The following is a 72,089-nucleotide window of genomic DNA, read 5'->3' on the forward strand; positions in this document are numbered from 1 at the left end:
ATCAAACTGATAATTACCTTAGACCAGATTATGCAGGTGTAGATAATCCTGTGCAAAAATCCCCGCGCCCCGACGCGCGTTTCGCCCTCTAGCTTCTTCCGGGAGCGTACCAAATCTAAATTAGGGGCCTCTTTTTATATCCACAAACGGCCAATCAATAAACTGAATCCCTCATCATGTGACCCCATACTTCCGGGAGTGCGCAGTGTAGTGTCCGACGTGATATAATAGTCTAAGTGCACAGAAGACATTACGGCGCATGCACCAGTCCGACACACTTCGGCACGGTAAACCTACTTCCTGAACATGCGCTGAATGACCCACACATGCATCCATGTGGATCATTGTGGCAGCGCTGCAAGAAGTACACGGAGTGCCGACCATGCATGCGCACTATCTTCTAAAAGTGAATACCCAAAAAAAGGGGACATAAATTATTATAACAATTTATATTATTTTATATACCACACACTAATAATAAACGTTGCTGTTTTTATATATTAAAATAATAGTGCTTATATTGAATAATTACTTTAGAGTAATAAGTGCATGTGCCAAAAGTGACAAATAATTCTATTATTAATGGAATACCTATTAATACATACTAATTAATCCCAATCAAAAATATTAATAAAAATTCATAAAAATAAGTGATAAATTTAATAGTGCCTATCAATATATGGCCGATAACAAAACAACCTATATATTATAAAAATGCAAGTCGATAGATTACAGTCCATACTAGCCATGCTAAAAATACATAATATAATACATATAATTCAAATAATTCAAATATGCATCTATCATTCTATACTACAATACATATAACCTTGATAGCTTTATTATCAATATTAAAACGCTTATTCTTTATTATTCAATTCTTGATCTTTAATTCATTCTTGATATGGACTTCTGAAGACAAGACAACTCCAAATAACCACATCAGAGAGCAGCAAAAAAATGGCTCGATATCCAGACACTGGAACAATGAGAATAAACAATTTCAATGATAAAATAAAAATAAAAAGAACCCCAACCCCTAAAAAGGAAAACCTCTCAATAGACATGCTAACCAAATGGAAGTACCCCAAGCTTATTGAAAAAGAACACTCGATGGACATGTTAAATTTAAAGAAATGCCCCGAAACCAAATGCTCCCGGAAGAAGCTAGAGGGCGAAACGCGCGTCGGGGCGCGGGGATTTTTGCACAGGATTATCTACACCTGCATAATCTGGTCTAAGGTAATTATCAGTTTGATAGTTTTTCTACCTTGTCATTTTATGTGTTATAAGTATATTTTAGCCTATGTTGTATTGGTGCTTTTCACAGCGGGGTTAGATTATTCCTCCCCGATTATGTCGATATGACGGCTTTATATGGTATAGGTACTATGTCGTATCTCTATAATTATATAGGGTTTCTTATTACCCTGAATTTTTATATATAGAGTGAGACTTATGATTGCATATTATATAACTTAGTGGCGCCTTATAACGGCAAGATTAGATTGCTTCCTATTTAGGATTATTATAATATTGGTCTTGTTGCCTTATTCCATTAATTGTACAGGAATATTATGATTATTAATAGAAGGATTATTTGTCCGTGTTTATGGTCTGTGCATTTTTTCCCCGTTGGGGTATGTTATGAGTAAGGTATTATGTAGTCTGTAATTTTTATTAAAATTGGAATATTTCTGATATTCAATAAAATAATATTTTTTATATATATGGTGTGTTGGTTCGCTTCTTTTGGGGATAATTAGTGAATTCTTTTTTACCCCTAAGTGTATCATTGTGTTTGAAGTGCCAAAAGTTAGTCTTAAGGACATTCTAGTGTCTTGATCTTGTATTGCTGTTGTTTCTAAACAGATTGTCCGATATTATGGATTTAAAAGCCAGGGAGAATGCCTGGCGTTCTAAGGCTACAGATATATTTTCTCGTAACGCCCCGGTGGTTTCGCAGGATACCTCTCATGAGATTAAACATCTCATGCATAAATATAGACATGCTTTACAGCGGAAGACTAAATTATGGTGGAATCGATCGTCATTAGAAAACTATTTGGAAAAAAAGATTATTCCTAGGGGCTTGCGGGTCCAATTATATCCGACGTATGATCTTGGAAATAATGATTTTATTACAAGATGGACAACAGCAGCATCAAAATGCTCTCTGGAATTCATACAAATTTTGATCGATAACAACACGATGTCGTTACTGGAGATTGATAATGAATTGGACAATTTATCTAGATTATTAATGAAGGATATGTCTAATGACCAGTTCACTAAGTGGTCGAAAGACCTTGATATGGATATCTCCAAATGGGAGGAGAAGGTTTGCCAAGAGAAACTTAAGAAGTACCAACGAGATGTAGATGATTATGATGCAAATAAAATATATAGATGGCAGTTTAATGGATTAAAGAATAATCGAAGAAAAAGAATGAGAACACAATCTAATGTCTCTAGCGTGTCTAATGCATCCGAAGCTGGTAGTAATGTCGCCACTAGTGATGTGGAAATTCACCGTGATTCACATACTAGGATTGGAGAGAAGAAGAGATTCCCGGACATGTTTCAAAAGGCGCAGAGAGGACGTGATTCAAGGGATCGTTACCAGGTAATTAATCTCTCTGATCATATCTTAACTACTGATCAGCAATCAGTATTGGAACGTGGTTTATCGTTTTCTCCCTCAAATCGTTTAGACCCGTTCGAATCGGTGAAGGATGTTCATCTCTTTTCAAGAAAATTGATTTTAAAAAGATTACATGCAAATAAATCTAATCAGGAATCGGGATATACGGAGGCAGAAAAGGAGGCGATTGAGACATTAGTCTCATTGCAAGAAGAGAATACTGCTGCTATTGAGGTGAATATGATTCCTAATCATTTGTTTACACAATGCAAAACATTTCCATCCTTGGGGCTTTGTCCGGCGGTAGAAGTGTTTACAAAACTTGTCTCCTCTGATATTGCAAAATTGGCTCAGAAACGGGGAGGTGTGTCTAATTTATCTAAACGAGAACAAGCGGCTTTAACAGATTTGAAATCTTGGGATGATGTAGTTTTTAAGCCGGCGGACAAAGGGGGTAATCTGGTTATTTGGCCAATAAATCAATATGAGAGACAGGCCAATAAACTTTTGAATGACACCAGTTGTTATCAAAGACTAATTTTCAACCCCCTATCCTCTTTCCAGAACCTTTTAATGGATATCTTGGACAAGGCTTTTGCACAAGGTATAATTGCCAAGAAGTTATTGGATCGGATTCGGAATAGTCATCCTAAGTTACCAACATTCTACTTAATACCGAAGACACATAAAAGTATTGTGGATCCCCCTGGCCGCCCGATAGTGGCAGGTAATGATGGACCATGTGAGCTTATTGGACAAATTGTGGATTATTTTTTGAAACCCTTGGTATGTGATCTACCATCGTATATTAAGGACACCACGTCGGCTTTACAGAGGTTGGACCAACTGTCATTAGATGAGGATATGGTCATCGTAACTGCTGACGTGGAGTCACTGTACACTTCAATACGGCATCAGGATGGCTTGGCTGCGGTCAGGTTTTTTCTGGATTCCAGCTCGCTGGAAACATCATTGGTTGAGTTGATTATGACCTTGTTAGAATACATCCTCACGCACAATGTGTTTATTTTTAACAAGAGGATGTATTTGCAATTGCAAAGAACAGCAATGGGGGCCTGTTGTGCCCCCTCTTATGCGAATTTATTTTTAGGGGCATGGGAACGAGAGATGTTTCAAGGTGACCTCATCCAGGAGTTGAACCATGTTCACAACTGGATGAGGTACATCAATGATATTCTATTCATATGGGATGGCCCCGTACAAGAACTGCATAAACTCATGGAACATCTAAATAATAACAATAAAAACATTAAGCTGACTTTTCGATTTGGCAGAGAAATCCATTTTTTGGATATCAAAGTGACAGTGGATTCTAAGGGTTTTTTTGAATACGGATATTTTTCGTAAAAGCACCTCAACTAATTCTTTTTTGGTTGCAGATTCAGCACATCCAGGTTCCACTATTCGGGGCATTCCAATAGGTCAATTTTTACATGCGAGAAGAATTTGTTCAAGGGAGGAGAGTTTTGAGCGACAAGCTGTGGACCTAACAAGAAGATTTTTGGATAGGGGATATAGTAAAAAGATGATAAAGAGAGGCTATTTGAGAGCAACTAAAACTACAAGAAATAATCTTTTATATGGAACCCCTTCTAGAAATAAAGGAGAACAGAGTAATCAAATTCGGTTTATCAGCACCTTCAGCAATAAATGGGACGATCTAAGAGGTATTGTGCGAAATCATTGGGGTGTCTTAATGGTGGACCCTGTGTTACGCAAGATTCTTCCGGTCCAACCTTCCTTTGTAGCCAAGAGATCGGCAAATTTGAGAGACACTTTAGTCCACAGCCACTTCGAACCGAGAAAAGAAAAATCAAAGTCTGGGACGCCTGGCTTCTTTCCCTGCGGCTTGTGTAAGGGATGTCGGAATCATGTAAAATCGGTCTCTTTTTCCAATCATGATGGATCACGCACTTTCGATATAAGAAAACACCTGAGTTGTAATTCTTCTGGAGTCATCTATCATGCTAAATGCCCTTGTGGAAAAATCTACATAGGAATGACCACAAGGGAGCTCAAGGTAAGAACTAGGGAACATGTTAGAGACATTGAAAAAGCTAGAAACAATGAGGACTTCACCTCTCTTAAACCCCTTCAAAGACATTTTAAAATGTCACTTGAATGTAATGCAAAAGGCCTGAAGATACAGGCCATAGATCAAGTAGTTTTGGGGGTCAGAGGGGGTGATCTTACTAAAACTTTATTGCAAATCGAAAGTAGATGGATCTACCGTCTGGGCAGTTTGAGCCCGGATGGACTTAATGAATCCTTTGGTTTCGGGGCATTTCTTTAAATTTAACATGTCCATCGAGTGTTCTTTTTCAATAAGCTTGGGGTACTTCCATTTGGTTAGCATGTCTATTGAGAGGTTTTCCTTTTTAGGGGTTGGGGTTCTTTTTATTTTTATTTTATCATTGAAATTGTTTATTCTCATTGTTCCAGTGTCTGGATATCGAGCCATTTTTTTGCTGCTCTCTGATGTGGTTATTTGGAGTTGTCTTGTCTTCAGAAGTCCATATCAAGAATGAATTAAAGATCAAGAATTGAATAATAAAGAATAAGCGTTTTAATATTGATAATAAAGCTATCGAGGTTATATGTATTGTAGTATAGAATGATAGATGCATATTTGAATTATTTGAATTATATGTATTATATTATGTATTTTTAGCATGGCTAGTATGGACTGTAATCTATCGACTTGCATTTTTATAATATATAGGTTGTTTTGTTATCGGCCATATATTGATAGGCACTATTAAATTTATCACTTATTTTTATGAATTTTTATTAATATTTTTGATTGGGATTAATTAGTATGTATTAATAGGTATTCCATTAATAATAGAATTATTTGTCACTTTTGGCACATGCACTTATTACTCTAAAGTAATTATTCAATATAAGCACTATTATTTTAATATATAAAAACAGCAACGTTTATTATTAGTGTGTGGTATATAAAATAATATAAATTGTTATAATAATTTATGTCCCCTTTTTTTGGGTATTCACTTTTAGAAGATAGTGCGCATGCATGGTCGGCACTCCGTGTACTTCTTGCAGCGCTGCCACAATGATCCACATGGATGCATGTGTGGGTCATTCAGCGCATGTTCAGGAAGTAGGTTTACCGTGCCGGAGTGTGTCGGACTGGTGCATGCGCCGTAATGTCTTCTGTGCACTTAGACTATTTTATCACGTCGGACACTACACTGCGCACTCCCGGAAGTATGGGGTCACATGATGAGGGATTCAGTTTATTGATTGGCCGTTTGTGGATATAAAAAGAGGCCCCTAATTTAGATTTGGTACGCTCCCGGAAGAAGCTAGAGGGCGAAACGCGCGTCGGGGCGCGGGGATTTTTGCACAGGATTATCTACACCTGCATAATCTGGTCTAAGGTAATTATCAGTTTGATAGCTTTTCTACCTTGTCATTTTATGTGTTATAAGTATATTTTAGCCTATGTTGTATTGGTGCTTTTCACAGCGGGGTTAGATTATTCCTCCCCGATTATGTCGATATGACGGCTTTATATGGTACAGGTACTATGTCGTATCTCTATAATTATATAGGGTTTCTTATTACCCTGAATTTTTATATATAGAGTGAGACTTATGATTGCATATTATATAACTTAGAATCATAGAATCATAGAATCATAGAATCGTAGAGTTGGAAGGGACCTCCTGGGCCATCTGGTCCAACCCCCTGCTCAAAGCAGGATTCGCTAAATCATCCCAGTCAGATGTCTGTCCAGCCTCTGTTTGAAGACTTCCATTGAAGGAGAACTCACCACTTCTCGTGGCAGCCTGTTCCACTCATTGATCACTCTAACTGTCAAAAAGTTTTTTCTAATATCTAATCTGTGTCTCCTCCCATTCAGCTTCATCCCATTGCTTCTAGTCTTTCCTTGTGCAAATGAGAATAAAGTTGATCCTTCTACAATGTGACAGCCCTTTAGATATTTGTAGACAGCTATTAAGTCTCCTCTCAGTCTTCTCTTTTGCAAACTAAACATTCCCAAATCCTGCAACCTTTCCTCATAAGACAGGGTTTGCAGACCGGTCACCATTCTGGTCGCTCTTTTCTGAACTTGCTCCAGTTTGTTGATGTCTTTTTTAAAATGTGGTGCCCAAAATTGGACACAATATTCCAGATGAGGTCTGACCAAAGAGGAATAGAGGGAAATAATTACTTCACGTGATCTAGACTGTATGCTTCTGTTAATACATCCTAGAATTGCATTTGCCTTTTTTGCTGCTGCATCACACTGTTGACTCATATTCAGTCTGTGATCTATTAGTATACCCAAGTCTTTTTCACATGTGCTGTCACTTAGCCCTATTCCTCCCATTCTATATATGCTTTTTTCATTTTTATTGCCCAGATGTAGTACTTTGCATTTCTCCCTGTTAAAAACCATTCTGTTAGTTGCTGCCCACTTCTCCAGTTTATTTAAATCTTTTTGAATCCTCTCTCTCTCTTCTCTAGTATTAGCTATCCCTCCTAGCTTTGTGTCATCAGCAAATTTAATCAGTTTACCCTCAATTCCTTCATCTAAATCGTTGATAAAGATGTTGAACAATACAGGGCCCAGGACAGAGCCCTGTGGTACCCCACTTGAGACATTCTTCCAACTGGATGTGCAGCCATTTACGACCACTCTTTGGGTCCGATCACTAAGCCAGTTATGAATCCACCTAACAGTTGCCTTGTCCATTCCATACTTAGTCATTTTTTCAATAAGGATTGTATGAGAGACTTTGTCAAATGCTTTGCTGAAGTCAAGATATACTATATCTACAGCATTTCCTTGATCCACCCAATCAGTAATACCATCATAGAAGGAAATTAAATTAGTCTGACATGACTTATTAGTTACAAACCCATGCTGACTCTGTTTAATCACTTCATTCTTATCCAGGTATTGACATACATGTTGTTTAATAATTTGTTCAAAGATCTTTCCTGGTATAGAAGTCAGACTCACCGGCCTATAGTTGCCTGGGTCCACCTTCTTCCCCTTTTTGAAGATAGGAACAACATTTGCTCTTCTCCAGTCTTCTGGCACTTCTCCTGTTCTCCAAGAATTTTCAAAGATTATGGAGAGGGGTTCAAAAATTTCTTCTGCTATCTCCTTCAGTACTCTGGGGTGTAATTCATCTGGACCTGGAGACTTGAATACATTTAGGTTAGCTAAGTGTTTCCTCACTATCTTTCTGTTTATAGATATCCTGGATTCTTCTATTCCCTTAATAGGACAGTGAATAACAGTTGATGTTACATTTCCTTTCTGAGAGAAAACAGATGCAAAATAGGAATTTAAAAGTTCAGCCTTCTCAACATCCTGTCTTACCATTTCATCATTTTCATCCTGTAAAAATCCTATAGCATCTTTGACTTTTCTTTTACTTTTGACATATCCCCAAAATCCTTTATTATCGCTTTTGACATCTCTTGCAAGCCTCAATTCATTTTCAGCTTTAGATAATCTGATTTGTGCCTTGCAGGTTCTGCAGACAGCATTATATTCTTCTTTAGATATGCCTCCTTCTTTCCATTTTATAAACATTTTTTGCTTCCTTTTTAGCATGTGCTTAAGTTCTGTGTTCATCCATCCTGGTTTCCTTAAATGCTTCCTATTCTTCCCTCTTTTCGGAATTGTTAACAACTGTGCTTTGAGAATTTCATTTTTCAAGATTTCCCATCCTTCCTGGACATTTTTGTCTTTAAGGATATCCAGCCATTGGATCCCTCCAATTCTCTTTCTGAATCCCTTAAAATCTGCCTTTCTGAAATCTAACCTTGACGTCTGAGTCTTCACAGGTCTTCCGCCTCTAGTTATCCAAAATTCTAAAATAGCATGGTCGCTACCTCCTAGGGTCCCAGCCACTTTTACCTCCTCAACCATTTCCTCCCTGTTTATAAGGATTAGATCCAAGGTAGCAGTTCCCCTTGTTTTCTCCTTTACCTTTTGGAAGATAAAGTTGTCAGCAAGAGAGGATAAGAATTTCCTTGACCTGTTAGTTTTGCCTGAGAGAGATTCCCAACAAATGTCTGGATAGTTGAAATCTCCCATGACAACTATGTCATATTTTTTGGAGAACTTGGCCATTTGATGCATAAAGAGTTCATCCATATCTTCAGCTTGCACAGGCGGCCTGTAGTAAATGCCTACAATGGTGTCCTTTCCATTGTTCTGTCCTTGTATTCTTACCCAAACAGTTTCCACAGAACTCCCAGTCTCTGAAGCTTCAATCTCTGTGCAGATATACGCATTTCTAACATACAATGCGACACCCCCTCCTCGTTTATCAAGTCTGTTTCTTGCAAATAAGTTGTATCCTTCTAGTCTTGTATTCCAATCATGTGTATTGTCCCACCAAGTTTCAGTGATTCCAATGACATCATATTTCTTTTCCTGTGTTAGTAGTTCCAATTCTCCTTGTTTGTTGCCCATGCTTTGTGCATTAGTATAGAAACATTTTAGTTTGTGATTGGTTTCTCTTTCTCCAATATTTTTTTTAATTAGATTCTTTCGTCTTTGTTCTTCCTTTCCACTTCTAATAGCAGAGTTCTCAGTAGCATTTGTCAGGTGTATGGCTTTTTCTGGTCTTTTGCTTCCCTTCCCATGTTGTTCTAGTTTAAAGCTCTCCTTACAAGTGTAGCAAGGCGACTTCCAAATACCTGCTTTCCAGTCTTCGTAAGGTGCACCCCATCTCTAGCAAGTAGTCCATCGTATAAGTAGTTCACTCCGTGATCCAGAAATCCAAATCGTTGCTGACGGCACCATCGACGTAGCCAGTTGTTCACCTGCAGAATCTTATTCCACCTCCTTGTTCCATGGCCATCCACTGGGAGGATGGAAGAGAAGACCACCTGCGCTCCCAGTTCTTTCACTTTCTTGCCTAAGTCTTCAAAGTCTCTGCAGATGGTTTCCAGGTCGTTTCTTGCGGTGTCATTTGTCCCCACATGTAGTAGCAGGAATGGGTAGTCATCTGTAGGTCTGAAGAGTCCTGATATCCTGTCAGACACATCTTTAATTTTTGCACCTGGAAGACAGCACATTTCTCTTGAAGTTATATCCGGTCTGCAGATAGCGGCCTCTGTTCCTCTCAACAGGGAATCCCCCATGACCACCACTCTCCGTTTCTTCTTCACAACATTTTTCTTTCTCCATCCAGGAGGACTCTGAAGGCGTACAAGGTTGCTGTTTGTTGGCAAAGTCTTATCCTGATGTATTTCTTCATCGTTTTCCTGCGTGAGAGCCTGGTACTGGTTTCTGAGCAGTATGGGTGCTGACTGCCTCCTGATCCTCCTGCTTCTCTGGGTCACATGTCTCCAATCCTCTGTTTCTTCAGGTGCACTTCGAATTTCTTCTCTTTCTGTAACATGAAGAGATAATTCTGCTCTGTCCAAGAACTCTTCACCTTCCTTAATGGTCTTCAACGTAGCTAACCTCTCTTCGAGATTTTGCAACTTTTCCTCCAACAGGGTCACAAGCTTGCATTTGTGGCATGTGAAGTTTGGCTTTTCCACTGGTAAATCTGTGAACATGTAGCAAGAAATGCAGCTCACCAAATGGTTCCTGGCCTCTTCCATCTTGAGATTTCTTAAAAAGATGAAAGATGAGCCAAAATTCGCGCGCCGACAGGCGCGCGGTTTCTCCGATTTCCTCTTTTCAGCTGCAACGGCCAAAACCCAGTGATCGTTGAGCTCGCGGAGACTCTTCACTTATCCCAGAAGGCACTGGGAATATGCAAATGATCTCCTCAAGACTCTTCCCCTGGTTTCTCCGATTTCCTCTTTTCAGCTGCAACGGCCAAAACCCAGTGATCGTTGAGCTCGCGGAGACTCTTCACTTATCCCAGAAGGCACTGGGAATATGCAAATGATCTCCTCAAGACTCTTCCCCTGGTTTCTCCGATTTCCTCTTTTCAGCTGCAACGGCCAAAACCCAGTGATCGTTGAGCTCGCGGAGACTCTTCACTTATCCCAGAAGGCACTGGGAATATGCAAATGATCTCCTCAAGACTCTTCCCCTGGTTTCTCCGATTTCCTCTTTTCAGCTGCAACGGCCAAAACCCAGTGATCGTTGAGCTCGCGGAGACTCTTCACTTATCCCAGAAGGCACTGGGAATATGCAAATGATCTCCTCAAGACTCTTCCCCTGGTTTCTCCGATTTCCTCTTTTCAGCTGCAACGGCCAAAACCCAGTGATCGTTGAGCTCGCGGAGACTCTTCACTTATCCCAGAAGGCACTGGGAATATGCAAATGATCTCCTCAAGACTCTTCCCCTGGTTTCTCCGATTTCCTCTTTTCAGCTGCAACGGCCAAAACCCAGTGATCGTTGAGCTCGCGGAGACTCTTCACTTATCCCAGAAGGCACTGGGAATATGCAAATGATCTCCTCAAGACTCTTCCCCTGGTTTCTCCGATTTCCTCTTTTCAGCTGCAACGGCCAAAACCCAGTGATCGTTGAGCTCGCGGAGACTCTTCACTTATCCCAGAAGGCACTGGGAATATGCAAATGATCTCCTCAAGACTCTTCCCCTGGTTTCTCCGATTTCCTCTTTTCAGCTGCAACGGCCAAAACCCAGTGATCGTTGAGCTCGCGGAGACTCTTCACTTATCCCAGAAGGCACTGGGAATATGCAAATGATCTCCTCAAGACTCTTCCCCTTAGTGGCGCCTTATAACGGCAAGATTAGATTGCTTCCTATTTAGGATTATTATAATATTGGTCTTGTTGCCTTATTCCATTAATTGTACAGGAATATTATGATTATTAATAGAAGGATTATTTGTCCGTGTTTATGGTCTGTGCATTTTTTCCCCGTTGGGGTATGTTATGAGTAAGGTATTATGTAGTCTGTAATTTTTATTAAAATTGGAATATTTCTGATATTCAATAAAATAATATTTTTTATATATATGGTGTGTTGGTTCGCTTCTTTTGGGGATAATTAGTGAATTCTTTTTTACCCCTAAGTGTATCATTGTGTTTGAAGTGCCAAAAATTAGTCTTAAGGACATTCTAGTGTCTTGATCTTGTATTGCTGTTGTTTCTAAACAGATTGTCCGATATTATGGATTTAAAAGCCAGGGAGAATGCCTGGCGTTCTAAGGCTACAGATATATTTTCTTGTAACGCCCCGGTGGTTTCGCAGGATACCTCTCATGAGATTAAACATCTCATGCATAAATATAGACATGCTTTACAGCGGAAGACTAAATTATGGTGGAATCGATCGTCATTAGAAAACTATTTGGAAAAAAAGATTATTCCTAGGGGCTTGCGGGTCCAATTATATCCGACGTATGATCTTGGAAATAATGATTTTATTACAAGATGGACAACAGCAGCATCAAAATGCTCTCTGGAATTCATACAAATTTTGATCGATAACAACACGATGTCGTTACTGGAGATTGATAATGAATTGGACAATTTATCTAGATTATTAATGAAGGATATGTCTAATGACCAGTTCACTAAGTGGTCGAAAGACCTTGATATGGATATCTCCAAATGGGAGGAGAAGGTTTGCCAAGAGAAACTTAAGAAGTACCAACGAGATGTAGATGATTATGATGCAAATAAAATATATAGATGGCAGTTTAATGGATTAAAGAATAATCGAAGAAAAAGAATGAGAACACAATCTAATGTCTCTAGCGTGTCTAATGCATCCGAAGCTGGTAGTAATGTCGCCACTAGTGATGTGGAAATTCACCGTGATTCACATACTAGGATTGGAGAGAAGAAGAGATTCCCGGACATGTTTCAAAAGGCGCAGAGAGGACGTGATTCAAGGGATCGTTACCAGGTAATTAATCTCTCTGATCATATCTTAACTACTGATCAGCAATCAGTATTGGAACGTGGTTTATCGTTTTCTCCCTCAAATCGTTTAGACCCGTTCGAATCGGTGAAGGATGTTCATCTCTTTTCAAGAAAATTGATTTTAAAAAGATTACATGCAAATAAATCTAATCAGGAATCGGGATATACGGAGGCAGAAAAGGAGGCGATTGAGACATTAGTTTCATTGCAAGAAGAGAATACTGCTGCTATTGAGGTGAATATGATTCCTAATCATTTGTTTACACAATGCAAAACATTTCCATCCTTGGGGCTTTGTCCGGCGGTAGAAGTGTTTACAAAACTTGTCTCCTCTGATATTGCAAAATTGGCTCAAAAACGGGGAGGTGTGTCTAATTTATCTAAACGAGAACAAGCGGCTTTAACAGATTTGAAATCTTGGGATGATGTAGTTTTTAAGCCGGCGGACAAAGGGGGTAATCTGGTTATTTGGCCAATAAATCAATATGAGAGACAGGCCAATAAACTTTTGAATGACACCAGTTGTTATCAAAGACTAATTTTCAACCCCCTATCCTCTTTCCAGAACCTTTTAATGGATATCTTGGACAAGGCTTTTGAACAAGGTATAATTGCCAAGAAGTTATTGGATCGGATTCGGAATAGTCATCCTAAGTTACCAACATTCTACTTAATACCGAAGATACATAAAAGTATTGTGGATCCCCCTGGCCGCCCGATAGTGGCAGGTAATGATGGACCATGTGAGCTTATTGGACAAATTGTGGATTATTTTTTGAAACCCTTAGTATGTGATCTACCATCGTATATTAAGGACACCACGTCGGCTTTACAGAGGTTGGACCAACTGTCATTAGATGAGGATATGGTCATCGTAACTGCTGACGTGGAGTCACTGTACACTTCAATACGGCATCAGGATGGCTTGGCTGCGGTCAGGTTTTTTCTGGATTCCAGCTCGCTGGAAACATCATTGGTTGAGTTGATTATGACCTTGTTAGAATACATCCTCACGCACAATGTGTTTATTTTTAACAAGAGGATGTATTTGCAATTGCAAGGAACAGCAATGGGGGCCTGTTGTGCCCCCTCTTATGCGAATTTATTTTTAGGGGCATGGGAACGAGAGATGTTTCAAGGTGACCTCATCCAGGAGTTGAACCATGTTCACAACTGGATGAGGTACATCGATGATATTCTATTCATATGGGATGGCCCCGTACAAGAACTGCATCAACTCATGGAACATCTAAATAATAACAATAAAAACATTAAGCTGACTTTTCGATTTGGCAGAGAAATCGATTTTTTGGATATCAAAGTGACAGTGGATTCTAAGGGTTTTTTGAATACGGATATTTTTCGTAAAAGCACCTCAACTAATTCTTTTTTGGTTGCAGATTCAGCACATCCAGGTTCCACTATTCGGGGCATTCCAATAGGTCAATTTTTACATGCGAGAAGAATTTGTTCAAGGGAGGAGAGTTTTGAGCGACAAGCTGTGGACCTAACAAGAAGATTTTTGGATAGGGGATATAGTAAAAAGATGATAAAGAGAGGCTATTTGAGAGCAACTAAAACTACAAGAAATAATCTTTTATATGGAACCCCTTCTAGAAATAAAGGAGAACAGAGTAATCAAATTCGGTTTATCAGCACCTTCAGCAATAAATGGGACGATCTAAGAGGTATTGTGCGAAATCATTGGGGTGTCTTAATGGTGGACCCTGTGTTACGCAAGATTCTTCCGGTCCAACCTTCCTTTGTAGCCAAGAGATCGGCAAATTTGAGAGACACTTTAGTCCACAGCCACTTCGAACCGAGAAAAGAAAAATCAAAGTCTGGGACGCCTGGCTTCTTTCCCTGCGGCTTGTGTAAGGGATGTCGGAATCATGTAAAATCGGTCTCTTTTTCCAATCATGATGGATCACGCACTTTCGATATAAGAAAACACCTGAGTTGTAATTCTTCTGGAGTCATCTATCATGCTAAATGCCCTTGTGGAAAAATCTACATAGGAATGACCACAAGGGAGCTCAAGGTAAGAACTAGGGAACATGTTAGAGACATTGAAAAAGCTAGAAACAATGAGGACTTCACCTCTCTTAAACCCCTTCAAAGACATTTTAAAATGTCACTTGAATGTAATGCAAAAGGCCTGAAGATACAGGCCATAGATCAAGTAGTTTTGGGGGTCAGAGGGGGTGATCTTACTAAAACTTTATTGCAAATCGAAAGTAGATGGATCTACCGTCTGGGCAGTTTGAGCCCGGATGGACTTAATGAATCCTTTGGTTTCGGGGCATTTCTTTAAATTTAACATGTCCATCGAGTGTTCTTTTTCAATAAGCTTGGGGTACTTCCATTTGGTTAGCATGTCTATTGAGAGGTTTTCCTTTTTAGGGGTTGGGGTTCTTTTTATTTTTATTTTATCATTGAAATTGTTTATTCTCATTGTTCCAGTGTCTGGATATCGAGCCATTTTTTTGCTGCTCTCTGATGTGGTTATTTGGAGTTGTCTTGTCTTCAGAAGTCCATATCAAGAATGAATTAAAGATCAAGAATTGAATAATAAAGAATAAGCGTTTTAATATTGATAATAAAGCTATCGAGGTTATATGTATTGTAGTATAGAATGATAGATGCATATTTGAATTATTTGAATTATATGTATTATATTATGTATTTTTAGCATGGCTAGTATGGACTGTAATCTATCGACTTGCATTTTTATAATATATAGGTTGTTTTGTTATCGGCCATATATTGATAGGCACTATTAAATTTATCACTTATTTTTATGAATTTTTATTAATATTTTTGATTGGGATTAATTAGTATGTATTAATAGGTATTCCATTAATAATAGAATTATTTGTCACTTTTGGCACATGCACTTATTACTCTAAAGTAATTATTCAATATAAGCACTATTATTTTAATATATAAAAACAGCAACGTTTATTATTAGTGTGTGGTATATAAAATAATATAAATTGTTATAATAATTTATGTCCCCTTTTTTTGGGTATTCACTTTTAGAAGATAGTGCGCATGCATGGTCGGCACTCCGTGTACTTCTTGCAGCGCTGCCACAATGATCCACATGGATGCATGTGTGGGTCATTCAGCGCATGTTCAGGAAGTAGGTTTACCGTGCCGGAGTGTGTCGGACTGGTGCATGCGCCGTAATGTCTTCTGTGCACTTAGACTATTTTATCACGTCGGACACTACACTGCGCACTCCCGGAAGTATGGGGTCACATGATGAGGGATTCAGTTTATTGATTGGCCGTTTGTGGATATAAAAAGAGGCCCCTAATTTAGATTTGGTACGCTCCCGGAAGAAGCTAGAGGGCGAAACGCGCGTCGGGGCGCGGGGATTTTTGCACAGGATTATCTACACCTGCATAATCTGGTCTAAGGTAATTATCAGTTTGATAGCTTTTCTACCTTGTCATTTTATGTGTTATAAGTATATTTTAGCCTATGTTGTATTGGTGCTTTTCACAGCGGGGTTAGATTATTCCTCCCCGATTATGTCGATATGACGGCTTTATATGGTACAGGTACTATGTCGTATCTCTATAATTATATAGGGTTTCTTATTACCCTGAATTTTTATATATAGAGTGAGACTTATGATTGCATATTATATAACTTAGAATCATAGAATCATAGAATCATAGAATCGTAGAGTTGGAAGGGACCTCCTGGGCCATCTGGTCCAACCCCCTGCTCAAAGCAGGATTCGCTAAATCATCCCAGTCAGATGTCTGTCCAGCCTCTGTTTGAAGACTTCCATTGAAGGAGAACTCACCACTTCTCGTGGCAGCCTGTTCCACTCATTGATCACTCTAACTGTCAAAAAGTTTTTTCTAATATCTAATCTGTGTCTCCTCCCATTCAGCTTCATCCCATTGCTTCTAGTCTTTCCTTGTGCAAATGAGAATAAAGTTGATCCTTCTACAATGTGACAGCCCTTTAGATATTTGTAGACAGCTATTAAGTCTCCTCTCAGTCTTCTCTTTTGCAAACTAAACATTCCCAAATCCTGCAACCTTTCCTCATAAGACAGGGTTTGCAGACCGGTCACCATTCTGGTCGCTCTTTTCTGAACTTGCTCCAGTTTGTTGATGTCTTTTTTAAAATGTGGTGCCCAAAATTGGACACAATATTCCAGATGAGGTCTGACCAAAGAGGAATAGAGGGAAATAATTACTTCACGTGATCTAGACTGTATGCTTCTGTTAATACATCCTAGAATTGCATTTGCCTTTTTTGCTGCTGCATCACACTGTTGACTCATATTCAGTCTGTGATCTATTAGTATACCCAAGTCTTTTTCACATGTGCTGTCACTTAGCCCTATTCCTCCCATTCTATATATGCTTTTTTCATTTTTATTGCCCAGATGTAGTACTTTGCATTTCTCCCTGTTAAAAACCATTCTGTTAGTTGCTGCCCACTTCTCCAGTTTATTTAAATCTTTTTGAATCCTCTCTCTCTCTTCTCTAGTATTAGCTATCCCTCCTAGCTTTGTGTCATCAGCAAATTTAATCAGTTTACCCTCAATTCCTTCATCTAAATCGTTGATAAAGATGTTGAACAATACAGGGCCCAGGACAGAGCCCTGTGGTACCCCACTTGAGACATTCTTCCAACTGGATGTGCAGCCATTTACGACCACTCTTTGGGTCCGATCACTAAGCCAGTTATGAATCCACCTAACAGTTGCCTTGTCCATTCCATACTTAGTCATTTTTTCAATAAGGATTGTATGAGAGACTTTGTCAAATGCTTTGCTGAAGTCAAGATATACTATATCTACAGCATTTCCTTGATCCACCCAATCAGTAATACCATCATAGAAGGAAATTAAATTAGTCTGACATGACTTATTAGTTACAAACCCATGCTGACTCTGTTTAATCACTTCATTCTTATCCAGGTATTGACATACATGTTGTTTAATAATTTGTTCAAAGATCTTTCCTGGTATAGAAGTCAGACTCACCGGCCTATAGTTGCCTGGGTCCACCTTCTTCCCCTTTTTGAAGATAGGAACAACATTTGCTCTTCTCCAGTCTTCTGGCACTTCTCCTGTTCTCCAAGAATTTTCAAAGATTATGGAGAGGGGTTCAAAAATTTCTTCTGCTATCTCCTTCAGTACTCTGGGGTGTAATTCATCTGGACCTGGAGACTTGAATACATTTAGGTTAGCTAAGTGTTTCCTCACTATCTTTCTGTTTATAGATATCCTGGATTCTTCTATTCCCTTAATAGGACAGTGAATAACAGTTGATGTTACATTTCCTTTCTGAGAGAAAACAGATGCAAAATAGGAATTTAAAAGTTCAGCCTTCTCAACATCCTGTCTTACCATTTCATCATTTTCATCCTGTAAAAATCCTATAGCATCTTTGACTTTTCTTTTACTTTTGACATATCCCCAAAATCCTTTATTATCGCTTTTGACATCTCTTGCAAGCCTCAATTCATTTTCAGCTTTAGATAATCTGATTTGTGCCTTGCAGGTTCTGCAGACAGCATTATATTCTTCTTTAGATATGCCTCCTTCTTTCCATTTTATAAACATTTTTTGCTTCCTTTTTAGCATGTGCTTAAGTTCTGTGTTCATCCATCCTGGTTTCCTTAAATGCTTCCTATTCTTCCCTCTTTTCGGAATTGTTAACAACTGTGCTTTGAGAATTTCATTTTTCAAGATTTCCCATCCTTCCTGGACATTTTTGTCTTTAAGGATATCCAGCCATTGGATCCCTCCAATTCTCTTTCTGAATCCCTTAAAATCTGCCTTTCTGAAATCTAACCTTGACGTCTGAGTCTTCACAGGTCTTCCGCCTCTAGTTATCCAAAATTCTAAAATAGCATGGTCGCTACCTCCTAGGGTCCCAGCCACTTTTACCTCCTCAACCATTTCCTCCCTGTTTATAAGGATTAGATCCAAGGTAGCAGTTCCCCTTGTTTTCTCCTTTACCTTTTGGAAGATAAAGTTGTCAGCAAGAGAGGATAAGAATTTCCTTGACCTGTTAGTTTTGCCTGAGAGAGATTCCCAACAAATGTCTGGATAGTTGAAATCTCCCATGACAACTATGTCATATTTTTTGGAGAACTTGGCCATTTGATGCATAAAGAGTTCATCCATATCTTCAGCTTGCACAGGCGGCCTGTAGTAAATGCCTACAATGGTGTCCTTTCCATTGTTCTGTCCTTGTATTCTTACCCAAACAGTTTCCACAGAACTCCCAGTCTCTGAAGCTTCAATCTCTGTGCAGATATACGCATTTCTAACATACAATGCGACACCCCCTCCTCGTTTATCAAGTCTGTTTCTTGCAAATAAGTTGTATCCTTCTAGTCTTGTATTCCAATCATGTGTATTGTCCCACCAAGTTTCAGTGATTCCAATGACATCATATTTCTTTTCCTGTGTTAGTAGTTCCAATTCTCCTTGTTTGTTGCCCATGCTTTGTGCATTAGTATAGAAACATTTTAGTTTGTGATTGGTTTCTCTTTCTCCAATATTTTTTTTAATTAGATTCTTTCGTCTTTGTTCTTCCTTTCCACTTCTAATAGCAGAGTTCTCAGTAGCATTTGTCAGGTGTATGGCTTTTTCTGGTCTTTTGCTTCCCTTCCCATGTTGTTCTAGTTTAAAGCTCTCCTTACAAGTGTAGCAAGGCGACTTCCAAATACCTGCTTTCCAGTCTTCGTAAGGTGCACCCCATCTCTAGCAAGTAGTCCATCGTATAAGTAGTTCACTCCGTGATCCAGAAATCCAAATCGTTGCTGACGGCACCATCGACGTAGCCAGTTGTTCACCTGCAGAATCTTATTCCACCTCCTTGTTCCATGGCCATCCACTGGGAGGATGGAAGAGAAGACCACCTGCGCTCCCAGTTCTTTCACTTTCTTGCCTAAGTCTTCAAAGTCTCTGCAGATGGTTTCCAGGTCGTTTCTTGCGGTGTCATTTGTCCCCACATGTAGTAGCAGGAATGGGTAGTCATCTGTAGGTCTGAAGAGTCCTGATATCCTGTCAGACACATCTTTAATTTTTGCACCTGGAAGACAGCACATTTCTCTTGAAGTTATATCCGGTCTGCAGATAGCGGCCTCTGTTCCTCTCAACAGGGAATCCCCCATGACCACCACTCTCCGTTTCTTCTTCACAACATTTTTCTTTCTCCATCCAGGAGGACTCTGAAGGCGTACAAGGTTGCTGTTTGTTGGCAAAGTCTTATCCTGATGTATTTCTTCATCGTTTTCCTGCGTGAGAGCCTGGTACTGGTTTCTGAGCAGTATGGGTGCTGACTGCCTCCTGATCCTCCTGCTTCTCTGGGTCACATGTCTCCAATCCTCTGTTTCTTCAGGTGCACTTCGAATTTCTTCTCTTTCTGTAACATGAAGAGATAATTCTGCTCTGTCCAAGAACTCTTCACCTTCCTTAATGGTCTTCAACGTAGCTAACCTCTCTTCGAGATTTTGCAACTTTTCCTCCAACAGGGTCACAAGCTTGCATTTGTGGCATGTGAAGTTTGGCTTTTCCACTGGTAAATCTGTGAACATGTAGCAAGAAATGCAGCTCACCAAATGGTTCCTGGCCTCTTCCATCTTGAGATTTCTTAAAAAGATGAAAGATGAGCCAAAATTCGCGCGCCGACAGGCGCGCGGTTTCTCCGATTTCCTCTTTTCAGCTGCAACGGCCAAAACCCAGTGATCGTTGAGCTCGCGGAGACTCTTCACTTATCCCAGAAGGCACTGGGAATATGCAAATGATCTCCTCAAGACTCTTCCCCTGGTTTCTCCGATTTCCTCTTTTCAGCTGCAACGGCCAAAACCCAGTGATCGTTGAGCTCGCGGAGACTCTTCACTTATCCCAGAAGGCACTGGGAATATGCAAATGATCTCCTCAAGACTCTTCCCCTGGTTTCTCCGATTTCCTCTTTTCAGCTGCAACGGCCAAAACCCAGTGATCGTTGAGCTCGCGGAGACTCTTCACTTATCCCAGAAGGCACTGGGAATATGCAAATGATCTCCTCAAGACTCTTCCCCTGGTTTCTCCGATTTCCTCTTTTCAGCTGCAACGGCCAAAACCCAGTGATCGTTGAGCTCGCGGAGACTCTTCACTTATCCCAGAAGGCACTGGGAATATGCAAATGATCTCCTCAAGACTCTTCCCCTGGTTTCTCCGATTTCCTCTTTTCAGCTGCAACGGCCAAAACCCAGTGATCGTTGAGCTCGCGGAGACTCTTCACTTATCCCAGAAGGCACTGGGAATATGCAAATGATCTCCTCAAGACTCTTCCCCTGGTTTCTCCGATTTCCTCTTTTCAGCTGCAACGGCCAAAACCCAGTGATCGTTGAGCTCGCGGAGACTCTTCACTTATCCCAGAAGGCACTGGGAATATGCAAATGATCTCCTCAAGACTCTTCCCCTGGTTTCTCCGATTTCCTCTTTTCAGCTGCAACGGCCAAAACCCAGTGATCGTTGAGCTCGCGGAGACTCTTCACTTATCCCAGAAGGCACTGGGAATATGCAAATGATCTCCTCAAGACTCTTCCCCTGGTTTCTCCGATTTCCTCTTTTCAGCTGCAACGGCCAAAACCCAGTGATCGTTGAGCTCGCGGAGACTCTTCACTTATCCCAGAAGGCACTGGGAATATGCAAATGATCTCCTCAAGACTCTTCCCCTGGTTTCTCCGATTTCCTCTTTTCAGCTGCAACGGCCAAAACCCAGTGATCGTTGAGCTCGCGGAGACTCTTCACTTATCCCAGAAGGCACTGGGAATATGCAAATGATCTCCTCAAGACTCTTCCCCTGGTTTCTCCGATTTCCTCTTTTCAGCTGCAACGGCCAAAACCCAGTGATCGTTGAGCTCGCGGAGACTCTTCACTTATCCCAGAAGGCACTGGGAATATGCAAATGATCTCCTCAAGACTCTTCCCCTGGTTTCTCCGATTTCCTCTTTTCAGCTGCAACGGCCAAAACCCAGTGATCGTTGAGCTCGCGGAGACTCTTCACTTATCCCAGAAGGCACTGGGAATATGCAAATGATCTCCTCAAGACTCTTCCCCTTAGTGGCGCCTTATAACGGCAAGATTAGATTGCTTCCTATTTAGGATTATTATAATATTGGTCTTGTTGCCTTATTCCATTAATTGTACAGGAATATTATGATTATTAATAGAAGGATTATTTGTCCGTGTTTATGGTCTGTGCATTTTTTCCCCGTTGGGGTATGTTATGAGTAAGGTATTATGTAGTCTGTAATTTTTATTAAAATTGGAATATTTCTGATATTCAATAAAATAATATTTTTTATATATATGGTGTGTTGGTTCGCTTCTTTTGGGGATAATTAGTGAATTCTTTTTTACCCCTAAGTGTATCATTGTGTTTGAAGTGCCAAAAATTAGTCTTAAGGACATTCTAGTGTCTTGATCTTGTATTGCTGTTGTTTCTAAACAGATTGTCCGATATTATGGATTTAAAAGCCAGGGAGAATGCCTGGCGTTCTAAGGCTACAGATATATTTTCTTGTAACGCCCCGGTGGTTTCGCAGGATACCTCTCATGAGATTAAACATCTCATGCATAAATATAGACATGCTTTACAGCGGAAGACTAAATTATGGTGGAATCGATCGTCATTAGAAAACTATTTGGAAAAAAAGATTATTCCTAGGGGCTTGCGGGTCCAATTATATCCGACGTATGATCTTGGAAATAATGATTTTATTACAAGATGGACAACAGCAGCATCAAAATGCTCTCTGGAATTCATACAAATTTTGATCGATAACAACACGATGTCGTTACTGGAGATTGATAATGAATTGGACAATTTATCTAGATTATTAATGAAGGATATGTCTAATGACCAGTTCACTAAGTGGTCGAAAGACCTTGATATGGATATCTCCAAATGGGAGGAGAAGGTTTGCCAAGAGAAACTTAAGAAGTACCAACGAGATGTAGATGATTATGATGCAAATAAAATATATAGATGGCAGTTTAATGGATTAAAGAATAATCGAAGAAAAAGAATGAGAACACAATCTAATGTCTCTAGCGTGTCTAATGCATCCGAAGCTGGTAGTAATGTCGCCACTAGTGATGTGGAAATTCACCGTGATTCACATACTAGGATTGGAGAGAAGAAGAGATTCCCGGACATGTTTCAAAAGGCGCAGAGAGGACGTGATTCAAGGGATCGTTACCAGGTAATTAATCTCTCTGATCATATCTTAACTACTGATCAGCAATCAGTATTGGAACGTGGTTTATCGTTTTCTCCCTCAAATCGTTTAGACCCGTTCGAATCGGTGAAGGATGTTCATCTCTTTTCAAGAAAATTGATTTTAAAAAGATTACATGCAAATAAATCTAATCAGGAATCGGGATATACGGAGGCAGAAAAGGAGGCGATTGAGACATTAGTTTCATTGCAAGAAGAGAATACTGCTGCTATTGAGGTGAATATGATTCCTAATCATTTGTTTACACAATGCAAAACATTTCCATCCTTGGGGCTTTGTCCGGCGGTAGAAGTGTTTACAAAACTTGTCTCCTCTGATATTGCAAAATTGGCTCAAAAACGGGGAGGTGTGTCTAATTTATCTAAACGAGAACAAGCGGCTTTAACAGATTTGAAATCTTGGGATGATGTAGTTTTTAAGCCGGCGGACAAAGGGGGTAATCTGGTTATTTGGCCAATAAATCAATATGAGAGACAGGCCAATAAACTTTTGAATGACACCAGTTGTTATCAAAGACTAATTTTCAACCCCCTATCCTCTTTCCAGAACCTTTTAATGGATATCTTGGACAAGGCTTTTGAACAAGGTATAATTGCCAAGAAGTTATTGGATCGGATTCGGAATAGTCATCCTAAGTTACCAACATTCTACTTAATACCGAAGATACATAAAAGTATTGTGGATCCCCCTGGCCGCCCGATAGTGGCAGGTAATGATGGACCATGTGAGCTTATTGGACAAATTGTGGATTATTTTTTGAAACCCTTAGTATGTGATCTACCATCGTATATTAAGGACACCACGTCGGCTTTACAGAGGTTGGACCAACTGTCATTAGATGAGGATATGGTCATCGTAACTGCTGACGTGGAGTCACTGTACACTTCAATACGGCATCAGGATGGCTTGGCTGCGGTCAGGTTTTTTCTGGATTCCAGCTCGCTGGAAACATCATTGGTTGAGTTGATTATGACCTTGTTAGAATACATCCTCACGCACAATGTGTTTATTTTTAACAAGAGGATGTATTTGCAATTGCAAGGAACAGCAATGGGGGCCTGTTGTGCCCCCTCTTATGCGAATTTATTTTTAGGGGCATGGGAACGAGAGATGTTTCAAGGTGACCTCATCCAGGAGTTGAACCATGTTCACAACTGGATGAGGTACATCGATGATATTCTATTCATATGGGATGGCCCCGTACAAGAACTGCATCAACTCATGGAACATCTAAATAATAACAATAAAAACATTAAGCTGACTTTTCGATTTGGCAGAGAAATCGATTTTTTGGATATCAAAGTGACAGTGGATTCTAAGGGTTTTTTGAATACGGATATTTTTCGTAAAAGCACCTCAACTAATTCTTTTTTGGTTGCAGATTCAGCACATCCAGGTTCCACTATTCGGGGCATTCCAATAGGTCAATTTTTACATGCGAGAAGAATTTGTTCAAGGGAGGAGAGTTTTGAGCGACAAGCTGTGGACCTAACAAGAAGATTTTTGGATAGGGGATATAGTAAAAAGATGATAAAGAGAGGCTATTTGAGAGCAACTAAAACTACAAGAAATAATCTTTTATATGGAACCCCTTCTAGAAATAAAGGAGAACAGAGTAATCAAATTCGGTTTATCAGCACCTTCAGCAATAAATGGGACGATCTAAGAGGTATTGTGCGAAATCATTGGGGTGTCTTAATGGTGGACCCTGTGTTACGCAAGATTCTTCCGGTCCAACCTTCCTTTGTAGCCAAGAGATCGGCAAATTTGAGAGACACTTTAGTCCACAGCCACTTCGAACCGAGAAAAGAAAAATCAAAGTCTGGGACGCCTGGCTTCTTTCCCTGCGGCTTGTGTAAGGGATGTCGGAATCATGTAAAATCGGTCTCTTTTTCCAATCATGATGGATCACGCACTTTCGATATAAGAAAACACCTGAGTTGTAATTCTTCTGGAGTCATCTATCATGCTAAATGCCCTTGTGGAAAAATCTACATAGGAATGACCACAAGGGAGCTCAAGGTAAGAACTAGGGAACATGTTAGAGACATTGAAAAAGCTAGAAACAATGAGGACTTCACCTCTCTTAAACCCCTTCAAAGACATTTTAAAATGTCACATGAATGTAATGCAAAAGGCCTGAAGATACAGGCCATAGATCAAGTAGTTTTGGGGGTCAGAGGGGGTGATCTTACTAAAACTTTATTGCAAATCGAAAGTAGATGGATCTACCGTCTGGGCAGTTTGAGCCCGGATGGACTTAATGAATCCTTTGGTTTCGGGGCATTTCTTTAAATTTAACATGTCCATCGAGTGTTCTTTTTCAATAAGCTTGGGGTACTTCCATTTGGTTAGCATGTCTATTGAGAGGTTTTCCTTTTTAGGGGTTGGGGTTCTTTTTATTTTTATTTTATCATTGAAATTGTTTATTCTCATTGTTCCAGTGTCTGGATATCGAGCCATTTTTTTGCTGCTCTTTGATGTGGTTATTTGGAGTTGTCTTGTCTTCAGAAGTCCATATCAAGAATGAATTAAAGATCAAGAATTGAATAATAAAGAATAAGCGTTTTAATATTGATAATAAAGCTATCGAGGTTATATGTATTGTAGTATAGAATGATAGATGCATATTTGAATTATTTGAATTATATGTATTATATTATGTATTTTTAGCATGGCTAGTATGGACTGTAATCTATCGACTTGCATTTTTATAATATATAGGTTGTTTTGTTATCGGCCATATATTGATAGGCACTATTAAATTTATCACTTATTTTTATGAATTTTTATTAATATTTTTGATTGGGATTAATTAGTATGTATTAATAGGTATTCCATTAATAATAGAATTATTTGTCACTTTTGGCACATGCACTTATTACTCTAAAGTAATTATTCAATATAAGCACTATTATTTTAATATATAAAAACAGCAACGTTTATTATTAGTGTGTGGTATATAAAATAATATAAATTGTTATAATAATTTATGTCCCCTTTTTTTGGGTATTCACTTTTAGAAGATAGTGCGCATGCATGGTCGGCACTCCGTGTACTTCTTGCAGCGCTGCCACAATGATCCACATGGATGCATGTGTGGGTCATTCAGCGCATGTTCAGGAAGTAGGTTTACCGTGCCGGAGTGTGTCGGACTGGTGCATGCGCCGTAATGTCTTCTGTGCACTTAGACTATTTTATCACGTCGGACACTACACTGCGCACTCCCGGAAGTATGGGGTCACATGATGAGGGATTCAGTTTATTGATTGGCCGTTTGTGGATATAAAAAGAGGCCCCTAATTTAGATTTGGTACGCTCCCGGAAGAAGCTAGAGGGCGAAACGCGCGTCGGGGCGCGGGGATTTTTGCACAGGATTATCTACACCTGCATAATCTGGTCTAAGGTAATTATCAGTTTGATAGCTTTTCTACCTTGTCATTTTATGTGTTATAAGTATATTTTAGCCTATGTTGTATTGGTGCTTTTCACAGCGGGGTTAGATTATTCCTCCCCGATTATGTCGATATGACGGCTTTATATGGTACAGGTACTATGTCGTATCTCTATAATTATATAGGGTTTCTTATTACCCTGAATTTTTATATATAGAGTGAGACTTATGATTGCATATTATATAACTTAGTGGCGCCTTATAACGGCAAGATTAGATTGCTTCCTATTTAGGATTATTATAATATTGGTCTTGTTGCCTTATTCCATTAATTGTACAGGAATATTATGATTATTAATAGAAGGATTATTTGTCCGTGTTTATGGTCTGTGCATTTTTTCCCCGTTGGGGTATGTTATGAGTAAGGTATTATGTAGTCTGTAATTTTTATTAAAATTGGAATATTTCTGATATTCAATAAAATAATATTTTTTATATATATGGTGTGTTGGTTCGCTTCTTTTGGGGATAATTAGTGAATTCTTTTTTACCCCTAAGTGTATGTTTGGGCACATGGCAGAGCTTGGAAGGAAGGGAGACGACTTTTTCAACGCAGAATTGGCTGGAATTGAGATCAGACGCCATGTTGCATTTGGAGAGCTCCTGATGTGCCTAAACCGTGGAAACCCCCCAATTCTAACTCCAACCTTAACCCCAACACACCCCTAACCCTAGTCTCAGCCCTAACCCTATCCCTAGCCCTAACCATAACCATAGCCCTAAACCTAGCCTAACCCTAATGGGAAAATGGAAATAAATACATTTTTTCTATTTTATTATTTTTCCCTAACTAAGGGGGTGATAACGGGGGGTTTGATTTACTATTTTAATGGGTTTTTATGTTTGGCAGCTGTCATACGGTAAAAGACGCTTTTTATTGTAAAAATAGTTTTTGCATCACCTCATTTTGAGAGCTATAATTTTTCCATATTTTGACCCACTGAGTCATGTGAGGTCTTATGTTTTGTGGGACGAGTTGACGTTTTTATTGGTACCATTTTCAGGCACGTGACTTTTTTATAGCTTTATTTCCGATTTTTGGGACGCAGAATGAATAAAAAACAGCATTTCATGAATTTCTTTTGGGTGGTGCGTTTACACCGTTCCGCGTGCGGTAAAATTGATAAAGCGGCTTTATTCTTCGGGTCAGTACGGTTACAGCGATACCTCATTTATGTCTTTTTTTATGTTTTGGCGCTTTTATGCAATGAAAACAATTTTATATAAAAAATAATTATTTTTGCATCGCTTTATTCTGCGAGCTATAACTTTTTTATTTTTCACTGATGACGCTGTATGGCAGCTCGATTTTTGCAGGACAAGATGACGTTTTCAGCGGTACCATGTTTATTTATATACGTCTTTTTGATCGCGCGTTATTACACTTTTTTTTCGGCAGTATGATAAAGCATTGATTTTTGCTTTGTTTTTTATTTTTATTTTTTAAGGGGTTCACTAAAGGGGTTAACTAGTAGGATAGTTTTATAGGGCGGGTCGTTACGGACGCGGCGATACTAAATATGTGTACTTTTATTGTTTTTATTTTTTTATTTCCAAAAAATGAATTTATTTGGGATTTTTTTATTTATTTAGGGATTTTCTATAAATTATTTTTAGGCTATGTGCCCACGCTAGCGTTTTTAAACGCTCAGGAAAAGGATCCCCGTTCCCAGAAACCGCGCGGAAAAAGACGCGCGTTTCTTGCGTTTTTTGACGCTTTTTTGACGCGTTTTTTGACACGCGATTTCTGGGAACATTGGGGAAGGATAAAAAACGCTCAGCTATGCGGAAAATAATGTGCATGCTGTGTTTTTAGCCGCTAAGCGATTCCTGAGCGGTTAAAAACGCATGCATTGTCACAAAAAGCCAAAAACGCATGCAAATGAATTAGAAGCATCTTGTAAGCATTTCTGCAGCGTCTGAGCCGACACAAACGCTGCGGAAACACTTACAAAAATACAACGTGGGCACACAGCCTTACACGTATTTTTTTTTTAATTTATTTTATTGTCCCTGGAGGGACATCACTGTCTAGTGTCAGATCGCTGACCTGACACTTTGCACAGCGCTGTGTCAGATCAGCGATCTGACAGGCGCTGCTGCAGGCTTTCTCAGAGCCTGCTCTCAGCAGGCACTGAGGAAGCTGCCTCCCTGCAGGCCCCTGAAGGCCCTCGCGGCCATCTTGGATCCGGGGGCCTGCAGGGAAGGAGACCCTCGGAGCAGCGCAGCACATCGCTCTGCTTCGGGGGTCTCAGGGAAGCATGCAAGGAGCCCCCTCCCTGCCCAATGCTTCCCTAATCCCCTGGTACACTGCAATCATGTTTGATTTGTGGGAGTGGTCTCTACCTACTGACTAACTAAACATGTAGTAACACCAGCAGCCACAGGGGGCAAAAGCTCACCAGCAGACTAATTAAACTTGTAGTAACACCAGCGGCCACCGGGGGGCAAAAACTAATATTAACCCCCGATGGCCTGAAAGGAAAAAAGTTTATATAAGAGAATCCAGAATCTAACACAGATCCAAAAATGGATTGTGACAATGTGAGCCCACTAGCCATGACAAGGCATACTTTTCTTTGATGGGACCCTAACCCTAATATTTATCTGACATGCATCTCCCAGGTTTAAAGTCTACAAATTTAAAGGGCTGATAGGCTCCAGATTTAGGCTGATGGGAGGAGCTCAGTCAAAATATAGAGGCAATCACTAGCTCCAATAGTATGCTACGAAAAATTCACCAGCACCTACAAACAGAATAAAGCAAGTGTAAACAGATGTACATGCAAAAAATGACTAGCAAAACGTGAACAGGTACAAGCTGCCATGTCTTCATAGTATACAAAAAAAATAATAGAATACTACTTACTTTTTTGAATGAGCATTCATCCTCCCACCAGCCTATATTTATGTTTAATTAGTGCTGTACAAAAAGCGTAACCATAATAGATGCAGGGTTTGCAACCGCACCCGAGCCCTGGAGACTAGAGGGGCACCAAAGGTCCCTTTGCTCCATGAGAAAAGACTATTATTATTATTATTATTATTATTATTATTATTAAAGACCAGTGATAGTTGGGGTACCTTTGGGGATTTTGCATTGGGGCCCACAAGCTTCAAGTTATGCCACTGGTGCTGGATCTTACTTGCCCTTTAAATTTGTAGACTTTTAGCCCTGGAGAGGCATCATTGATAAATAATTAATTAGTTCTAGGGTCTTATCAAAGAAAGGTACGCCTTGTCATGGCTGGTGGGCACACATGAATTGGCCATTTTATACATCCACACAACATCCATATGGAATCTGTTTTTATAAATCAACAGTTAAAAAATTTACACCACCAAACACAATATCCTATGGTAATGATAGCAATTTATGAATAAACAACAGATGCAATAACGGGACAAAATAAGCCCTGGACATCATGGCACAAATTGCCTAGGAAGTATACCTGTCTATCAACAAATGAAGTGTCATCACCTACTCACTTGGGAAAACCACCAAGAGAACCAAACCAAGACATGGTTTGAACAGGGAGTTCAGAATACCAGGACAAAAAATGTATAGAAAAATTGCCCTCATTGAATAGTAGAAGGGCGAGTGGTGGCACAGTAGGCGCCCACAATAAATGAATAAAATATCAGGTATGAACACACAAAATGAACACAGAAATAAATGTTGAAAAACATGGAAAGAAATTCATTGTTACCTTGGATGTATGTATTAAGTGCAGAGTGTCAGCAGCAACCAGAGGAAAGACATATAGCTATATATATCAATCGTAAACTGTTAGTAGTAGAAAAAACATACGTATATTTATGAATCCAGATATCCTTATAAATAACCCAAAAATATAATGCAAACATGTGAGTCACGTGAGATAGGTATATGTGCCAAAAGGAGTTTTATACAAATACCTATACCATATACTGTAAATGTATAAAGATATATGGCTGTATGGTAGCTAGGAAAAGCATACTGTCCAGCAATAATGAGCCAGGCTCAAGCTGTTCTCCTTTTTCTCATAATCATCTTATTTGTAATTAGGAGGTATTTTCAAGTTGTACCATTTTCATCATCCACAGCTTTACATGCTCTTTCTCCTAGCCACAAATACGGTTAGGAACAATACATATCTTTGCCCTGTTGGCCATAGTAACATAGTTAGCAGGGCAGAAAAAAGACATTTGTCCATGCAGTTCAGCCTATATTCCATCAGAATAAATCCCCAGATCTACGTCCTTCTAAAGAACCTAATAACTGTAAGATACAATATTGTTACGCTCCAGGAAAACATCCAGGCCTCTCTTGAACCCCTCGACTGAGTTCGCCATCTTGTGTTGTGGTCAATGTTTTTATGGCAAAAATGCACTACTGCAAGAAGGCCAGGTGGTAACAGGTGACACTTCTAGTCACGGCCAGTTTTACACAAAGTGGGTCCCTGGTAAAAGTTTAAAGTGGGGCCCCAAATGCTAACATATTGCACCATCACAAAAACAGTTCTGTTGTATTTACATGTGCTGCGTTCAGGCGATTAAACAAGAGTGCTTGACACTACTGAAGTCATTCAACGCTTGTTTCCCAGGCCTCTTTACACCAGCTAAGGAAGAATGATGGGCACAGAATTATCACTAGCAGGTCAATCTGTCCCCATACAGTATCATGTTATCAGCAGTTTCAACTGGGCGATGTGCTGCTGAGAACAATGATTTCTGTTCCGGTGTAAGGCGGCCAGGGTGGTACTCGTGGCAATGGGCAGTACTGTTCCCACACCCTGGCGCCTCACAGGAAAAACACAATGTCCTTTTTGCAGCACGTGCAGCGCGCGCAGCAGAACACTCACGCTTACTGTCAGAGTTCCTTTCAGTTCTGTCACTCCGGTTCCTGATTTCCCAGTTCCACAAAACACTTGAGAGTCACAGTCTTTTTCCAACAGTTCAACTTTACTTTTCAAAAGGGCACTCATCACCTTGGCAGCACAATTCACACAGAGCCATGTATGCTATACTTTCCCTGCCTATCGGGCAGACTTTATTCTTTCTGTAATTTCTCTTTCCTCCTGGCGTTTGCGGCCGTACCTCAAGTCAGACTCTGTTCTGTCTGTGCCATCCTTTCCCCTGCCATCTGGGCCGTCTCTTTGGACAGTCTGTGTCCCATCTGTGCCTTCCACCTCACCAGCTCCCTGTCAGCCCCTCGTCCGGTTCCAATTGGGAAAGATGCCAGGAACGTCATCTCACCTGCTACCACCCCGGTCTTAGACCCCGGATCCTTCCTGGTGAGGGTCCTGTTGAGCTGGAGCCCAACTTCACTATTCTCCGCTTGGGGCCCCTTAGTGCCATAACAAACTTATCCCCACAGCCAGTCACTATCTGCTCCACTGTTTCTCATATAGGCTGCCCAGGCTTCTGGCTCTAATCAGGAAGAGCCTGTCCTATACCTCCCTGCTCTGTGCTGCTCTGCTCTAACTCCTCTCCACTGAATAACTCCTTGCTGCCTGTGCCTAAACTGACACTATTATCTATCCTATTCTCTATCTCTAATGTATCCCCCTCTATTCTTATCCCGCTATTACTCTATGCTAACTTTTATCCATAATCCTAAACATATACACAGTACATGGCACATACATGACATCACAGTGCATAAACATTACATTACACATTAAGAGGTGCCACATGTATTTGTCCGAAGACCGAACAGTGCCCAGGGAAGAGGAAGCACGTGAGGTTCCCCGCCACTTCCTTACAACGGCATGAACAATCCAATCACTCAATGAATAGGCAGCATTTTGCTTGTTTAGTATAATGCACACTGTAACGGGATAGGTGGTGGAACCACTGTATCAAAGCCCAAGGAAGACCTGGAGGGCTGTGACTAGGAGCCTCACCCAATCTGACCATGGACACACAGCAGCTAACGACACCATGGTCCGTGGAGAGACAAGGGAGGTGATCCAGGTGCTACTTCAGAACTGACCTTGGGTAGATGACGACTGACCCCTAGGAAAGGATAGGTGGAATGGCCAAGGGAAATGTCCAACAGATACAGGCAGGCAGAGCAGATGACAGGAACCGCAGGTGCAGACAGGACAGTCTGACGGGGAGATGAGCACTGGCGGGTGCAGCTGGCTCGGCTGCAGTTGAGGTGAGCACTGGTGGTTCAAGCTGGCTTGGCTGCCATTGAGGTGGGCACTGGCGGGTGCAGCTGGCACCGCTGCCATTGAGGTGAGCACTGGCGGGTGCACCTGGCTCAGCTGCCTTTGAGGAAAGCACAGCGGACTTGGGTATCGTTGAAGAAAGCACTGGCGGGTGCCGCAGACTCAGCTACTGTTGAAGGAAGCACTGGTGGGTGCAGTGGACTTGGCTACCATTGAAGGAAGCATGGGTGGGAGCAGCAGATTCGGCTACCGTTGAAGGAAGACTTTTCGGGTGCAGCAGGCTGAGATGCAAGTACAGGGATCTGAGAACTGATAAGCATGTTAGGAACAAACACAACATTGCACAGGCACCTCCATGTTGGAGAAGGCAGTTTAAATAGTACGTGATCTTCAGCTATTGGCTGGGGACACTTTAGGGGAACGCATGCGGCCCCTTTAAGAATGAGGAAGTGTGTGTGCGCACAACCTAAACACAGTGCCTGGAGGCTTGCTACGAGTACATGCAGCCGGGCAGCAGCAGACCCAGAGGGAGCAGGACGGGAGCCTCGGCGGTGAGTACACTGGTGTCTTGCAGGGAAAGAGGGACTGCAGAGATGCGGGTGCTATACATACCATAGTCCTCCATAGTATAATGCACTCCATAGTGCTCCATATAGTATAATGCACCCCATAGTGCTCTATACAGTATAATACACACCCCCAAAATACTCTATATAGTACAATGCACACCATAGTCTTCCACAGGAGGGTAATGCAGCCCCCACAGGAGTATAATGCAGCCCCACAGGAGTATAATGCAGCTCCCACAGGAGTATAATTCAGTCTACACAGGAGTATAATGCAGCACCATTGGAGTATAATGCAGCACCATTGGAGTATAATGCAGTCTACACAGGAGTATAATGCATCACCATATGAGTATAATGCAGCCCCATACAGTATAATACACATCCCATAGTGCTCCATATAATACAAAGCACCCCATAGTCCTCCATATAGTACGATGCACACCCCATAGTCATTCATATAGTACAATGCACCCCATAGTCCTCCATACAATACAGTGCAGCCCCCACAGGAGTATAATGCATCCCACACAGGAGTATAATGCATCCCCATAGAATATAATGCAGTCCCATAGGAATATAATACAGCCACACATCCCTTAGTGCTCCATATAGTACAATGCACCCCATAGTCATCCATATAGTTCAATGCACCCCATAGTCATCCATATAGTACAATGCACTCCATAGTCCTCCATATAGTACAATGCAACCCCCACAGGAGTATAATGCAGCCCCCACACGAGTATAATGCAGGCCCCACAGGAGTATATTTCAGGCTCCACAGGAGTATAATGCAGGCTTCATAGGACTATAATGCAGGCTCCCACAAGAGTATCATGCAGGCCCCCATAGGAGTATAATGCAAGCCCACAGTCCTGCAGTATTATGGCTGATTATGACTAACTGATTTACAAAACAAATAAATACAATACTCACCTCTTCTCGTTACCCCTCTGTATCACGTCTCCTATGAAGTGACATCAATGCACACCCGCTGCGTCAGAGGCAGAGGCGGATGATGGTAGAGGGAGCGTCATGTAATGCTTTCTCCTCTACTATTGCTTTCAACTGTATTGGCATCTATGATGTTGAATGGGGAAGCGGGGGCCCTAGACAGATGCCTAGTCTACCTGCCGCTAACGCTGGCCCTGCTTCTAGTGTTGAGAATACAGTTAGGTCCATATATATTTGGACAGAGACAACATTTTTCTAATTTTGGTTATAGACATTACCACAATGAATTTTAAACAAAACAATTCAGATGCAGTTGAAGTTCATGCACCTGCATGGAGAGCGCCTTTGACCGCATGTTTCCTTCACAGCAAAACCTTCCAAATGCAAGCACACCTCAAATCAACTCCAGGTCTTTTTAATTGAGAATGACATAATGAAGGGATTGTCCATGAAATAGCCTTGGAGTCAATTGTCCAATTACTTTTGGTCCCTTTAAAAACAGGGTGGCACATGTTAAGGAGCTGAAACTCCTAAACCCTTCATCCAATTTAATGTGGATACCCTCAAATGAAAGCTGAAAGTCTGAACTTCAACTGCATCTGAATTGTTTTGTTTAAAATTCATTGTGGTAATGTCTAGAACCAAAATTAGAAAAATGTTGTCTCTGTCCAAATATATATGGACCTCACTGTAAGATCTAGTTACAATACTAGACAGCTCCTTATCCACGTCCCTGTACACCTTCTGCTTGATGGATTTCTCCATGTCCCCAATAATAGTGCAGAATGATGCATCCACTCTCTATCCTCAGTCTTTTCATTCTTAATCCAAAGCACTGCCATGCCGTCTTACAACTGATAAGCAGGTGCGACAAAATTGATATGGCAGAGTATTGCTCCTCTGCATCAAGTATCAACTATCACGCTGGATGACTCCTAGGCAATTTAGTAACACAATGTAACACATGTTCCCTGCATGGTGCAAGTTCTAAATTTGATCTTGTGCAACTAATAAACCAATATGCCATCTTGAACAAGGTGAGGCCAGGAGGTTGTATGAGCATGTCAACAGTTCTTATGAGGCGAAGAACAGCCTTCAGGATTTGCAGCAGCAAAGCAATGTGACTGAGAAACACCCGACTTATGACGTTGCAATGCAATGATATTGAAAGTTGCATACATTAAATCAACAGAATGCAACAAGCGATGGCGGAAGAACAGCAACTTCCAAACTTTCAGTCTTGAACAGATTTGTTTGGACGTCTGAATGAGCTATTAGGATAGGGGTGGGGAATCTTTTTTGTGCCAAGGACCATAGGGATATTTATACCAGCCTTCAGGGGCCATACAAATTTCTTCTAAACTCCACCCACAAAAGTACGTCTTGACGCTGGTACTCAGGTATGCACTGGGACTGAAATTCAGCCCTGGCATTTTAAATCACACAGGTCCGTGCTGTCCCTGTCCCCAAATATCATATAAAATATATTACTAATATTATTCTAGATTTACTACATTATCAATATTTCTAATGATACCTGTGGCTTGTTGGGATAAGTGATAGAATCGGCGACTTTGTGCGCCGTCACAACTCTTAACAGTATGGGTATCTTGAGCACGCCAATTCTGTTAACAACATACCAGACAAGGTGGCCCTTGACCAGACAGGCCCTTTTGGCATTTGCCAGAATTGTTAGATGGCCAGTCCGGCCCTGCTGGTACTGGTGTCCGGACGTAATCCTTCATTGCATGTGCCTCAGCACTCTGTAATGAACACTGTGTACGCATTATCACAAAGCAAGAAGAAATTAATGGGCCGGCAGGCAGCAAAATACAGCTGTCGGCCCAAGCACTGTGGCCCCTGGAAATCTGCCCGGGGGCCAGATAAAAGGTCATTGAGGACCATAAACGGCCCATTGGCCAGAGGTTCCTCACCCCTGCCTTAGGAGGAAGTAAATGATTCACAAAAGTTCCAACTGCTGATAATGAGCTGCAAAAGCATTAATTGAAAAATAGTGTTGGAACATTTGAGCAACAAGAGACAATACCAATAATAGCAAGATCAGATTTATAATTTGTTCCGCTTTCTTGATTATTATGGAAATTGGATGCAGAAATGAAATGACTTATTACTCATAATAGGCGACTAAGAGGGCTTCAGTGCCACCTGCACAGGATTTTAAGCTGAAACTGACCTGAAATACTTGGCATGTGCTTTTATTCATTCAGTAATGCAGAGGCTTACATAAAGAATAAAATACCAGCCAGGAGACAAACCGACTTCTCAATGAGGGTAATTGTGCCTCTTTCACTTGGAAGAAAGACCTTTACTCCAGAAGCTAATGCTCTTAAAACTGCAACTCTCTAATGAAATAAGCATGATTTTCCAGTCATTTGGTCTTAGCCTGTCATTCACTAGCATTTAAATATTTGTTTTCTTCATCATTTTATTAGGCACATTAATCTTTTTTAATATGTCGCACAATACTGCTTTCATTTTATAAGTTAGATCATGCATTGCTTTTCATTAGCATGCTGGTAATGAAGAAAACATAAAAGGTATTACCTATATTATAATCATATTTAATGTGCGTATGATTAATACATCCCATAAATTACCAATAACAGTAGAATTAAAGGGTCTTCCAAAATTAGAAAATGGGATCTGTCCATGGGCTAGGTCTGGTGTTACAACTCAGCCCCACTTATTTAAAAAGAGACAAACTGCACAGCCATGCACCCCCTACATACAAGAACAAACAAAGAAGTCATTTTTTTCCTTGTCAGCTTTCTTAGAAAAAAACTTTTCTATTTCCAATAATATAATGCCCAAATATATGAATATCTAAATAGTTGTTTGATTTCACTGTCTATTTATAGGATATAGCAAATGAAAGGAAATAGAAAGTACTTTATTTTTCAGACAATAAGACGCACTTTTTCCACACAAAAAATGTGGGTGGAAAATGGGGGTGCATATTATAGTCCAAATGTACTTGCCAGGAGTGTGGTGGCAGCAGGAATCGGGCGATTCTCCCGACACTGGGCTGGGAAGAGGAGTTGTTCGGTGGTCCAACGCTGCAGGGTGATGATCTGGCTCCCATCCCAGGCTGATGCGGCAGGTTTATCGGTGCTCGTGGTCAGGGCTGCACCTAGGAATTTCGGGGCCCCATACTGGCAAAATTTTTGGGCCCCCTTGAGACTCTCCCCAGGCTCCACCCCAGCTCTGCCGCCACCGTCCCACTGCCCACTCTTGGAAAAACTCAACTTCTCCACAATGTCGTTACCAATCAGATATTAACAGTTCCCATCTAACACCAGATCACATTCATAACCAGCAACTTTTGTTCTGGCCAAAAGAATTTTTAAGCTGCCACCATGACACGGTAGACTCTTTTGGCCGGGCCCTACTCTACTCTAAACTATTAAAAATTAATATATTTGTATGTATTTTTCTTTAAAGGAATGAGTCACATACATTTTTTTTAAATGACCATTAATACCCCATACAAGGGACAAATATCGTCACACCATGACCAAACCACATAATACCATCACATAGTGACCTATAATACCACATACAAGGAACAAATTCTGCCACGCCATGACCAGATCACGTTACCACCACATAGTGACTAAATAATACCACATACAAGGAACAAATACAGCCACACCATGACCAGACCACATATTACCACCACATAGTGACTGAATACTACAATACTGATCACTAATAAAATAAAACACAATACTAAGTGCCATTGTACACAGAAACTCGGTATTTGCTGTCAGTGTACAGGTAATACAGTGATCACCGGTGACATTATACACAGGAGCTCTGTATATAGTGTCAATGTACAGGTAATACAGTGATCACCAGTGACATACACAGGAGCTCTGTATATAGTGTCAGTGTACAGGTAATACAGTGATCATCGGTGATATTATACACAGGAGCTCTGTATATAGTATACAGTAAATAGTGTCAGTGTACATGTAATACAGTTATCACCAGCGACATACATAGGAGCTCTGTATAAAGTGTCAGTGTACATGTAATACAGTGATCACCGGTGATATTGTACACAGGACCTCTGTATATAGTATACAGTGTATAGTGTACAGTGTATAGTGTCAGTGTACAGGTAACACACTGACTCTAGCTGATGTCCTTCATCTTTGCTTTTCTTTTTCATCCAGCACAGACCGCCGTCATTTCTTTGGACTCGTCGCTGCATAAAATAACACAGATACCTAGAGCATCGCTTCCAGAGCACATTCCCCTCTTTTTCCTTTCTACACTACACATCTAAATACAGACATGCACCCACCATCAATATATAATTGATTATTATGCAACCTAGCATTCCAAATATAAATAATAATCTGCCACTGTGCATGTATTAACTATAAATAGTCCCTTTCCCCTTTTAATATATAAATTAATTAGCACCTGTACTCTTTCCCCCAATTCATTACCAGTCACTTCATCCTCAACGCCCCACTGTTTACCTCCTGCTCTAACCCTAACCCCGATTCATTATATTTACATGCCCCTCCCACCCCAATTCATTGTTGTGTCCTTCTCTCCCACCCTCTATTCATTATCAACTGCTCTACCCCACATTCAATACATCATTTACTCCCCCACCCTCAAAATTCATTATGTATTCTCACCCTAGATCATCATCTGCTCTCCCCACCCCCACCTTCAATTCATCATTTGCTCTCCCCACCCCCACCTTCAATTAAATTGCGTCCATCACACTGAATTCATCATTTGCAGACCCCATTCCCCTCCCCACTTCATCATTTGCAATCAGCCCACTTTAATTTGAAGTTCCCCTTACTTCATCAATTGCAGTCCCCGATCACCCCCTCATTTCATCTGCAGTGCCCCTTCATCATTTGCAGCCGCCTATCCCCCTTTCATTTCATCATGTGCAGTCCCCCCAGACATACTTCATCATGTGCAGTCCCCTTCCCCCAACTTCATCATGTGCAGTCCCCCTTACCCCCACTTCATTATGTGCAGTCCCCCTTACCCCCAATTTCATCTTGTGCAGCCCCCCTTATCCCAACTTCATCATGTGCAGCCCCACTACCCCCACTTCATCATGTGCAGTCCCCCTTACCCCTACTTCATCGTGTGCAGTCCCCTTCCCCAACTTCATACACTGTGTTCCAAATTATTATGCAAAAAATATTTCCTCATATTTTCTCTAAATTACCTATATGAATTGCAGTCATTGTTATTTTCCAGTCATCTAATATTCTAGTGTAATTGCAATGTTTTTGAACAAACTGTCTATGAAAACAGTATATTTTTAAAAATAAGAAACACTCAAAATGCATGTTCCAAATTATCATGCACAGCAGAGTTTTCAATCTCTTTATTTTTATTTTGAACAAAAAAATGGTCTATTGTGAAATGATAAGCATTATCAGCTTATTACAAAATGAAATCAAACAGTTTTCAAGTCAAAACTTTATTCTAGGTGATGTTACATTTGCACATAGGACCCCTTGTTCGAAAGAAGCTTCTGAACTCTCTCTTCCATTGAATTTGTCAGTTTTTGGATCGTTTGTGCTTCAATTGTTTTGCATGTGGACAGAATACCCTCCCAGAGCTGTTGCTTAGATGTGAACTGCCTCCCGCCATCATAGACACTCCTTGTAATGATGCTCCAGAGGTTCTCAATGGGGTTGAGGTCAGGGGAAGATGGTGGCCACACCATAAGTTTGTCCTCCCATAGCAGCCAGAGATGCAGATGTGTTATTTGCAGCATGAGATGGTGCAATATCATGCATGAAAATGATCTTGCTGCGGAAAGCACGGTTCTTCCTCTTGAGCCATGGCAGGAAGTGCTGTTTTAGAAACTCCACATAGATTATGGAGTTCATCTTTACCCCTTCAGGGATCCTAAAGGGGCCGACAATCTCTCTCCCCATGATTCCAGCCCAAAACATTACTCCACCTCCTCCTTGTTGGCGCCTTAAGCCCCCGTTACACACTGCGATATCGCTAGCAATATCGCTGTAAAGTCACCGATTTTGATCTGATCGCGCGAGAAGCTCCTGGATCATTCCTCGTCGGTCACTTCCTGTGGCGCTTCCTGCTGTGAAGACGATTTACGCGTGGAGCCGGGCGGGAGGACGCAGGATCGCCGCGTCTGACAAGTAAGTAGCGAACCCCGTCCCCAGCGATGTCGCTGGTGAGATCTGCCTGTGTGGCAGCTCACTAGCGACCACCTAGCGATGCACCAGTGATCCTGACTGCGTCATATCGCTGGTCGGGATCGCTGGTGCATCGCTAGGTGTAACGGTACCCTTAGCCATGTTTTCATGGGGTGAGGCTGGTTTCACACTTGCGTTTTTTTTCGCGGGATTTTAGCGCTAAAAAACGCATGCGTTTTTTTTCCTATACTTTGCATGGGATGCGCTTATGTGCGCATACACATGCGTTTGTATGCGTTTTTCCGCGCATGCGTTTTTTTGCGGTATGCGCTCGGGCGCACAAAATGCATCCTGTTGCATTTTTTGGGCGTCCGACTTGCCTCAAAAAAACGCATGCGCGCGCAATGTGTTTTTTTACAGCAAGACACCCATTATAAGTCTATGGGTGCGCATATGTGCGCATTGGCATGCTTATGTATGCGGTTTTTTGCGCATGCGTTTTTTTTTTTACCATTAGTTGGACAATGGAATTTAGGGGTTTGGGTTAGAGTTAGGGTTAGTTAAGGGGGTTTAGGGCTAGGGTTAGGGTTAGCTAGGGTTTAGAGTCAGGGTTAGGGTTAGGGTTAGTATGGTTGGGTTAGGGTTAGGGTCAGGGTTAGGGTTAGAGTTAGTATGGTTTGGTTAAGGGTTAGGGTTAGGGTCAGGGTTAGGGTTAGGGTCAGGGTTAGGGTCAGGGTTAGGGTTAGGGTCAGGGTTAGGGTTAGGGTTAGGGTCAGGGTTAGGGTTAGGGTCAGGGTTAGGGTCAGGGTTAGGGTTAGTAAAGTCATGGTTTGGGTTAGTGTGAGGGGCCACCTAATGTTGGAAAAAAACGCAAACGCGGTAAAAACGCACTAAAAACGCATACAAACGCATAAAAACGCTGCGTTTTTTCATGCATGCTCATAAAAATGCTTGAAAAAAACGCAGCATTTGTATGCATTTTTTCAATGCGTTTTTTTGTGGGAAAAACGCGCTGCAAAAAAAAGCAAGTGTGAAATTAGCCTGAGTCCATCAACCATCCATCCTCCACTCCATCCATCTGGACCATCGAGCGTTGCACGGCACTCATCGGTGAACAAAACAGTTTGGAAGTCAGACTTCAAGTATCGTTTGGCCCACTGGAGCCGTTTCTGCTTGTGTGCAGTGGATAGAGGTGGTCGACAGGATGGCTTACGCACAGCTGCAAACCTCTGAAGGACCCTGCATCTTGTTGTTTGGGGGACGTTGGAGGCACCAGCAGCTTCAAAAACTGCTGCTATGACAAGGCATTTTGGCAGCTGCTCTTTTAACCTGACGCAATTGCCTGTTGGAAAGAGTCCTCAATTTTTCCTTATCAGCAAGCACACGTGTGTGCTGGGAATCAGCTACATACTTCTTGATTGTGCGATGATCACGATGAAGTGTCTTGGCAATGTTGATTGTATTCATGCCTTGACCTAAATACTCCACAATTTGTTGCTTCTCAGCAGCCGACACATCCTTTTTCTTTCCCATTTTGGCAAAAAATGTAGGCTGCTTAATAATGTGGAACAGCCTTCTTAAGTAGTCTTGCCTTTATTTAGACACTCCTGCCAAACTAATTTGCACAGGTATCTGCAATTGCTTTCAGTGATATATAATGAGCCCTGACACACATCACCATCAATGAGTTTAAATGACAAACAAAAAAATTCTAACCTTATCACTCCTAAACTCTTTTTGCATAATCATTTGCAACACAGTTTAATGTGCAGTCCCCTTCCCCCCACTTCATCATGTGCAGCCTCCTTCCCCAACTTCATCATATGCAGTCCCCTTCCCATCAACTTTATCATGTGCAGTCCACCTTCCCCCTACTTTATCATGTGCAGCCTACCTTACCCCTATTTCATCATGTGCAGCCCCACTTCATCATGTGCAGTCCCCCTTACCCCCATTTCATCATGTGCAGCCTCACTCCCCCCACTTCATCATGTGCAGTCCCCTTACCTCCCCCACTTCATGTGCAGTCCCCTTCCCCAACTTTATAATGTGCAGTCCCCTTCCCCCACTTCATCATGCGCAGTTCCCCTTACCCCCCACTTCATCATGTGCAGTCCCCCTTACCCCCACTTCATCATGTGCAGTCCCCTTACCTACCCCACTTCATGTGCAGTCCCCTTCCCCAACTTCATAATGTGCAGTCCCCTTCCCCCATTTCATCATGTGCAGTCCCCCTTACCCTGCACTTCATCATGTGCAGTCCCCCTTTCCCCCACTTCATCATGTGTAGTCCCCCTCACCCCCCACAGCACTTGGGGCCCGATGAGTAGAAGCACAAAAGCACAAGAGCCTGCAGGCTCTCTTATGTACTGCTGCTCACCGGGCCCCAAACAGCCCTGATGGCGGCCCTGTCGGTGGTGTGGGAGCTCCAGGCTCTCACAAAATGTTAGCAGAACCCCTGCACCATTGATGAAATACAGATTGAGATCTCGGCAACTACCTACCTGTTGCTAATTACCTGCCTGTTTTGCTTGCAGCCAATGTCTGCCGGCACAGAACGGTCACAGACCACTCCTGGCAGCGATTCAGTGGTTTCCGCTGATGTCATGTTGACATAGCAGAGGCTTCTCTTCTGCTGTGCTCTGCTGATGGGGTATGACTGCTGATTTCATGCTGATTGACAATCATCTCTCTGATGCGAGGAGCCATCTTCTGGCAATCAGCATGACGTCGGCATTCACACCCTATTGACAGATCAGCCCTGAAGAAGAACAGCTGTTCTGTTGATGTGGAGCATCTGAATCGCCAGCAGAAGCGATGGTGACCACTCTGAGCCGATGCCGGGTAGAACAGGCAGGTAGTTGCCTGTTAGTTTTTAGGCCCATAGTGAAAAAAATAAACTAGTCCTTTCACAACCCATTTATGCCTCTTTGGCTGGTTTCACATTAACGTATCTGTGCGCAGCGTACGATCCGCATAGATCTGCATGCATCATGCGTACCTATATTTAACATTGTGTACGCAGGGACATGCATTTGCATCAGTTCGCATGCGGTTGCGTACGCATGTGTGGCGCCCCTAAGGCTCAGTCACCACAGAGGTACTGCACCTTCTCCTAAGGTGTAGTGCCCCACCATCTAGGTAAGTTGGGAGCTCCTTTCCACACTCCAACACTCACATCCCACACACACAGGGTAGTTCTGCACATCCACAAGCGGCTTTGTACTTAGAGAGTAGCAGAGCACCTTTGGTGGTTCCCTGCTTGGAACACTGGACGTGCTGGGAGGTGGGTGGAGTTAAGAACCATATAAAAGATTGGGAAGGTTTAGAATTACAGATTCAGTTTGAGATTCAGTTTGAGATTCAATCTGACAGAAGGTCAGAGGAGTGAGGACAGTCAGTCAGGAGAGTCTGAGGACGGGTCCAAGGAGAAGGAGTGCTGCAGCTGCCTCAGTGAACTGAGCCAGCTGGCACGGGAAAGGAAAGAGAAGGAGAGAGACGTAGAACTGTAACCTAAGCATCCATCAGAAGGAGAGACAAGTACGGAACGAAGTAGTAGAGAACAGAGAGGAGTTGTGGGTTGGAAGAGGAACCCTGCCTATAGGTTCTCAGCGCAAGGCCGGGGCCCGGTCCCCAAGGTTGTATGGACACTTATGGTTCTGCAGCAGACACCGGTGGAGTAGTTGGCTGTAAATGCACTACTCCCATCTAAGACTTGGGGCACAACAGCATCTGTATAGGGAGCCGGGACTCAGGAGAAGGGAGTCCCCAAAGCAGGCTACAGCTGTCTGCCGTATGAGTAGAGAACACAGGAACATCTGTCAAGAGGCGCTCCAGCATAACTTAAAGCTTGGAGATCTTCACACTTAAAGGCGCTATAGAGGAGACGTTCAGGAAAGGTACATGTTGGGGAAGTGTTGGAGAGGAGAGCCCTGACTTGCCCGGGAGGTTGACTGAGTCTCTGCCCCGGAGGACACAGCATGGAAGCGAGCACCAGTGTGCACCACGAACTGTGAGTAAAGCGTTGAAACTGCAAGCCCTGGTGTCCTCCATTCATTTGTGCGCTAACACCTTCAGCACCGCTACATCTGGGTACCAGCATCTACACCATTCTGCGCCTCTCCTCATCCATAGATCCATAGCACCTACACTGCCCTGGGACCACAGCTCCACCTGTGGGGAGCTACACCATCTTTGCTGCACCACACCATCAGTCCCAGTGGATCTGCATGCAGCGTTGGCTTAACATCTTACTTGCCAAACACCACAGGTGGCGTCACAAACTATTCCATTTAAACTACATTGCAAACACCGCCATTGATTTGGGCGCCCGGGGCCATGGACCGGGTCACCGCTGCTGTGACACACCATCCCCCTGACTACGGGCCCGGTACCGAGTACCCCGCAGCCCTTGGCGAGCGAGGGCGACCTACATCTGTCGTTTTGCAGTGTGCAACAGAATCCGGCGAACGCAACATGTTGCACTTTTTGAGGCGTCAATTATGCGCAGTCATGCACGTGTGGATGAGTGCGTCAAAACAACGCATTACTGTCTATGGGAACGCATTGGTACGGAAGTACATGCGTATTTCAGAATGAGCAAGTCCAGGAAATGATTTCAGCCACCTGCTAATTGCCAGCTGTATAAAAGAAAGTGTGGACACTGCAAGTCCATTACTCTCCAGACTCTGGATGTGAGCACAAGACTGGAAGTATAGAAGCTTTGAAAATGTCTGTCTGTCTCTGCAGTCTGTATTCTGTACGTACTCTGTACTAATTTTTTTTCTGTTCCTTGTAGATTGGTTGCTGCTCTGGTCCCAGACTACTGTTGTGGCTTGCTTCTCCTGTCCAGGATTTCTCCATCCCGGTGCTGTGGTATTGGCCCTTCTGTTCTCTTGTCCAGGATTTCTCCTTTCTGGTGCTCTGGTACTGACCCTCATTTCTCCTGTCCAGGATTTCTCTGTCCCGGTGCTGTGCTCCTGTCCTGGTACTGTTCTGCTTTCCTGGTGCTGTTCTGCTGTCCCGGTGCTGTGCTGCTGTCCCGGTGCTGTGCTACTGTCCCGGGGTTGTGCTGCTGTCCCGTTGCTGTTCTGCTGTCCCGGTGCTGTGCTGCTATCCCAGTGCTGTGCTGCTGTCCCTCTTCTGTGCTGCCTGATTACTGCGCTGTTGGACTACTGCCTGTAATGTAAGTATTAGTGTCCATTGTGTTTTTAATTTTTATTTTTTTTGTGTGTGTGGCTCTTAACAAGTTTAATTTTTCTTCTCGGTTCTTTTCTGTAGTGTTTCACTTGACTGCTGCCTGCTATTCCAACATGTCCTCCAGTGAAGCTTCCCAGAGTGGACATGACACTGATTATGTAATCAAATTTGATATACTGATTGGTATGTATTGACTGGAAATACTATACATGTGGTAAATCATGTATTTTCTTTACAGCTACAGTGGGGCAAAAAAGTATTTAGTCAGTCAGCAATAGTGCAAGTTCCACCACTTAAAAAGATGAGAGGCGTCTGTAATTTACATCATAGGTACACCTCAACAATGGGAGACAAACTGAGAAAAAAAAATCCAGAAAATCACATTGTCTGTTTTTTTTTCATTTTATTTGCATATTATGGTGGAAAATAAGTATTTGGTCAGAAACAAAATTTCATCTCAATACTTTGTGATATATCCTTTGTTGGCAATGACAGAGGTCAAACGTTTTCTGTAAGTCTTCACAAGGTTGCCACACACTGTTGTTGGTATGTTGGCCCATTCCTCCATGCAGATCTCCTCTAGAGCAGTGATGTTTTTGGCTTTTCGCTTGGCAACACGGACTTTCAACTCCCTCCAAAGGTTTTCTATAGGGTTGAGATCTGGAGACTGGCTAGGCCACTCCAGGACCTTGAAATGCTTCTTACGAAGCCACTCCTTCGTTGCCCTGGCGGTGTGCTTTGGATCATTGTCATGTTGAAAGACCCAGCCACGTTTCATCATCAATGCCCTTGCTGATGGAAGGAGGTTTGCACTCAAAATCTCACGATACATGGCCCCATTCATTCTTTCATGTACCCGGGTCAGTCGTCCTGGCCCCTTTGCAGAGAAACAGCCCCAAAGCATGATGTTTCCACCACCATGCTTTACAGTAGGTGTGGTGTTTGATGGATGCAACTCAGTATTCTTTTTCCTCCAAACACGACAAGTTGTGTTTCTACCAAACAGTTCCAGTTTGGTTTCATCAGACCATAGGACATTCTCCCAAAACTCCTCTGGATCATCCAAATGCTCTCTAGCAAACTTCAGACGGGCCCGGACATGTACAGGCTTAAGCAGTGGGACACGTCTGGCACTGCAGGATCTGAGTCCATGGTGGCGTAGTGTGTTACTTATGGTAGGCCTTGTTACATTGGTCCCAGCTCTCTGCAGTTCATTCACTAGGTCCCCCCGCGTGGTTCTGGGATTTTTGCTCACTGTTCTTGTGATCATTCTGACCCCACGGGGTGGGATTTTGCGTGGAGCACCAGATCGAGGGAGATTATCAGTGGTCTTGTATGTCTTCCATTTTCTAATTATTACTCCCACAGTTGATTTCTTCACTCCAAGCTGGTTGGCTATTGCAGATTCAGTCTTCCCAGCCTGGTGCAGGGCTACAATTTTGTTTCTGGTGTCCTTTGACAGCTCTTTGGTCTTCACCATAGTGGAGTTTGGAGTCAGACTGTTTGAGGGTGTGCACAGGTGTCTTTTTATACTGATAACAAGTTTAAACAGGTGCCATTACTACAGGTAATGAGTGGAGGAAAGAGGAGACTCTTAAAGAAGAAGTTACAGGTCTGTGAGAGCCAGAAATCTTGATTGCTTGTTTCTGACCAAATACTTATTTTCCACCATAATATGCAAATAAAATGAAAAAAAAACAGACAATGTGATTTTCTGGATTTTTTTTTCTCAGTTTGTCTCCCATAGTTGAGGTCTACCTATGATTTAAATTACAGACGCCTCTCATCTTTTTAAGTGGTGGAACTTGCACTATTGCTGACTGACTAAATACTTTTTTGCCCCACTGTACCTTCCAGTGCGCAAGAGCAGGAGCAGTCAAGTGGAAATTAATCATCCCATGGTCGGAGGCCTCAAGTTTCTGAGGAGGAAAGACAGGGTGTAAGTAGTCTTTTCATTATCAGAGTTGTAATTGAATTTTTTAAGTTTTACTTACCAATTCTTTTTTTTATTTGATCTATAGGTTCCACAATGTGAGGAAGGCAAACCAGAGATTGATAACAACCAACTCATTCAATCTGTGCAAGAGCGAGCAGCGTTGTGGGACCCCCGTGATCATAATCATTCTGACTCAGCAGTGATTAGATGACTCTGGGAAGAAGTGGCAACATCGCTGCTGGTTGATTGGGAACGTGCCACGCAACATGCCAGAAAGGATTTTCGTAAGTATTGCAATGTGGTCTGACATGGCAGTGAACCTGGTAATGTAGGTGCATTGTTTAACAATAATTTTTCTCCTTTTTTTCCCCCCTTCACAGTGAAAAGAATAAAAGTCAGTTGGCATTCAATGAAGGAGCGCTTCAATAAGGACATGAGAGAGGAGATTCGAGTTAAAAGTGGTGCTGCTGCAACGCTCAGAAAATATAAATACCATCGTCTACTTTTGTTTCTGAGGCATGTGCTTAGTCAGCGAATGTGAGTATCTTTTGTGTTGTCTTACAATTATATAAACAATATAATTTTTTTTACTAAAGTTTTTCATTTATTTTCCACACAGAACCTGGTGCAGCACAACACAGCCTGGATCGTCCTCAGTTGGAGCAGCCCCTCATTGACCAGCCAAGAACAGGCCCAATCCCAATCATCCACCAGCGATGGAGCAGCCAGGCTGGCTTCACAGGCAGGGGAACAGGCAGCCGGTCCTTCTGGTTTTCTCCTCTCCCAGCCCTCTGCCACTGGTTTTGTTGGGTCTTCTCGTCAGCGGCAGAGGGCATAGGAGAGGCCAGTCATGCTTGATTTTCTGGATAGTGGGTTCACTCAGGTGAACACAATTTCCAGGAAGTCCACAGATGACTTGACCACCTGGAAGCCGACCTTCAGAGACCGATGCAACATTTTTTTCATCAATTGAGTGGTGTGTGTTGGAAAACTTACCACCTGATCTCCAGCTGAACGTGATGCAGGCCTGCCAGGCTGCTTACAACCAGGCTTTGCAGCAGTCCCGATATCAGCAGTAGGTACAAACTTTGTTTCCTACAGGTCAACAAGGGCCAGCACAGCAGCAGTGGCAGAATCCTCCAGCACCTTTCCAAACATCTCAAGGACTTGGATACCCGTCTGCTCAACAACCGATGACAGCGCAAGTGACCTATCCACCACCACCTCTGGACATTAGGACTGTTCCCACAGCACCCATCTACACCACAGAGTCGAGTGCAGCAGCCTTGCAGCCTTCAACTTCCATCACGCAGCCGAGTGCAGCAGCCATGCAGCCTTCAATGTCCACCATGCAGCCGAGTGCAGCAGCCATGCAGCCTTCAATGTCCACCATGCAGCCGAGTCCAGCAGCCATGCAGCCTTCAACGTCCACCACTCTGCCCAGTGCAGCACTATGCCAACACACTACAACAGAGGCCACCACTCTCACTCAGCCAAGCAAGAAACGCAGAGGTACCTTCAAAAAACAGACTCCCACTAGTGACTCTGCTCAGCACAGGAAAAAGAAGACCCGGAGCAAAAAAAGTCGGCCAAAATTTGACCCACCACCTCCACCCTCACCTACCAATGTGTCTCTGTTGTCAAACATGTCACTACCTTCCCTTGTGTCTCTCCCTTACAATTTGTCTATCCCTTCCCAAGATTCTACTCCTAATATGTCGTCTACTCACAATGTGTCCAGTGCCATCCATGAGCCAATTCTGCAATTTATTGCCCCTTCCCCTGTAACCCCTTCATCATCGACTACCACCCAATCATCACAGCTCAACACCCCTAAGGTCCACAATATCTCACCGTCAGACAGACCCTGAACATAAACCCAAATGTTGGTTAATGGAAAATAAACAGTTGTTTATTGTTGGTAAATAACTTTTTTATTTTGTTTGCACAATCCCTGTGTTTTCTTTGTCTCTATGTGAAAACATACATATGTGTGTATTGTATTGTTGAGTGAAGTAGTAACGGGTGTTTCGCTGGAGGTGTTTTATTAGTAGTAAAGTTAGCAAACATTAAAGGTACATTTACTTACAAGTGTATTAAACCATATCGTCTTGCCGTGCCACACATTCAATATCCGAAACAAAGTAAGCAGCAAACTTATCCCTCATCTGAGCAACTTCCACTGTAGTCCTCAGAGGGTGATCATGGTAATCCTGCAAAGTGCTAGCAAAAGGTTCGTCAAGTGGTTGTTGATCTTTTGCAAGGCTGTAATTGTGCTTATCAATGCACACTTTGACCACATCATCAATTGTCTCAGTTTTTAGATTGATTGGTGTTCCCAAAATGTGCCATTTAGATGCCAGCAAACCAAAGGCACACTCCACAGTTCTTCGTGCCCTTGTCAGTTGGTAGTTGAAAATCCTTTTGGTGTGTTTCAAGGCCCGAATCGAGTACGATTTAACAGCATTGGCGGTCCTTCAGTATTCGGAAGAGGTCGTGGCTGTGGAAAATTGAAATTATTCCCATACAAACGTTGGCTCATGTCAGAGTTTTTGAAAGTCTGTGAGTCATTTCCACATCCAAATGAGCCAACGTCAATGGCGACAAATCGACATTTAGCATCTGCAATCGCCATGAGAACAATGAAAAAGTATTTTTTGTAATTGAAATACTCGAATCCACTTCCAGCAGGTTTCATAATCCGAATGTGTTTGCCATCCACAGCCCCCAAACAGTTTGGAAAATTACAAATGTCCTGGAATTTTGCAGCATTTTCCAGCCACAGTTCAGTTGTGGGTTGGGGGAGATAATCTTCATGCAGAAGATGACATAATGCACGGCAGGTGTCTCCAACAATCCCAGAAAGGGTGGACACTCCAATCCGGAATTGGAAATGTAGAAATGATAAGGTCTCTCCAGTAGCCAGGAATCTGCCGATCAGAAAATGGAAAAAAAAAAAATAAGTACATTGCTTTTAGAACAATAATACTAACGACATGTGTTTGTTTTTCAAAATTACGTACCTCAGGGTCACCAACAGATGTTCGTCCGCAGTAATTGCTCTACGTAGTTGTGTGGTGTGTCATGCCTGGTGATGGATCCTCGGACACGTTTCAGCAAGTCATCGAAGCTCTGTTCCGACATCCTCGTGTAATCGAAAAACTTTTGCAGGTTTTTACGCAGCTCTGTGTACAACGATTGGTAAGCTCCACGGCTCTCTCGGACTTCAACGATGGGGTGTTGACAATAGCGACGACGTCTTCTCCGTCTATGTCTTGTCTCTTCTTCACAAGCCACGGCAAAGGCAACAGCCATTTTCAATTGCAAATCAAGATTAATAATGAAGCTCTCCAGGCTAAGATCCATCTTGCAGCTGGATACAGCAGCAAAAGATGCGGATTTCATCAGTGCAGTGTGTCTATATATAGAAATCCAAAGAGACACCCCCATTGTGTGTTTCTTGTGTCAAGGAAACTCTACTGGAAAAGCATTGGAAATATCGAACGAATGCGCATAAAAAACGCACGCGCATGCTAAAACGCATACAAACACATGCACACGCAGCATTTTTTTGCGTCATGCGTAAGATGATGCAGATAAAAATGCTGCGTAAACATGCGTTTGAATGCGTTTTTGCATGCGCTTGGGTATGCAGATGATATGCTGCGCACAGAAACGCGAATGTGAACTTAGCCTTATTATGAAAAAATGTGATGCATAGGTATAGTATTATCAATATAGTTCCACACCAAACCCAAAGTGGAAAATAGGTGGGTAGACGACAGCCTTCTAAAGCAAGATAAAGTATTTCATAACACCAAAAAGACTGTGTGCACACCGAAGATAGTGTTTTGCATTCTCTTCTTCAAATGGAGGTGTGAGAAGCAGAATGTTATATAAAGGGATGTGTCTAATGAAGTGACTTTACCTCTAATGAGACATCTAAATGTGGCTCCCGCATCGCAGAGTCGCGCACCAAAGACTTCTGGGTCTTTATCGTCCACTGCAGTGTCATCCCGTCACTATCTGATGAATCACGCAATTCTTTTCATTGGAATTTTTCAACATAATCATGATTGGACAGATAATTTGGGAAAAAAATGTAAATAATTGTGAGAAAAGGCTAAAAACGAACTATGCTATCTACAAAAGGCGCATCTCAGGGTAATAAAATTAAATCACCAATTTTCATTTAGATTTCATATAAGAAAAATACTCGGATATACAAAAAAAAAAAGCCAATTACTATAGGTAAAACACTAATAAAAAACCTGCAGAAATCAATGTGCCCAGGTGAAATGACGGTCTATGCTCTATGTATAGACCCCCACACATGGAATATAAACACACAAAAAACAACATAGCATCAAGGTACACATGACGCAGTGTGGGGTACAGCACGCAAGCATCCCATAAGCATCCCATAAGCAAAGCATCACAGAAGATAAGCATCCAGCAAAACGGCAGTTATACATGGCATGGAATTAACATTCATCTTCTCTCTTCACACAGGTAATCAACTGAGCCACCCTGCATGTATCTACTCCATTCACTGCCAGCAAGCAGCCTGAATGATACAACTTCCCACCTCTGCTGCCTCTATTTCTCTGCTGTAATATATCCAAATGGTAATCAACTGAGCCACCCTGCATGTATCTACTCCATTCACTGCCAGCAAGCAGCCTGAATGATACAACTTCCCACCTCTGCTGCCTCTATTTCTCTGCTGTAATATATCCAAATGGTAATCAACTGAGCCACCCTGCATGTATCTACTCCATTCACTGCCAGCAAGCAGCCTGAATGATACAACTTCCCACCTCTGCTGCCTCTATTTCTCTGCTGTAATATATCCAAATGGTAATCAACTGAGCCACCCTGCATGTATCTACTCCATTCACTGCCAGCAAGCAGCCTGAATGATACAACTTCCCACCTCTGCTGCCTCTATTTCTCTGCTGTAATATATCCAAATGGTAATCAACTGAGCCACCCTGCATGTATCTACTCCATTCACTGCTAGCAAGCAGCCTGAATGATACAACTTCCCACCTCTGCTGCCTCTATTTCTCTGCTGTAATATATCCAAATGGTAATCAACTGAGCCACCCTGCATGTATCTACTCCATTCACTGCTAGCAAGCAGCCTGAATGATACAACTTCCCACCTCTGCTGCCTCTATTTCTCTGCTGTAATATATCCAAATAATAATAATAATAATAATAATTTTTATTTATATAGCGCCAACATATTCCACAGCACTTTACAATTAAGCGGGGACATGTACAGACAATAAATTCAATACAAGTTAAGACAATTCAAACAGTGACATTAGGAGTGAGGTCCCTGCTCGCAAGCTTACAATCTACAAGGAAATGGGGGGACACAGTAGGTGAAAAATGCTTGTTAATTCAGGTCTGGCAATTATAATAGGGATTTTCATATAAAGCTGCATGATCCGGTCATCAGCCCGTGTGTTTAAGTGCAATAGACAAGTATCAAGTGCAGTTATCATGTGCATGAAGGGTGTGGAGACAGATGAATAGTAGGGTGCAGATTCAGAATAATATTTGGAAGGAGGGAACAGGGCAAAGTTAGCTTGCTGGGTAGTTGATGTGGTAGGCTTGTTTGAAGAGATGGGTTTTCAAAGCGCGCTTGAATAGGTCAGGGCTAGGTATCAGTCTGATCGCCTGGGGAAGTGCATTCCAGAGAGCTGGAGCAGCACGAGAGAAGTCTTGGAGGCGGAGGTGCGAGGTTCGGATTACGGGGGATGTTAGTCTTAGGTCATTTGTAGAACGGAGGGCACGTGTAGGGCGATAGACAGAGATGAGAGAGGAGATATAAGGCGGTGCAGAACAGTGGAGAGCTTTGTGGGTGAGAGAGATGAGTTTATACTGGACCCTGTAACGAATAGGTAGCCAGTGTAATGACTGGCACAAGATGGAGGCATCGGTGAAGCGGCTGGACAGAAATATGACCCTGGCTGCCGCATTCAAGATGGATTGGAGAGGAGAAAGTTTGGTAAGAGGGAGACCGATCAGAAGAGAGTTGCAGTAGTCCAGGCGAGAATGAATAAGAGCGACAGTAAGAGTCTTAGCAGTTTCAAAGGTGAGAAAAGGTCGGATTCTGGAGATGTTTTTAAGATGCAGGTGACAAGAGCGACTGAGTGATCGGATGTACGGAGTAAAGGAAAGTTCAGTGTCGAATATGACCCCAAGACAGCGGGCATGCTGCTCGGGAGTTATGGTTGAACCCTCCAGGGTTATTTCGATGTTAGGTAGAGTGAGGTTAGTAGAGGGGAGAAACACAAGAAGTTCAGTTTTAGAGAGATTTAGTTTCAGATAGAGGGAGGACATGATGCTAGAGACAGCAGACAGACAATCCTTGGTATTTTGAATTAGGGTAGGGGTGATGTCAGGGGAAGAAGTGTATAATTGGGTGTCATCAGCATAGAGATGATACTGGAACCCAAATCTGCTGATTGTTTGTCCAATAGGGGCAGTGTATAAAGAGAAGAGGAGGGGGCCTAGGACTGAGCCCTGCGGGACCCCGATAGTAAGGGGACGAGAAGAGGAAGAGGAGCCGGAAAAAGATACAGTGAAGGAGCGGTCAGAGAGGTAGGAGGAGAACCAGGAGAGGGCCGTGTCCTTGAGGCCTATAGAGCGGAGCATAGTGAGGAGGAGCTGGTGATCCACAGTGTCAAATGCGGCAGAGAGATCCAGGAGAATCAGCAGGGAGCAATGACCTTTCGATTTAGCTGTTATTAAATCATTAGAGACTTTAGTGAGGGCAGTTTCAGTAGAGTGTAAAGAGCGGAAACCAGATTGTAAGGGGTCGAGAAGAGAGTTATCCGAGAGATAGCGGATTAGACGGGAGTGGACCAGGCGTTCCAGGAGTTTAGAGATGAAGGGAAGGTTAGAGACAGGTCTGTAGTTAGCAGTGCAGTTCTGGTCCAGGGATGGCTTTTTAAGTAAAGGGGTTATGATGGCATGTTTAAATGAGGAGGGAAATATACCTGAAGAAAGAGAGAGGTTAAATATTTTAGTCAGGTGAGTGGTGACCACTGGTGAGAGAGACTGCAGGAGCTGTGAAGGAATAGGGTCACTGTTGCAGGTTGTAGGCCGAGCAGAAGTGAGGAGCTTGGAAACTTCTTCTTCTGAAACAGGCTCAAAGATGTCTAGTGAGCTTGAGGTGCGGCAGGGAAGGGGATCCAGGCACTGAGGAGATAGGGCTGAGATATCCTGATGGATGTGGTTGATTTTTTCTAGGAAATAAGTGGCCAGATCCTCACCGCTGAGGTTGGTGATGGGGGCCTGTACTTTAGGTTTCAGGAGGGAGTTTAAGGTTTCAAAAAGTCGTCTTGGGTTGTTGGATAGTGAGGTGATGAGGGTGGTGAAGTAGGATTGTTTGGCCAGATGAAGGGCAGAGTTATAGGTTTTGAGCATGAACTTATAGTGGATGAAGTCTTCTGCTAAGAGAGATTTTCTCCACTGCCGCTCTGCACACCATTTGGTGTAATCAACTGAGCCACCCTGCATGTATCTACTCCATTCACTGCCAGCAAGCAGCCTGAATGATACAACTTCCCACCTCTGCTGCCTCTATTTCTCTGCTGTAATATATCCAAATGGTAATCAACTGAGCCACCCTGCATGTATCTACTCCATTCACTGCCAGCAAGCAGCCTGAATGATACAACTTCCCACCTCTGCTGCCTCTATTTCTCTGCTGTAATATATCCAAATGGTAATCAACTGAGCCACCCTGCATGTATCTACTCCATTCACTGCCAGCAAGCAGCCTGAATGATACAACTTCCCACCTCTGCTGCCTCTATTTCTCTGCTGTAATATATCCAAATGGTACAACTCCATACTTCTGCTGCTTGACCATTTTGCTGCATATTTAAATGTGCTTGCTAAAGCTTTGGTATAATTCATTTGTTGCACTGTATGTAATACTTACTGCTTTAGATCTGTGACTGGGGCCTTTCTAGATCTTATCAGGTGGAAGGTGCTATAGCATTTTGCCACATCTTGGTCTAGTGCCTTTGATCATCTAACCATCCCCTGGTGTGCTGGCCCCAGCTGCCAAGTTATACCCAACCATCTCCCACAATCCCTCTCTCCTGACCCTGTAGTGTGCCCTATATATGTAGTAGTTGCTAAGGGGAAGCACGCAGTGTGGGGTACAGCACGCAAGCATCCCATAAGCAAAGCATCACAGAAGATAAGCATCCAGCAAAACGGCAGTTATACATGGCAGTTAGTCAGGGCAGGAGTCAGGTAACCCACACCTTGCCTTCCCCTTTAACCATGTGCTTTATTTTTATCCTCCTGTGTTCCCTTGCCATCCACATTCATCACCCTATCCCCCCTCCATCACGACTCATACACATCAGCCCCTCTATACTTCCCTCACCCATGTACAGCTCCCACACACTCCTCACCTTCCTGAGAAACCTCAGCCCATCTTGCCCAAACACATCGCAGAAAAAAACTACTTACAATTCCAACAACTATTGGCTCTTTATCTTCCTTCTCCTACTGATTTCAGGGGACATCTCCCCCAACCCTGGTCCACCATCCCCCAACCTTGACCCCTACCCTACCTCATATCGAAACCACAATAATCTGATTAACATTACTTGCACTCCCTCATCTCATTCTTTTAATTGTGCCCTCTGGAATCCACGGTCTGCTTGTAACAAGCTTCCTTTCCTACACAACTACTTTCTGAACAACTCTCTTAATCTGTTGGCCCTCACTGAAACCTGGATTCAGGATTCTGACACTGTCTCTCCTGCTGCCATTTCCTACGGTGGCTTACAATTCTCTCACTCCCCGAGACCCACAAACAGACCTGGTGGTGGAGTTGGCATACTCCTGTCCCCACAATGCACTTTCCAGGTCATCCCCCCAGTCCCATCACTCTTATTCCCTTCTTTTGAGGTCCACACCATCAGGCTCTTCCGTTCCCTCTCCCTCAGGGTAGCGGTCATATACCGGCCCCCAGGCTCACCCACCCTCTTCCTTGACCACTTTTCAGCCTGGCTGCCACACTTCATGTCCTCAGAACTACCAACCCTCATCCTGGGAGACTTCAACATCCCCATTAACAGCCCTAATTCCACATCTGCATCCCAGCTTCTATCACTAACCACCTCTCTAGGCCTCTCACAGCTTTCAACCTCTGAGACACATAAGGACGGTAACACCCTTGATCTGGTCTTCTGCCGGCTCTGTTCAATCTCCCACCTAAACAACTCACCGCTTCCACTCTCTGACCACAACATTCTCTCCTTCACGCTCACAAATCCTCGCCCACCCCAGCTCATTCCTACCTACCACACAGTCAGAAATCTACAAGCTATTAACCCTCAGACACTTTCAGATTCCCTACACTCATCTCTGTCCCCAATCTCCTCTCTTTCCTGTCCTAATCTGGCTGTTCATCACTACAATGACACTCTTAGAAGCACCCTTGACCAAGTAGCTCCCCTCACCCTCAGAACCTCCAAACACAGAGTAAAAGAGCCCTGGCTCACATCGCAAACTCAACTTCTTCAGCGATGCTCCAGGAGTGCTGAACGCCTATGGAGAAAAACCCGCACACCAGAAGACTTCATCCACTTCAAATTTATGTTAAGAACCTATAACGCTGCCCTTCACCTTGCCAAACAGACCTACTTCACCACCCTGATCTCCTCACCAGCCAACAACCCCAAGAAACTTTTTGACACTTTTCACTCCCTCCTCAGGCCAAAAGCACAAGCCCCTATCACAGACATTTGTGCTGATGACCTGGCCTCCCACTTTACAGAAAAAATAGATAATATCCGTCAAGAAATCTGCTCCCAACCACCAAGTGCTGTGACTCCCATCCCTTCCTACATCTCCCCTGGCTCACTCTCCACATTTGATCCCATAACAGAAGAAGAAGTCTCCAGACTCCTCTCTTCTTCTCGTCCGACTACATGCACTACCGACCCCATTCCCTCACATCTCCTCCAGTCCCTCTCTCCAGTCGTCACAACCCACCTAACTACAATCTTTAATCTCTCCCTCTCCTCGGGCATTTTCCCATCCTCCTTCAAACACGCCATCGTTACTCCACTACTAAAGAAACCTGCTCTCGACCCATCCTGCACAAACAACTACAGACCAGTCTCCAATCTCCCCTTCATCTCTAAACTTTTGGAACGCCTAGTTTACTCCCGCCTTACCCGTTACCTCTCCATTCACTCCCTTCTAGACCCTTCACAGTCCGGCTTCCGCCCCCTACATTCGACTGAAACTGCACTCATCAAAGTGACCAATGACCTTCTGACAGCAAAACGTAACGGTGACCACTCTCTGCTCATTCTTCTTGACCTATCTGCAGCTTTCGATACTGTTGACCACCATCTCCTACTCTCTAGGCTCCAGTCACTAGGCATTAAGGACACTGCACTCTCCTGGTTCTCTTCCTATCTCTCTGACCGCTCCTTCAGTGTTTTGTTCTCTGGCTCCACGTCATCTCCTCTTCCTCTTGCTGTCGGGGTACCTCAGGGCTCAGTCCTTGGCCCCCTTCTTTTCTCTCTCTACACGGCCCCAATTGGACAGACCATCAGCAGATTTGGCTTTCAGTACCATCTTTATGCTGATGACACACAACTATACACGTCTTCCCCCGACCTTACCCCCGCTGTACTACAGAACGCCAGTGACTGTCTGTCCGCAGTCTCCAATATCATGTCCGCTCTCTATCTGAAACTCAACCTCTCCAAAACTGAACTTCTTCTGCTCCCGCCGTCTACTAACCTCCCTAAATCTGACATTTCCTTCTTCGTGGGTGGTACCACAATAACACCCCGGCAGCAGGTGCGCAGTCTGGGTGTTATGTTTGACACCAATCTCTCCTTTACATCCCATATACAATCCCTTGCCCGCTCTTGCCGCTTACACCTAAAGAACATCTCTAGAATCCGCCCTTTTCTCACTATGGAAACAACAAAAACCCTCACTGTTGCATTGATCCACTCTCGCCTGGATTACTGCAACGCTCTATTAATTGGCCTCCCCATCACTCGACTATCCCCTCTCCAGTCCATACTCAATGCAGCAGCCAGGATCGTCCATCTGGGTAATCGGTACTCGGACGCGTCCGCTCTTCGCCAGTCCTTACATTGGCTGCCCATTCATTATAGGATCCAATTCAAAGTACTTGTTCTCACCCACAAAGCTCTCCACAGTGCGGCACCCCCTTACATCTCTTCTCTCATTTCTGTCTATCGGCCTAGCCGATCGCTGCGCTCTGCAAACGACTTTCGACTAACCTCTGCACTAATCCGTACCTCCCACTCCCGACTCCAAGACTTCTCCCGTGCTGCTCCTATCCTCTGGAATGCTCTACCCCAAGAAATCAGGACTATCCACAATTTGCATAGTTTTAGGCGCTCCCTCAAAACACACCTGTTCAGAGCGGCCTATCACATTCACTAATCAAAGTCATTCTCTGTGTAAGTGTGCGTGCGTAGCCCATTCACTATCTCCATCCATCCTTCACTCCTGCAAGATGGCTGGACCTTCATTGTAAATATACAATTGTAAATACACACCTGTACTCTGTATCTCCCTCACCTCATTGTAGATTGTACGCTCTCACGAGCAGGGTCGTCTTATTTCGTCTTATTTTGCTTTAATTATTGTATTGTTAGCGTTGTTACTTATGACTTGTGTTTTGAAACTGTTAAACTGTAAAGCGCTGCGGAATATGTTGGCGCTATATAAATAAAGATTATTATTATTATTATTATGAAAGAACAGCAATGATGACTAAATACCGATCCAGTGGATAGGACAGTCTCTTGCTACACTACCTGGTGTATTAGTGTAGCGTGCAGAATCAGTAGAAAAAAGAGGGAGGAGAATCCACCAGCAGTGTTTGCACAGTGCTTGATCTGATAAGCGAGCACTGTCAATCTGAAGAGGGGTGGAAGGCCCCCTAACATGCAAATGAGGAGGCGTAAAGGTGCACCAAACTCTTGGCTACCCCAAGGGTCCCCTGTTGCCCCTTTATTTGAATACAAATTAAGTTATTTTCTCAGGCATTTTACCAGCGACAAGTACCGTGCTAATATAGTTGTTACAGGGGCTAAGTCCTCTACAACACGCTATAGCATATTTAAAATACATTTTGGGGTTGACTGACTCCCTTTAAACAGAAATACAGCTCTGGCAAAAATTAAGAGACCACCACATCAAAACCCCATCACGGGCAACCCATTCTCCAGACCTGAACCCCATTGAAAACTTCTGGAATGTAATCAAGCGGATGATGGATAGTCACAAGCCATCAAACAAAGAACAACAGCTTAAAATTTTGCACCAGAAGCAGTGTGAAAGACTGGTGGAAAGCATGCCAAGACGCATGAAAGCTGTGATTAAAAACCATGGTTATTGCACAAATAACGATTTCTAAACTCTTCCTGATTTAAAACATTAGTATTGTTGCTTCTAAATGATTATGAACTTGCTTTCTTTGCATGATTTGAGGTCTGAAAGCACTGGTTTTTTTTTTACTTTTGACCATTGTTCTTTGTCAGAAAAAAAATACAAAATGTATTGCTTGGAAATTTGGAGACATGTCAGGCATTTATAGACTAAAATAACAATTTACATTTTACTAAAAAATATACCTATAAAGAGAAAAATCAGACAAACTGAACATTTGGACGTGGTCTCTTAATTTATGCCAGAGCTGCACTTCATTGATCTCTGTGGTCGTACATTTGATAGCTGTGTACAAGATCACATTTCAGTATGGAGATCTGCCAACCATACAGATATTCAACATGTCTAATTTCGCTATCTCCTGATAAAACTATTTTACCCTCAAGCACAACTTATATTTAATCAAACTGAAAATAAATAGTAGAAAACAGATTTACACAGTATATCTTAATAAACCTAAAAATAAATAACAAATACAAAGGTCTGCATTTAGACATATTTTTATCTTTTTTTCCCCATTTCTAAATGACATCTGATGAATACAGCCTTTAACTAGCAATGCAGAAACTTTCTAAAAAGAATCTGGTCATAACCAAACCACATGTTCAATGGGGGTAACTTTTGACCCATACAGTATTTGAAAGATTACATGTAATTTAATTACTCTGCAGTGAGAAGCTTCTTAAAGAAGCTCTCTCATGTGTGTGTATATATATATATATATATATATACTTTTTTATTAAATGTATGTATATGTGCATGTAATGTAGTGGGAGTGTATTACTATACTAGTGCTGCTTTCTCCGGGATCCAGCGCCATTCTTTTCTTAGTGAAAAATGAGGATGAATGAACTCATGGAGATCAACATCCAACACTGCGGAGACACCATCGCATGTTTCTCAACGCAGTGATTCTAGAGCATTGCCCCCATCCCTTATGGGAAATATGTAAAAATATGCAAAACACAAGCCGCAGAGACACCGTCGCATGTTTCTCAACACAAGCAATGACTAGCCAGGTCTTTCCCCGGGAAGGAACAACCACGGGAAGGGCAGTCTCCAATGAAGGAAACCACCTATGCCAAAACATGGTATCCATCCACAGACAGCTGTTTCGGGGTATTGCCCCTCATCAGTGTGGAGTAGGAAACTGGCCATTAAGAGCAATGCCTAGTAGAAGACTGTGAAAATTGAGGATGAATGAACTCATGGAGATCAACATCCAACACTGCGGAGACACCATCACATGTTTCTCAACACAGTGATTCTAGAGCAATGCCCCCATCCCTTATGGGAAATATGCAAAACATGCAAAACAGAAGCCGCGGAGACACCATCACATGTTTCTCAACGCAAGCAATGACTAGCCAGGTCTTTCCCCGGGAAGGAACTTTCTTAGTGATGTCACCGCTCTTCAGACTCTCCAGGTCACACTGCACTCTGTGTGACCCAGAAGAGGCTTCTACAATGTAAGTATGGCTATAAAACCTACAAGAGAAAAAATGAGCAAAACCCCTGCTGTAATTAAGTTAATAAAAAGCAAAAAGTGCATTTAAATAACACAGAGTTTTTAGTAATACTTTTTTTTAATCAAAAATAGCATAAAAGCCGTCCCACCACAACAAGGTGACTCTGATCGGGACAGTCCTAATGTAAGTATGGAGCGGCAGAACGAGGCTGCGTCATCTAACGTTGTAACAGACTTCCGGCTCATGCATAGTGCATAGAGCAAGCCGGCTAGTTGTGGTGACGTCGCTGAGAAGCGAAGCAGAATGGTGCTGGACATCGGAGAGAGCGGCGGTAGGTGAGTATATTAAAGGGGTTGTCCGCTATTAGGAGCTAAATGTTTGGCCCCAATAACATAAAAAAACCTGTACGCATCTTCCATGCCAGTGCCATTCCCATGTCAGCACTCACTCTCCCTGAGGTTCTCATGCGGTGTTGTGACACGTGACCCCGGCGCCCAATCACCGCTGGTGACATTGTCCCCACCTGTGTACAGATTGAACATGAAAGTCAGAGATCATCTGCAGCCTGGACTTCCCCTTCATGTTCAATCCATAAGTTGGTGGGGACAGTGATGCCAGCGCTAATTGGGTGCCTGGGTCACATGTCATAACAAATGCAAGAGAGCCCCGGGGAGAGCGAGGAATGGCGCGGGCACGGGAGGTGAGTATAGTCTTTTTTTTATTTATCAGGGCCAAACCTTTAGTTCATGAGGGGGTTGTCCTAGTAGTGTCCAACCCCATTAATACACCTCACAATACATTACATGCACATAAACACAGATTTCATTAAAAATATAGATGAGAGTGATTCTTTAATGCTAATATATTTATTTTTTCAATATTTCACTATTTTCAGGTTTGTTTTTACTGTGAGAGAATTTGGATATTCTTATTGTTTTTCACATCCAGAGGTTTAAGGCTAAGTTCCCACCATCACGAAGTAGCAGCGTTTTGGACACAGAGTATTATCGCTGCGTCCAAAGCGCTGCCTTCTATAGAACGCAGGCAAATCCGAATGTGATCACTGAACAATGCGGATTTACAACATCCAATACATTATACGGATGAAATTTCTATAGCGCCTCCACAATAGAAATTGGCATGCTGCGGTCCTGAAAGAAGCATCAGTTTTCGCTGGTGATTCGCAGGTGTGTATGGACGCATAGTGGACATGGGATTTCTGGAAATCCCATCCACTATGCTGTCACAGCTGGCCGCTGCAGTTTTGATGCTGCGTAAATACGCAGCATCAAAACTGCAGACATTCCTGATCGTGGGCATTTATACCTGCCAATGGAAATGAAAGTTTGGTACCGATTTTTCCAGACTAGACAATCCTTTGTGAAGTGTAGATATGATGATCAGTAGATTTCCCTTGTATTGGTTTGTTAAAATATATCAATGTGGAGTGCAGGCTGATTGGCTGGCTGTGACATGCCTAGACTGGATACAATTGTAACAAACTCTAAAAATATCAGAATTTATCAGGTCTGTAAAGGTTATTAGGCTGAAAGTGGTTGATCTTGCAAAATAATACTAATCACAGGGAACAGGTGATGAAAAAAAAATAGCAAATACTCGCCTCCCACCTGGATCCAGTGCAGGCAGCTTTGTGGTCTGCGCAAAGACAAGATGCAGTGAAGCCACTGGATCGCTGTCAGGTGATTCTGAGCAGCGCATCATCATAAAATATCCCATGGCGCACAATTCAAGTTACCTAACCGCTGCAGCCCATCACAGGCTGCAGCAGTTTGACAGCTAGTGGAATGATGACATCACTGCTTCTTGTCTCTGGGCAGACAGAGCTGCCAAAAGAATATTCATATTCACTGACTGCAAATGGAAATGTTAGGCTGAGTGCAGACGGACTTTTTGGCCCTGCAGATTTTTCCGCGCAGAATGGAAGAATTCCGCAGGTCAAATGACCTGCATTTTTCCTGCGGATTTCTTCCATTTTTCATGCGGTTTTCTTGCGGTTTTCCATCGCGGTTTTCCCCCTGTGGATTTGGTGACAGGGGAGATGGAAAACCGCACAAAAGAAGTAACAAGCTGCGGATTTTGTCCCGCGGAAAAATCCGCAGCGTCTGCACAGCGTTTTTTTTTTTTACATTGATTTTAAGGCTACTGTACATCACAATGCGGATATGCAACGTTTCTGCATGGTAAAATCCGCTGTGGATCCGCTGCAAATCTGCATCGTGTGCACACGGCCTTAATGGAAATGAATTAGATCAAAAAGTATATTGCAAAGTTGCAGAACTTTTCGTTATCCAATGGAAAACTTTACATAGAAATGGAAAACTGGCCATACACATTAGATAGCTGTTTAGCGACATCACTGGAGGACCAGGGTAGAGCAAATATGTAGATTAAAGGAACTGGGAAGTTGGGAGGCGAAGAAACATAGACAATTCACTGAAGCATGGCGCCTTTGGCTAGACACTCATTCTAAACACTAATATTCGATACAGTCTCTCAGAATTCGGACACTTACCTAAATTCCCCCCACCCCCCTCCAATCCCATTTATATTCTCAACTTAGATCTCCCCTACCCTTTTTTCAGGCTCTCTACTTTTCTACCTTCTTTTTTCTCTTATTCTTCTATTCCGGGTTGCAAGTACCATATATATATACGCACACATGTTGCCTCTGCTCGACGTCTTTATAGGTGCTACTTTTCCTGTTTTTCTAAGTTGATCTATTTTGTTGATGTCTATATGCATAAAATTTAATAAAAAGATGTTTAAAAGAAAAAAAGATATCTGTTTAGCGTGTCTAATCTATGTCTCCTAGCTCTCCATAAACATGCAAGTTTTCGTAAATGCACAAAAGTGATGGAAATCCCTTAGGGAAAAGCAAAGAAAAATGTGGTGCTCTCTGAGTGTAGTATATTAGTATAAAGAATCAGGTGAGAGACAATGTGTGCTCACTTGAGGCACAAGTCTAGGACTGGCATACACAAGATGCAATTTGGTTACATCCGACCTGGTGTGTTGTAGGAAGTTCCTCCAGTGTTGTTCCGGTAGTGCGTGATTGCGGTAAAAGACCAAGCTGATTGGTGTTCCCACAGAAATGGCGAAAATAAAGTATTAACAAAAATCTCTCCAAATAATTTTTATTATTATTATTAAACACAGACACAACAAATTTTGCTTGCTAGCAGCCTTACTCAGGTGCCTGGAGATAAAATGAGTCTAGCTCTCTATTTCACCTCCAGGTTACCTGAAAAAGACTGCTAAAAGCTGAAATACATTGTGTTTTTATCTTTATTTTTAACTTTTTAAAAATTAATTTATTTGTAGATATTTTTGTCAATACTCTATTTTTACCATTTCCCTTCTGTGGGAACCAATCACTTTGGTCTTTTACCCCAATCATGCACTGCCCGAACTCCTCTGGAGTAACTTCCTACAGCACACCATGTCGGCTGGTGTGAGAGGCGTATTAGCCCAATCCTTCTTTCCAGATATTGGATGTTAAGGAACTGTTATGCTGAACACAAATACATTAAAGGGAACCTGTCACCAGGTTTTCCTAATATAAAATACCGACACCACCTTTAAGGCCTCTTTTACAGTTTTCTAGTAAGATGTATGTAAAGCCCCGTTACACACTGCGATATCGCTAGCAATATCGCTGTAAAGTCACCGATTTTGTGACGTAGCAGCGATATTGCTAGCGATATCGCTACATGTGATACTTACCTCCGACCAGCTCCCCCGCTGATTATCGCTGGTCGCGCGAGAAGGTCCTGGATCATTTCTCGTCGGGCGCTTCCTGCTGGGCTTCCTGTGGCGCCAACGAGCGACGCGTGGACGCGGGCGGGAGGACGTCAGGATCGCCGCGTCTGACAGGTAAGTAGCGACCCCCGACACCAGCGATGTCGCTGGGGAGATCTGCCTGTGTGGCAGCTCACTAGTGACCACTTAGCGATGCACCAGCGATCCATATCGTTGTCGGGATCGCTGGTGCATCGCTAAGTGTAACGGTACCCAAAGTCCCCAGATTCCAATCATAAAAAAAATGTTATTTTTCAGATGAAACAGATGTTCCCCTGCAAAATTAAACGGGTTGTCCACTACTGGGACAACCCTTTCTTAAATTCATCAGCGCCCCATATAATATAAAAACACCATGTACTTACTTCCTGAACCAGCGATACTCCTGCGATGACGGCACTGTGCCTGCTGGCACTTGCATTACATTGTTTTGTTACACGAGCACTGCTGCCTATCAGTGGCAATATAACAATGTCATGAGATCACTGGCAGACACAGCAATGTCAGCACTGGAATGCACAAGTCCAGGAGGTGAATATATGGTATTTTTATTTGACATAGAACACAGTTGCATATAAGAATGGGTTTTCCAAATAGTAGAAACCCATTTAAAGTGAATGTGGGGTAATACTGACACATTTAAGTTTTTATCTCCTGGTAGTCCATGTGGTGGGAGAGGCAGTACAGCAGAGCTTAGCTGTGTCACATTACAAAGCTTTCTATCAACTCTCCTCTCATGGTGCTACCAGCTTACCTACGCTAAAAAAAGTGTTTTGTTCTGCTCTGCAGTCACTTTTGCATATTTGTCCAGTGGAACATGAACAAAATTGGTGAAAGGTCCTCTTCAAAAGACAACATCAGTTCAATCCTGCTGCGTTTTTTTTGTCTGTTTTGTGGCTACAGCCTAAGGTGCAGTGAAAAGGCTGCAGCATCTCAGCACTGATGAGGTTCAAGGCGGCTGCATGTGAACATACCTGAACACATTGCTCGTTTGGGACAAGACTACTGAGGGATTCTGACTGCAAAATTTGTATTTTCTGCAGAGAGTTCCAGTACACTTTTTCACTAAAGAGGCTATTTGCACTGTAACGGCTCATGCACAATTATATCAGACAAGTGTTATCCCTGGTTTTCATGAATAACACTCATACCCATGATATTCTATGGGGCTGGGAACATGTCTGATTTTTTTCCTAGGACCGAACGGAAAAAAAGAGAGGGCATGTCTGATTTTGATCAAAATTGCAATTCAAGTCAATGGGTCCATGAAAAACTTCGAATGACGTCTGAACGCCGGTCCAATTTCACAGACTGACAGAATGGAGAAGATGGAGAAACTTTTTCTTTCTCTCCACTTCCGAGAAAAACTGATGTGACTCTGATCACATTCTAATCAGAGCCTGATTAGAATAATCGGATCATTTTTCTTGGATGGAGAGAAAACAGTCCTGTTCACCTACCTTTGGATGCAGCATTTTTGGACGTTTTGCGTCATATCACCTTCCTCATCAATGTTTACACTGCATATACTGTCATTACTCAAGGCAGGTTAGATATTTATATATTAATTCTGGTTTGCTTTTCTTTTTTTTTACACATTTCCATGCTTCTACCTTGGATGACAACTGAATGGTGACACTTGTACCTTTTTCTTCTGTATAGTGTGTGTGTTGTGTGTATATGTTTGCTTGCCTGTGTGTGTTTTTCTGTGCTAGTAGAAAAAAACCATGGTGCTGCATTTGATGACCAGTGACCACAGAGCACTAAATTCAGATGTGTAGCAGGCACTCATTGTGTCCCTCAGTCCAATCTGTAATGATTCTTCCAGCAACTACCAACACTGAAAGATAAGATGACCCAAGTCTGCATTACCTCTCCTGTGCTATTTTCAGTTTGCTATGTTACAAATAGAGGCTGTAGACACATTTTAGATTTTGATGTAAGTGCCCATGATCTGGCTCTCTAATTGGCAAAAAAACAAATATTGGGTAATATTGTTGCCACATATATATGGATAAATGTCTGTTTACCTTTAAATTCTTTCCTTGCTCTGTCTCTTGCTTGCTATCTAAAGATGATTGTATTTCTATAGACATCTTTCTATGTACATACATATACATCTGTTTATGTTTCTAGGTATATAGATATGTACATATACTGTATATGGACATACATACATACATAAATGTACATATATTTACATACATATATGTTTCTATGTATAAAATATATCTAGTCCTCTTGATTTATTTTTCTATTTTTTTTACTATCTTTGTATAAATATCTGTCTCTGGATATACAGTATATGAATATATATATATATATACATTTCTGTCTACATAGCTAATCTAGCTACAGTATCTATTTATTTATCTATTATCTATCTAGCTATCTAATCTATCTATATCTATCCATCAATCTACAGTATCTATCTATCGATCTATTTATCTATCTACCTACCTACCTATCTACCTATCTATCTATATATATTCATCACAGTATCTACCTATCTATCTATCTATCTATCATCTAATCTGTCAGGGTATAGAATATATTTTCTCAATCCAGTTGCAAACTTTTTCTAAATTCTGTGCTATATAAGGACATTTTTAAGAAAGAAATGAGAATGGAGTAACCATAAACCACAAGGATCAAATAGATCAAATAAAAGATAAAGTTTATTTCAATCAAGTACATAAAATATCAAATACCAAACAGGAGGTCTTAAAGCAAGGGAGGAACAAAAAGTAGGGGGATAGATCATATAAAATATCATATCTAAATTTTTGACTATATAATGAAATTTTGTATTAGTTGTTAGAATGCAGGGAAATCAAGAAGGATTTTCATCACTAAGTGACCTTATAAGTGACGCCTGGGATGTGTTTATCTCTCATATATCTCTTTGTGTTCTCATTCATTGCTGTTTAGGACATGGAAATGGGACCTTTCAATGAGCAGGAGAGGTGATTTCCCAGAATAGCCTCCTTTTCATTAGTACAACTCTTTTCTTCTTGCTGCCCGGCTCCTGTAATGAGATTCTTTTAAGCTCTACAAGCCCCTTCAAATATTGCATCCTCATCATTGGGAAAACCTTAGTTTTTAACCATTACTACATATCTGTTAGTATTCAAATCCTGGCTCTGTGAAAGGAGAACCCTTGCACTATTCTTGCTCAATGCACTCCTCAGTTCATATAATTCTCTGGCCTTTTGATGTGCCACAATGCACGTTACGCCCAAAGATTGTCTCTTTGGACTGATCTACAACGCTTGGCTTGATGTTTGAAAAGTAGACTTGACAGCAAGGATGTTGGAGCTCCCACGCCTGAGCCAGAGCGAGGACCTGCATCAATCCTCCAGCTCAGAAAACAACATATCCTTCAGACAAGGTCCAGAAATGCAAATTGCTGCTCCATTTGTGGTCAAGTTATATCTACAAAACTGTCCTCCATCTAGTTTCCTCATCAAAGGAGGCTTCCCCCTACTACTCCAGTCCCAGGGCTCGAGGAGTTATTAATATTGCAGCTGTTCTTCTGATTAATGAGAGATAATTGCTCATGAAAAGTCACCCCTGTGGTATTTTGTTGTGTCCTGGATCTTTGTTCCTTTGCACTATTATTGAGGACTTTCTTGAAGGCTTCTTTTCAGTTTTTGGTATTCACAAAGTGTTGCCTGGTAACAGATAATGGGCAAATCTCAGTCTATATCGGGCAAGATGTGACACAGACAGGAATATCACAATGACACTTCTAAACAGCGATAGATACAAGTTAACGATCCACTCTCAATAATACATTAATAGGGCTGTTCACGCTTCCCATAATGACCTCATTAGTGCAGGGAAGGGCAACCCTGACTGCAAGGCTCCAAGGAGCAGAGAGGAGTAAGGACCTGTGCACACAAGGAGAGACCGGACTGCGGTATACGTGCGGTCATAGATAGGAGAAAGGCTACACGAGGCTAGCTCTGCATGGAAGAAACAGACCATTCTGCAGAATAGAAATGGGTTTAATACAAGAGCAGATGTGCATATAATCAAATGTCTAAATCATGCTGCAGCATATAGAGTCTAGAATAGCTTTATATTCTATGTACAACTGAGATAACATTGAGAGATGCAGGTAAAAGACAGACAGAGCTAAGAGCTTTAGGGAAGAAAAAATAAGTATATATATTAACCTATGTGTATATATTTATATATATATTTCTATTATTGCACAAAGTATGTTAGTAAAAGTAATATATATATATATATATACATATGTATATGTATGTGTGTATGTAGTTTGTAGATATAAGTATGAAAGATCCATCTAAGAATAATATAGATATGATATTATGATATTTATATAAAGAAGGCATAATATATATGTGTGTAGTTTATATATATGTTTATATACGTATGTCTGTGTATAAATATATATATAGTATATGAATATAAGCATAACAAAATCCATCTAATATGTGAACATTTAGGTTTGTATTATGCCTGAGCAGCTGGAGTATTCATTTTCATTGCGTTCTTTTTATATTTCCTTTTGTTATTTGCTCTCACGTTCACAAACTCGAGACACGATTTTGGACCGAGCACCACTTCTGGGATCAATCCCATTTCATGGGCACAAAAAGCTCAGTTTAATAGCGTATTACATCATATGATATCCTGTGAGATGTTATACAATGTACTGTGCGCCCTGTGCTGCCGCTAGGTAATATAGAACGCTGCAGTATAGAAATATGAATGCTAATTTACAGTTTTGATGAATAAAATATTTATTCTGGATATTTATAGATATTTGCTATATAACAGTAGCTTGTTTATTCTTCCTTTTTCTATGTAGCACACTGTATGCTTGGAATCAAATTATTCTTATTAGAAGTGTGTGTGTGTGTAGTTTTTCACAATCCTAACATTTTTAGTGTATGCATACTTCTTTGTTTAGGTGTTTAGGATATGTATATATATATATATATATATATGTATATCAGTGTCCAGCTGTAGCAATGAGACTCATGGGTCTTTCCCACCTGGTGATCAAGTTTCTGCACGGACTGGATTAGGAGTAAATCCTTCAATAGAAGAACAAGGAAAAAATCCAGCAAGGTTTGGACTGTGAAGAAGGCGGATAAAGTCGCCGAAACGCGTAGTCCCATTTGCGTTTATTTCTGCCATGCACTCTGGTTCCTGATTCTTGTGGTTTGTCTTTTTTAACTTTTTGAAGAAATAAAGAAAATTATTATTTTACTCCAATCCTGGTTCGCTGAGTCCTTGCTGGATTTTTTCCTTGTTCTTATATATATATATATATATATATATATATACTGTATGTATGTTTATTTATTTTGTTTATTTTTATACTGCTCAAAAAAATAAAGGGAACACTAGACACTTACTGAGCAGACACATGGATGTTAGTGACCTTCCCTTCATTTCTACCTGTTGTTCATTCCATTTGCACAACAGCGAGAGAAATTGAATCCAAATCAGTGTTTATTTCACAGAGGTGTGACTGTCTTGGAGTTACATTTTGTTGTTTAAATGTTCTCTTTTTTTTGAGCAGTATATATATATGTATCCTATACCTACAGGAATACTCCAGTCTATAACTTATAGAAGAGCATTGAGGTCAGTAATGGTGAGTGTGCACTTTGATTTCTTTGGATAATGTAAGGGTTTTGCATATTGCAATCAGTTCCAATGTGCTAATTCTTGCACTAACTAGTAATTTTGTGTTTCATCCATATTCTTGTATTTAATAAAGATTTACATTTTATACATACTACTGGTCAATCTCTTTATGTGGTCTAGTAAGAGAATGCCTGTGACTTTTCATTATGTATGTATATATATATACCCACATGAACTATTCTGATTAGCAGTTCTTGTATGAAGAGAGTGCCTTCAGTAAGGCCTTTCACACATCAGTATTTCATCAGTATTTGTATGCCAAAACCAGGAGTGTCTCCAAAACAAAGAACAGACATCAGTCTTTCAATTATATTTTTTTCTTGGTAAGTTCCATTCCTGGTTTGGCATACAAACACTGATGGAAAATACTGACCAAATACTGACGTGTGAATGAGCCTTAACATTGCTATTAGTACTCAGTGCTCATGAATCTGTAGAAGGTTGGTTTCACACGTCAGTGTCTCAGGTAAGTGTAGTGACAGTTTTCTCAAGTACCGGAGACACTGACACACGTAGACACATTCTCATGAATGTGTCTATGCAGATGTCAGCGTGGTTTCACGGACCATGTGTCCGTGTGCAAAACACACTGACATGTCTGTTTTTGTGCAACAGCACGGATCACACAGACCCATACAAGTCAATGGGTCCGTGTAAACACGTACCGCACATGGATTTTTCCAAAACACGGACACGGACACACGGACAGCACACGGATGGTACACACGGACATAGGGACAGCACACGGATGTCACACGGATGGCATATGTAGCACACGGACACACGGACACACGGACACGGATAGCTCTGGTACCGTTTTTTCCGGTACCGGAATTATCTGGACGTGTGAAACTGCCGGAAGAGATGAGGTTGCGTGTTTACAAACTGCTAGGGATGCGCTGTGTATATAGTCTATATGTATAGTGTGTATCGTCTATGTATAGTCTATATATACACGGTCTATATATTCATTCTATATGTATAGTGTGTATCGTCTATGTACAGTCTATATATACACGACGGTCTATATATTCATTCTATATGTATAGTGTGTATCGTCTATGTATAGTCTATATATACACGGTCTATATATTCATACTATATGTATAGTGTGTATCGTCTATGTATAGTCTATATATACACGGTCTATATATTCATACTATATGTATAGTGTGTATCGTCTATGTATAGTCTATATATACACGGTCTATATATTCATACTATATGTATAGTGTGTATTGTCTATGTATAGTCTATATATACACGGTCTATATATTCATTCTATATGTATAGTGTGTATCGTCTATGTATAGTCTATATATACACGGTCTATATATTCATTCTATATGTATAGTGTGTATCGTCTATGTAC

Source organism: Dendrobates tinctorius, unplaced genomic scaffold (genome assembly GCF_039654945.1).
Source record: "Dendrobates tinctorius isolate UK_male_01 unplaced genomic scaffold, ASM3965494v1 ptg000079l, whole genome shotgun sequence".
Lineage (NCBI taxonomy): Eukaryota > Metazoa > Chordata > Amphibia > Anura > Dendrobatidae > Dendrobates > Dendrobates tinctorius.